The sequence below is a fragment of the Oncorhynchus masou genome, chromosome 19 (genome assembly GCF_036934945.1).
Source record: "Oncorhynchus masou masou isolate Uvic2021 chromosome 19, UVic_Omas_1.1, whole genome shotgun sequence".
In the NCBI taxonomy this organism is placed as follows: domain Eukaryota; kingdom Metazoa; phylum Chordata; class Actinopteri; order Salmoniformes; family Salmonidae; genus Oncorhynchus; species Oncorhynchus masou.
The window spans coordinates 37,305,948-37,357,502 of NC_088230.1; the positions used below are offsets into that span (position 1 = coordinate 37,305,948).

At 44.3% G+C, this 51,555-nt stretch overlaps 1 pseudogene; it reads right to left on the reverse strand.

Annotated features, from left to right (window-relative positions):
- Positions 1 to 5,050: 5,050 nt before the first annotated feature.
- On the reverse strand, positions 5,051 to 49,744 carry LOC135506242 (sorting nexin-17-like; annotated as a pseudogene).
- Between the last annotated feature and the right edge of the window lie 1,811 nt (positions 49,745 to 51,555).

Below are 51,555 nucleotides of genomic sequence, written 5' to 3' on the forward strand. Positions count from 1 at the left end.
GCTAGGTAATGACCATAGGAGTTGACAAGACAGCCCAAACAGATCTGGGACCAGGCTAGGTAATGACAAGACAGCCCAAACAGACCTGGGACCAGGCTAGGTAATGACAAGACAGCCCAAACAGACCTGGGACCAGGCTAGTGTTACTTTGGAAACGCTGTGATCATATTAACTGTGAAGTTAGCCCATTGTTACGTCCTTATGTCTGTTTTTACTTGAAGCAAGGATACATCCCAAATGGCACCCTATTCCCTATGGGCCCCGTTTAAACAGTGCACTATAAAGGAAATAGCTCCCTATGGGCCCCGTTTAAACAGTGCACTATAAAGGAAATAGCTCCCTATGGGCCCTGTTTAAACAGTGCACTATAAAGGGAATAGCTCCCTATGGGCCCTGTTTAAACAGTGCACTATAAAGGGAATAGCTCCCTATGGGCCCCGTTTAAACAGTGCACTATAAAGGGAATTGCTCCCTATGGGCCCCGTTTAAACAGTGCACTATAAAGGGAATAGCTCCCTATGGGCCCTGTTTAAACAGTGCACTATAAAGGGAATAGCTCCCTATGGGCCCTGTTTAAACAGTGCACTATAAAGGGAATAGCTCCCTATGGGCCCCTGTTTAAACAGTGCACTATAAAGGGAATAGCTCCCTATGGGCCCTGTTTAAACAGTGCACTATAAAGGGAATAGCTCCCTATGGGCCCTGTTTAAACAGTGCACTATAAAGGGAAGCGGGTACCATTTCAGATGGAACCCAAGACGACGTGTAAAGTGTGATCTGATTAGTGTGAACTAAGTATATAGCATTTTTGTGATTGTATTTCCTCATTAGAAGTGCATTTTTTATATATAAACTTTGTTTTTCCCCCCATCTCGAAGAATGTGACGTTTTCAGTGGCATTAAGTTTGTTATAAAATGGGACAAATATACAAGGACCATGAACTTTACAAATCTTATCAAGTGAATTACTATATGCAGTAAAAAAAAGAAAAAAAAGAAAGTTTTAAAAGAAATGATGGAACATAGTTTGAAGCACCATGTGTGTGTAGAAGACGGGTGTATTCATTCCGCTGACTCTGTTGCAAAACGTTTCGACCTACCTGAATTTGTCCAATCAAAACTGCCCCCCCCACCCCGTCCATTTCAATTCAGGCAGTAAAATGAAATAGCAAATTTTCCTTCATTTTAAAAACCAGGATAATTGAAATGTCCATCCCAAACCTGGCAGAATTACAGCCATGTCTTTGTGTGTAGCGATTTAAAAAAGGAAAGATTCACTCATTTTTGAATGTCATTGTTCTTGTGCATCTCTGAACGATGTTCGTATCGGAGTTATTGAAACGGGAGAAATATGGCTGGTATGACAAGTTGAGTCAGAACATCGCTCAGATGCAACAAAAAGTCAAAATGGGTGAATCTTTCCTTTAAGTTTGTTTAATATGGGACAAACATACAAGGACCGTGAATTATTACTACCTACATTAGTCCCTGAGTGTAACTATTGTTCTTATGCAGTGATTTCAGAATTGCCTTAAGTCTTTTGAAATAAACATGGACTTTGTTCACTCAGTGTGAGATTAGAATGCTCCTGTTCTTTATGCTCATTGGTTCTTCTGTCTGCAGTAACCTGAGACATTTCCCCATTACTGACACAGTAACATTCTCTCAAGTCAGAACTGGGATTCAAATCAAAGGCCTGTTGTCGACAAGCTCATTGGTCCTTCTGACTGCAGTAACCTGAGACATTTCCCCATTACTGACACAGTAACATTCTCTCAAGTCAGAACTGGGATTCAAATCAAAGGCCTGTTGTCGACAAGCTCATTGGTTCTTCTGTCTGCAGTAACCTGAGACATTTCCCCATTACTGACACAGTAACATTCTCTCAAGTCAGAACTGGGATTCAAATCAAAGGCCTGTTGTCGACAAGCTCATTGGTCCTTCTGACTGCAGTAACCTGAGACATTTCCCCATTACTGACACAGTAACATTCTCTCAAGTCAGAACCGGGATTCAAATCAAAGGCCTGTTGTCGACAAGCTCATTGGTCCATTCTGACTGCAGAACTGGGATTCAAATAACCTGAGACATTTGAGACCCCATTACTGACACAGTAACATTCTCTCAAGTCAGAACCGGGATTCAAATCAAAGGCCTGTTGTCGACAAGCTCATTGGTCCTTCTGACTGCAGTAACCTGAGACATTTCCCCATTACTGACAGTAACATTCTCTCAAGTCAGAACCGGGATTCAAATCAAAGGCCTGTTGTCGACAAGCTCATTGCATTCAGCGTTAAGGTAATTGGCCCCAACATTCCAGGCTAATAACACACAAACACTTTGTTGTTAGAATTTGGCGACTAAACATTTTTATTCATCTTCTTTAACAGTAGAATACAGCAATGAAAACAGACACTCGTCCTGATAGGCTTCATATTGGTCCTCTGAATGGTGTATTATAATAGGGCTCTGGTTAAAAGTAGTGCACTATATATAGGGCTCCATTTGGGACCCACAGAGGAGAACAATTTGAAGTGTCCCAAATGGCATCATATCCTCTATCTAGTATACTACTTTCTACAAGGCCCCATAGGGCTCTGGTCAAAAGTAGTGCACTAAATGAGGGTGCCATTTAGGAAATGGATCTAACATCCTTCTTTACATTTAGAACATACATCCATTCTAGCTGACCTATAAGAACACAGTCAATAGGTTTGCATTCATTTACTTGCCATTGTGGTACAGCTGGTTGAGATGCCATTTAATTCAGCATCCTTCTCTTAGCCTGGTCCAAACCCTATGGTCATTGAGAACCAGGCTATCTTCCTGTAGCTTCCTCTGTCAACTTTCACGAGTTGGCTATTTATTATAGTCTGTTAACACAAGTCAACAAGAGGGAAAGCCTGGTGGTTATGTTATGTTGAAGCTTATAAATGGGAATCACTTGAGAGAATTCCTGTGGAATGGTTAACAAAATGGTGGAAATACTTTTTTATTTTTAAATACAGATTAATCTCCATTTTAACGATACACCATCATAATCATTTTCTCTGATTGCCACATTGTTTATTTCCAAAAACAACATTGAAATTTACCAAATGTTCCACCCCCCCCCCCAAAAAAAAAAAAACATTTGTTCTTCAAAATAAGACGTGGGATTTGTAAAACACTTAATTTAACTAATTTCCCCCAACAACTCTGTAAACAATGATAAATGTACTTTTTTTTAAATCTAATATTTTATACAGTTTGGAATAGGGTTGATTACAATAAATCAGAGCCATGTGTTTAGAAAGTTGGGACATTGAGGGTGACACAACAACCTGTTAGAACATCATTAACATGACACTACAACAGCCATGTTAGAACCCCATTAACATGACTACAACATTCTATAGCAGCCATGTTAGAACCCCATTAACATGACACTACAACATTCTATAACAGCCATGTTAGAACCCCATTAACATGAAACTACAACATTCTATAGCAGCCATGTTAGAACCACACTACAACTTTCTATAACAGCCATGTTAGAACCCCATTAACATGACAGTACAACATTCTATAGCAGCCATGTTAGAACCCCATTAACATGACACTACAACATTCTATAGCAGCCATGTTAGAACCCCATTAACATGACACTACAACATTCTATAACAGCCATGTTAGAACCCTATTATGACACTGCAATATTCTATAGCAGCCATGTTAGAACCCCATTAACATGACACTACAACATTCTATAACAGCCATGTTAGAACCCCATTAACATGACACTACAACATTCTATAACAGCCATGTTAGAACCCCATTAACATGACACTACAACATTCTATGACACTGCAACATTCTATAACAGCCATGTTAGAACAACATTCTATAACCCCATTAACATGACACTACAACATTCTATAGCAGCCATGTTAGAACCCCATTAACATGACACTACGACATTCTATAGCATCCATGTTAGAACCCCATTAGCATGACACTACAACATTCTATAGCAGCCATGTTAGAACCCCATTAACATGACACTGCAACATTCTATAACCCCATTATCATGACACTACGACATTCTATAGCAGCCATGTTAGAACCCCATTAACATGACACTACGACATTCTATAGCAGCCATGTTAGAACCCCATTAACATGACACTACAACATTCAATAGCAGCCATGTTAGAACCCCATTAACATGACACTACAACATTCTATAGCAGCCATGTTAGAACCACACTACAACATTCTATAACAGCCATGTTAGAACCCCATTAACATGACACTACGACATTCTATGACAGAACCCCATTAACATGACACAACATTCTATAGCAGCCATGTTAGAACCCCATTAACATGACACTGCAACATTCTATAGCAGCCATGTTAGAACCCCATTAACATGACACTGCAACATTCTATAGCAGCCATGTTAGAACCCCATTAACATGACACTACAACATTCTATAGCAGCCATGTTAGAACCCATTAACATGACACTACAACATTCTATAGCAGCCATGTTAGAACCCATTAACATGACACTACAACATTCTATAGCAGCCATGTTAGAACCCCATTAACATGACACTACAACATTCTAGTTAGAACAGCCATGTTAGAACCCCATTAACATGACACTACAACATTCTATAGCAGCCATGTTAGAACCCCATTAACATGACACTACAACATTCTATAGCAGCCATGTTAGAACCCATTAACATGACACTACAACATTCTATAACAGCCATGTTAGAACTCCAACATGACACTACATTATGACACTGTACAACATTCTATAGCAGCCATGTTAGAACCCCATTAACATGACACTACAACATTCTATAACAGCCATGTTAGAACCCCATTAACATGACACTACAACATTCTATAACAGCCATGTTAGAACCCCATTAACATGACACTACAACATTCTAGCAGCCATGTTGAACCCCATTAACATGACACTACAACATTCTATAACAGCCATGTAGAACCCCATTAGAACAACATTCTATAGCAGCCATGTTAACCCCATTAACATGACACTACAACATTCTATAGCAGCCATGTTGGAACCCCATTATCATGACACTACGACATTCTATAGCAGCCATGTTAGAACCCCATTAACATGACACTACAACATTCTATAGCAGCCATGTTAGAACCCCATTAACATGACACTACAACATTCTATAACAGCCATGTTAGAACACATTAACATGACACTACAACATTCTATAGCAGCCATGTTAGAACCCCATTAACATGACACTACAACATTCTATAGCAGCCATGTTAGAACCCCATTATGACACTACAACATTCTATAACCCCATTAACATGACACTACAACATTTTATAGCAGCCATGTTAGAACCCCATTAACATGACACTACAACATTCTATAGCAGCCATGTTAGAACTCCATTAACATGACACTACAACATTCTATAGCAGCCATGTTAGAACTCCATTATCATGACACTACATTCTATAGCAGCCATGTTAGAACCCCAGTAACATGACACTACAACATTCTATAGCAGTCATGTTAGAACTCCATTAACATGACACTACAACATTCTATAACAGCCATGTTAGAACCCCAGTAACATGACACTACAACATTCTATAACAGCCATGTTAGAACCCCATTAACATGACACTACAACATTCTATAGCAGCCATGTTAGAACCCCATTAACATGACACTACAACATTCTATAGCAGCCATGTTAGAACTCCATTAACATGACACTACAACATTCTATAGCAGCCATGTTAGAACCCCATTATCATGACACTACATTCTATAGCAGCCATGTTAGAACCCCAGTAACTTGACACTACAACATTCTATAGCAGTCATGTTAGAACCCCAGTAACTTGACACTACAACATTCTATAACAGCCATGTTAGAACCCCATTATGACACTACAACATTCTATTGCAGCCATGTTAGAACCCCAGTAACATGACACTACAACATTCTATAGCAGCCATGTTAGAACCCCATTAACATGACACTACAACATTCTATAACAGCCATGTTAGAACCCCATTAACATGACACTACAACATTCTATAACAGCCATGTTAGCAAACCATTAATGTTACATGGGGAATATTTATACAATGCTATGTACCTGAATGTCTAGAATTATAACAATATAAAACATAGTATTTGGCCTAAATCTCTAAATATATGGCTCTGTAATAAACTGTGGATGATACAGGTATTAGTTCAATGATTTTTTCTTATACAAAGTGACTTCATACCATGATTTTTTAATGTTTATTTTGTGCAAAATGCGTTAGTAAACTATACTTTTGGCTTTTATGAGACACCTTAAAACAGCCATGTTTTTTTGTCTAAAACAAAAAAGGGGGGGGGGGAAACGAAGAAATCACGGATGGGAGTTTCACAAACCCCCTTGGAAATATTATATTGGTAGGTCCCAAAAGGCACCCTACTCCCTACACCACTGGTCAAAAGTAGTGCACTATATAGGGAATAGGGTGCCCTTGAGACTAAGCCCATGATGTTTGTCGTCCATCTGTATTGCCACATTCAAGTGCTGGTCAGAACAAGGAAACTCTGACATGTGCGACTTGCTAACTGGTTGAACGCAGCCCGTGTATAACTACAAACAAGTCAGCCATTTCAGAGGTTTTCTAATTCCCACTAGTACGTGAACGCGGCATAACACTGTGCAAAATTATCAGTTCGGCCGAACCGACCGACCAATCAAACGACGTCTCCTTCTGCAAGAATCTATCTGGCGAGCTCCCATTGGCTAAGACTGAAAGAATGGTTGGTAAGTTGACCAATGGCAACAGGCAAAATTAAGGCCTTGTATTATAAATCTTACAAGAAATATGCCCAAGCATTGTAGTCACCAACCTGTGTAGTCTAACCTCCCCACGAACCTTCACTACAACAAGAGAGATCAATAACACAATTATACCCTTCAAAATACGTTCCTGAAAAACACTTCTTTTTTTTGGCAAATTTGAACAGTTATATTGTGTGTATAAGTAATGTCACTAAGCAGTACCTCCAAAATTAATAACACAACTTATTTTCCACACTTCTAAACAGATACGGCTCATTTGGTTCGCCAGCTTTCATCATCACTGTGCTAATGCCTTTCTGTCGGACTTCTGTCTCGTCTTGGTTGTCAAAAGGCAGAAGACCCATCTGAAGAAAACACAGCTCTGAGTGAGAGAGAGACAGAGAGATCTGACACCCTTTTAACAAAATCGGGTTCTGGTTTCTACCTTGGATTTCTGATGTGACAGAATAAACACACTAAAAGAAAACACAGAATGACACTTTGTGATTGAAAAACGAGCCTCCTTTTTAGAATTACGCAAAGAATGTAAATCTATGAATACTGTTACATAAGTCTAGAACGCGGTGGAGAAGTGCAAAACATCCGTTATTATGATGATAATAATAACACGTTCAAAATGACAGTTGAAAAGGTCCTCGTTTAAACCACTTTCAGCTTAAGACTGCAGTTTGAGATTTTTTTCTCTCTAAATATTATTGACAACATGGGAGAAACAATGAGCTGATTGATGAACAAGAGGAGAGACAGTGAAAGCCATGAGTACAGAGGCAAGTCTGGTTAGGCTTAGCCAAAGTCAGTCATTTCTTATGGCTTGTGTCTGTGTTACAATGCAGAAAACCACTCGTCTGTAGCTCAAACCTTTAACAATTAAAGACCTATTTTACCAGAAAGAAAGAATACAAATTATAGTGCAGAGTTGTGGGTTCTCTTAAAGGGGTACACACAAATTAACCATCATGAGTAAGGAACTATGAAAACAGTTCAAATTAACCCTATTTAATCTATAAAACACATTTGTCACAGAAAATAGATGATTTGCAGTATGTTTCAGGTCAGATGGAGGTCATTATCACAACCCCGACAAAAATGAATAGGGATATTTTAGGTGTGCCGAATACATTTTTATCACCCATTAAAGTGTGCCACGGTTCAAAAAAGGTTGAGAAACCACTGAGATAGTTTTGTCTGTGTCCCAAATGGCCAACGGGACACAAAAGTGCCACCCTGTGTAAGTAAACAGGGTGTCGTTTGGGATGCAGCCTTTTATGAAGAGGATGAAACAAGAAGATATGGTTGGTAGCAGACCCACGGGAAGGGCTACAATCACAAACCAGACAAACCCATTTCTGCCTGGCTCAGCTCGGCTTGGAATCTTTGCGGGTCGCGTTAGTCAGGAGGAGGAGGTTGAATATTACAGGTCATCGTCCCCGATCCCCTCAAAGGCGTAGTTGCCATGGAAATCGTTGCCGCTGACGTCGTTGGCCGAGTTGGAGGCGCTGATCCCTCTGAGTGACACAGAGCTCAGCTTGGTCTGAGAGGAGATATGGAGAGAGAGAAGAGCAACAGACACCTAAAGCAAACTATATAGATATCCTCTGATTCACTGATGTTAATGACGATTCTGATTCACTGATGTTAATGACGATTCTGATTCACTGATGTTAATGACGATTCTGATTCACTGATGTTAATGACGATTCTGATTCACTGATGTTAATGACGATTCTGATTCACTGATGTTAATGACGATTCTGATTCACTGATAATGATGATTCTGATTCACTGATAATGATGATTCTATATGTAATTTTTGGACTCAACATTCAACCCAGGGCTTTTGGAGATGAAAGCAGAAGCGTTACTCACTGAGAGTTTGACTATCTGTTCTCGGTCTGGGTCAGGGGAGTCCTGCAGAGGACAAGACGGAAAAACAATGTCAAACATCTCAAAACCTGTTTTATTTTAACAGGGAAGACATACACACACACAATATAAATATACACATAATACCCAAACCTTTCCTATCTACATCTATAGATCTATATCTAGCTATAGATATGGGTTATTTGTGATGTTTTATTTGTTTTATTTGTGCTTCCCATGACTGTGTTTTTGTATTTTTACACACACACACACACACACACACACACACACACACACACACAAATATAAAAGTCGTCATTGGAAGCACAAATCACCCAGAAAAACAGTCACATTCCTCCACAACTAAGTCCCCCAAATCAAAACTCTAAACTGCCTGAGTGACACCAGAATATCAAGATGAAATGTGTTGTGAACGTTCCAATAGGAAACAAAACTAAACACCCGATCCTTCTAATTCAAACAGCCAACTGTTAGCCTGGGTTCCAGTCTGTTAAGCTATAATTCCACTTCTTGTCAAGCCAAATGTTTGGTATGACACGGAGTACAAGGAGTGGAATGTTAGCACAAAACAGGTTCCGGATTTCAAGCTAACAAAATGCCTTTTTTCTAATCCAAGCCCCGTGCAGTTCCATGTCTCACCAGTGGAGGGGGCGATTTCACACCTTGCTGACTTTCAGACCGGTGGAGGGAGCCGTTGGGACGTTTCCTCAGCATCTGTTAGAGATAACACACACACACACACACACACACACACACAGGAAAATGACACACAGACACACAGGAAAATGACACACACAGACACACACAGGAAAATGACACATACAGACACATACAGGAAAATGACACACAGACACACACGGACACATACAGGAAAATGACACACAGACACACACAGACACATACAGGAAAATGACACATACAGACACACACACAGGAAAATGACACATACAGACACACACACAGGAAAATGACACACATAGACACACACAGGAAAATGACACACACACAGACACACACACACAGACACACACACAGACCTTCTTGATGCTGCCTCCTGATTTCTTGACCATCAGCTCATCAACCATCGACTGCAGACAGATGCTCATCATGATTGCCTGAAGACACAAACCAGGGCTTTAGATACAAGAGACACAAACAGTGACTCCAGAGACACTAGATTTAATATATTATCAGTAGAGGTCACAAACTCTCTGTGACCCCAGACAGACCCCTATTGACCTGACCTCTAAAGACCTAACCTCTGACCTGTGGGCTGGTGATGGTGACCCACTGGAGGCGGTCTTTGCTCATCAGGTACTCAAGGCCAGCTCCAACTTCACCTCACACTTGGCTGAGGAGCAGGGGAGGTGGAGGATGTTCCGTCAGCTCATCGGGACCTGCTGTAAAGGGGAGGGGTTACTATGGCTGGCTGTCAAGCATCATCATCGTCTTTGCATCTTCCACTCCCTGCTCAGACACACGATTTCATCATCATCATCATCATCATCATCTTTCCAACTCCTCATAGAAATTAATGATCCAGTCATCCCTATTGCTCATCATCAACACAATATCAGGCAGTCTGTGGACAGTCTGTAGACATGTTCTGCCCAGCCCCCCATTGGCAGGGTGTTCCGCCCCTCGTTGGCAGGGTGTTCCGCCCCTCGTTGGCAGGGCGTTCCGCCCCTCGTTGGCAGGGCGTTCCGCCCTCGTTGCAGGGCGTTCCACTCCCTCTCAGCAGGGGCGTTCATCCTCGTTGGCAGGCTTTCCGCCCCCGTTAGAAAGGGCGTTCCGCCCCCGTTGCAGGGCGTTCCGCCCCCGTTCAGGCAGTCAGCCCCCGTCTGGCAGGGTGTTCCGCCCCCCGTTGGCAGGGCGTTCCGCCCCCCGTTGGCAGGGCGTTCCGCCCCCCGTTGGCAGGGCGTTCCGCCCCCCGTTGGCAGGGCGTTCCGCCCCTCGTTGGCAGGGCGTTCCGCCAAGCCCCCCTTGAGGCAGGACACAGGGTCCCTCAATAGCAGTCTGTCTGTACAGTGCCTCTCCAAGGGTCATCTTGTCTGCTGTTGGTCAGTTGGGACAGCAATTGTTTCATTTTTATTATTTGATGAGACATTGAATTTGCCCTTACTGCTATTATCCTATGGAAACACATTCATATATGTCCAAGTATGTTTTGAAGTGTCTGTTAGATAAAGTGTTAATAAAACTCCAGAGATCTAAGTCCTTTTTTGTTATTGTCACTAAAGTACTGCCATATGTACGTAAGGCTTGTGGGTGTTCTAGAGGAAAACGACTGTTCGTGTGCAGCCCAAACCGGTTGGATGGACACACAGAAGTTGACAGATCGGCGGATCCACCTTCAGACATTTGTGTCATACGCAAAAACACCGTCGTGTTTGTGAGACTCATCTTTCCATTGGTGGTCATTGGGATGTGCATCTTCCCATTTCAAGACGATCTAGATACATAGGCTCCGATGTGATACAGGAATTATAACGTTTTAGTTTTGAAACGATTCACTGCAATTTGGTTTGACTCTATGCAATCTGGTTTGATTCACTGCAATCTGGTTTGATTCACTGCAATCTGGTTTGATTCACTGCAATCTGGTTTGATTCACTGCAATCTGGTTTGATTCACTGCAATCTGGTTTGATTCACTGCAATTTGGTTTGATTCACTGCAATTTGGTGTGATTCACTGCAATTTGGTGTGATTCACTGCAATTTGGTGTGATTCACTGCAATTTGGTGTGATTCACTGCAATTTGGTTTGATTCACAGCAATTTGGTTTGATCAGAGGAACGAATCGATTCGGGATACATAGGCTCCGATATGGAAAGAATCGATTCGGGTGCGATATGATTTTTGCATTAACACTTAACATTCTAAAATTAAAAATGTACTGCTGACTGAGCTGACCTCCGTGGTGTGTAGATTATATGTCTAAGGTGTATGTAGCCTGACAACTCTACTGCTCTACTGTCAACTACTTACTTCAGTCAGACGGCCATCTTGAAAACAAAGTCATAGTCGTAGGTGTCAGGCGCACCGGTTTGTGTCAAGAACTGCAGCGCTGTTGGATTTTTCACACTGAACAGTTTTCCGTGTGTATCAAGAACAGTCCCAGCACCACAGTCCCAAAGGACTGGGTTTTTATTGGTCGAGTTAGCCGCCGGGTTTAGTAGTGGTCGGGTTAGCCGCCAGGTTTAGTAGTGGTCGGGTTAGCCGCCGGGTTTAGTAGTGGTCGAGTTAGCCGCCGGGTTTAGTAGTGGTCGAGTTAGCCGCTGGGTTTAGTAGTGGTCGAGTCAGCCGCTGGGTTTAGTAGTGTTCGGGTCAGCCGCTGGGTTTAGTAGGGGTCGAGTCAGCCGCTGGGTTTAGTCGTGTTCGGGTTAGCCGCTGGGTTTAGTAGTGTTCGGGTCAGCCGCTGGGTTTAGTAGTGTTCGGGTTAGCCGCTGGGTTTAGTAGTGTTCGGGTTAGCCGCTGGGTTTAGTAGTGTTCGGGTTAGCCGCTGGGTTTAGTAGTGTTCGGGTTAGCCGCTGGGTTTAGTAGTGTTCGGGTTAGCCGCTGGGTTTAGTAGTGTTCGGGTTAGCCGCTGGGTTTAGTAGTGTTCGGGTTAGCCGCTGGGTTTAGTAGTGTTCGGGTTAGCCGCTGGGTTTAGTAGTGTTGGTTAGCCGCTGGGTTTAGTAGTGTTCGGGTTAGCCGCTGGGTTTAGTAGTGTTCGGGTTAGCCGCTGGGTTTAGTAGTGTTCGGGTTGCCGCTGGGTTTAGTAGTGTTCGGGTTAGCCGCTGGGTTTAGTAGTGTTCGGGTTAGCCGCTGGGTTTAGTAGTGTTCGGGTTAGCCGCTGGGTTTAGTAGTGTTCGGGTTAGCTGCTGGGTTTAGTAGTGTTCGGGTCAGCCGCTGGTCCATGTACGGGCTTTTGATGGTTGGTTTCAGTTCCAACTGTCTCTTAAAAGTGCTGTGTGGTACCAAAGGCAGAACTGAACAATGTTCCCTGTTAGCATCTGGATGCTACTGCTGCCACAGTTTCCCTCTTTAATAGTCTGTTGTAATACATTGATACGGATTCAAAAAAGAAACCACTGCTATAGTCAGATGAACTCATTATGTGATCAATCTCTATCCCTTCAAGAGAAGTCTACATTTATAGAGGTGGGTGGAGAAGATTGACAGATAAAACTGCAGTGATACTGTATGCCCTTCCCTGAACTGCACCCTAATATGCCTTAGAAATAGCTACATTCATTTGGATGGGAAACAATATATATATACATGTAACAGTAAAGGATTGGGCTCTCTGAGAGGAGGCAGTGGGTCGATACAGAGATAACACATAGGTGGGAATCTGTGTGTGTGTGTCAGGGCTATGTATTAGGGTAAGTGGTCTGATGAAAACGATGACGGTGTAGAGCTCGGCAGTTTACCCAGAGGAGAGGAGAAAAGAGGAGAGTAGAATAGAGAAGAGGAGAGTAGAATAGAGAGGAGAGTAGAGAAGAGTAGAGAAGAGTAGAGAAGAGTAGAATAGAGGAGAGGAGAGCAGAATAGAGGAGAGGAGAGTAGAATAGAGGAGAGGAGAGTAGAATAGAGGAGGAGAGTAGAATAGAGGAGGAGAGGAGAATAGAGAAGGAGAGGAGAATAGAGAAGGAGAGGAGAATAGAGAAGGAGAGGAGAATAGAGAGAGGAGAATAGAGAAGAGGAGAATAGAGAAGAGGAGAATATAGAAGAGGAGAATAGAGAAGAGGAGAATAGAGAAGAGGAGAATAGAGAAGAGGAGAATAGAGGAGAGGAGAATAGAGAAGGGGAGGAGAATAGAGAAGAGGAGAGGAGAATAGAGAAGAGGAGAATAGAGAAGAGGAGAATAGAGAAGAGGAGAATAGAGAAGAGGAGAATAGAGAAGAGGAGAATAGAGAAGAGGAGAATAGAGAAGAGGAGAATAGAGAAGAGGAGAGGAGAATAGAGAAGAGGACAGGAGAGGAGAATAGAGAAGAGGAGAATAGAGAAGAGGAGGAGAGTAGAATAGAGAAGAGGAGAATAGAGAAGATGAGGAGAGGAGAATAGAGAAGAGGAGAATAGAGAAGAGGAGAATAGAGAAGAGGAGAATAGAGAAGAGGAGATGAGAATAGAGAAGAGGAGAGGAGAATAGAGAAGAGGAGAGGAGAATAGAGAAGAGGAGAATAGAGGAGAGGAGAATAGAGAAGGGGAGAATAGAGAAGAGGAGAATAGAGAAGAGGAGAATAGAGAAGAGGAGAATAGAGAAGGGGAGAGGAGAATAGAGAAGAGGAGAGGAGAATAGAGAAGAGGAGAATAGAGAAGAGGAGAATAGAGAAGAGGAGAGGAGAATAGAGAAGGGGAGAGGAGAATAGAGAAGGAGAGGAGAATAGAGAAGAGGAGAGGAGAATAGAGAAGAGGAGAATAGAGAAGAGGAGAATAGAGGAGGAGAGTAGAATAGAGGAGGAGAGTAGAATAGAGGAGGAGAGTAGAATAGAGGAGGAGAGTAGAATAGAGGAGGAGAGGAGAATAGAGAAGGAGAGGAGAATAGAGAAGAGGAGAGGAGAATAGAGAAGAGAATAGAGAAGAGGAGAATAGAGAAGAGGAGAGGAGAATAGAGAAGAGGAGAATAGAGAAGAGGAGAATAGAGAAGAGGAGAATAGAGAAGAGGAGAGGAGAATAGAGAAGGAGAGGAGAATAGAGAAGGGAGAGGAGAATAGAGAAGAGGAGAGGAGAATAGAGAAGAGGAGAGGAGAATAGAGAAGAGGAGAATAGAGAAGGAGAGGAGAATAGAGAAGAGGAGAGGAGAATAGAATAGAGGAGAGGAGAATAGAGAAGAGGAGAATAGAGGAGGAGAGTAGAATAGAGGAGGAGAGTAGAATAGAGGAGGAGAGTAGAATAGAGGAGGAGAGTAGAATAGAGAAGGAGAGGAGAATAGAGAAGGAGAGGAGAATAGAGAAGGAGAGGAGAATAGAGAAGGAGAGGAGAATAGAGAAGGAGAGGAGAATAGAGAAGAGGAGAATAGAGGAGAGGAGAATAGAGAAGAGGAGAATAGAGAAGAGGAGAATAGAGAAGAGGAGAATAGAGAAGAGGACAGGAGAATAGAGGAGAGGAGAATAGAGGAGAGGAGAATAGAGAAGAGGACAGGAGAATAGAGGAGAGGAGAATAGAGAAGAGGAGAATAGAGAAGGGGAGAGGAGAATAGAGAAGAGGAGAGGAGAATAGAGAAGAGGAGAATAGAGAAGAGGAGAATAGAGAAGAGGAGAATAGAGAAGAGGACAGGAGAATAGAGGAGAGGAGAATAGAGGAGAGGAGAATAGAGAAGAGGAGAATAGAGAAGAGGAGAATAGAGAAGGGGAGAGGAGAATAGAGAAGAGGAGAGGAGAATAGAGAAGAGGAGAGGAGAATAGAGAAGAGGAGAATAGAGAAGGAGAGGAGAATAGAGAAGAGGAGAGGAGAATAGAGAAGAGGAGAATAGAGAAGAGGAGAATAGAGAGGAGAGAGTAGAATAGAGGAGGAGAGTAGAATAGAGGAGGAGAGTAGAATAGAGGAGAGAGTAGAATAGAGGAGGAGAGGAGAATAGAGAAGGAGAGGAGAATAGAGAAGAGGAGAGGAGAATAGAGAGGAGAATAGGAGAATAGAGAAGAGGAGAGGAGAATAGAGAAAGAGGAGAATAGAGAAAGAGGAGAATAGAGAAGAGGAGAGAGAATAGAAGTCTAGAGGAGAATAGAGAAGAGGAGAGGAGAATAGAAGAGGGAGGAGAATAGAGAAGAGGAGAGGAGAATAGAGAAGGGAGAATAGAGAAGGAAGGAGAATAGAGAAGAGGAGAGGAGAATAGAATTTCATCTGCAATAGAATAGAGGAGAATAGAGAAGAGGAGAATAGAGGAGGAGAGTTGAGCGGAGGAGAGTAGAATAGAGGAGGAGAGTAGAATAGAGGAGGAGAGTAGAATAGAGGAGGAGAGTAGAATAGAAGGAGAGGAGAATAGAGAAGGAGAGGAGAATAGAGAAGAGGAGAATAGAGAAGAGGAGAATGGAAGGGGAGAATAGAGAGAGGAGAATAGAGAAGAGGAGAATAGAGAAGAGGAGAATAGAGAAGAGGAGAATAGAGAAGAGGAGAATAGAGAAGAGGAGAATAGAGGAGAGGAGAATAGAGGAGAGGAGAATAGGGGAGGAGAATAGAGAGGACAGGATAATAGAGGAGAGGAGAATAGAGGAGAGGAGAATAGAGAAGAGGACAGGAGAATGAGAGGAGAATCCATGGGAGAGGAGAATAAGAAGGAGAATGAGAAGTGAGAATTTGAATAGAGAAGAGAGAGAGGAGAATAGAGAAGGAGAGGAGAATAGAGAAGGGGAGAGGAGAATAGAGAAGAGGAGAGGAGAATAGAGGAGAGGGAGAGAAGAAGAGGAGAATAGGAGAGGAGAATAGAGAAGGAGAGGAGAATAGAGAAGAGTTTAGAATAGAGAGGAGAGTAGAATAGAGGAGGACAAGTAGAATAGAGGAGGAGAGTAGAATAGAGAAGGAGAGGAGAATAGCCGGAGAAGGAGGAGAATAGAGAAGAGGAGAATAGAGAAGAGGAGAATAGAGAAAGAGGAGAGGGAATAGAGAAGAGGAGAATAGAAGAGGAGAATAGAGAAGAGGAGAGGAGAATAGAGAAGAGGAGAATAGAGAAGAGGAGAATAGAGAAGAGGAGAATAGAGAAGGAGGAGAATAGAGAGAGGAGAGGAGAATAGAAGGAGAGGAGAATAGAGAAGGGGAGGGGGAGAATAGAGAAGCCGGAAGAGGAGAATAGAAGAGGAGAGGAGAATAGAAGAGGAGAATAGAGAAGGAGGACCGGGAGAATAGAGAGGAGGGAGAATAGAATAGAGGAGAGGAGAATAGAAGAGGAGAATAGAGAAGAGGAGAATAGAGGGAGGAGAGTAGAATAGAGGAGAGTAGAATAGAGGAGGGATTTAGAATAGAGGAGGAGAGTAGAATAGAGAAGGAGAGGAGAATAGAGAAGGAGAGGAGAATAGAAGGAGAGGAGAATAGAGAAGAGGAGAAGAGAAGAGGAGAATAGAGAAGAGGAGAGGAGAGAGAAGAGGAGAATAGAAGGAGAGGAGAATAGAGAGGAGAATAGAGAAGAGGAGAATAGAGAGGAGAATAGAGAAGAGGAGAATAGAGAAGAGAGAGGAGAATAGAGAGAAGAGGAGAATAGAGAAGGGAGATAGAGAAGAGGAGAATAGAGAAGAGGAGAATAGAGAAGAGGAGAATAGAGAAGAGGAGAATAGAGGAGAATAGAGAAGAGGAGAATAGAGAAGAGGAGAGGAGAAGGGGAGAGGAGAATAGAGAAGGGAGAGGAGAATAGAGGAGGAGAATAGGAGAATAGAGGAGGAGAATAGAGAAGAGGAGAATAGAGCCGGAGGAGAATAGAGAAGAGGAGAATAGAGAAGAGGACAGGAGAATAGAGAGAGGAGAATAGAGCTGGGTTTAGAAGAGGATCCATAGAAGAGGAGTAGAGGAGAGGAGTTTAGAGAATAGAGGAGAGGAGAATAGAGAAGAGGAGAATAGAAGAGGAGAATGAGAGAGGAATGGAGAAGAGGAGAATGAGAAAGGAGAATAGAGAAGAGGAGTTAGAGAAGAGGAGAATAGAGAAAGAGGAATTTAGAGAAGAGGAGAATAGTTTTGAGAGGAGAATAGAAGAGAAGAAGAGGAGAATATGAGAAGGGAGAGGAGAATAGGAGAAGCACACAAGAGGAGAATAGAGAAGAGGAGACATAGAGAAGGAGAGTAGAATAGAAGGAGGAGAGTAGAATAGAGAAGGAGAGGAGAATAGAGAAGGAGAGGAGAATAGCCAAGAGGAGAATAGAGAAGAGGAGAATAAAGAGGAGAATAGAGAAAGGAGAATAGAGGAGAGGAGAATAGAGAAGAGGAGAATAGAGAGGAGAATAGAGAAGAGGACAGAATAGAGGAGGAGAATAGAATAGAGGAGAGTAGAATAGAGGCTGAGAGTAGAATTAGAGGAGAAGTAGAGAAGAGCCGCTGAGAATAGAAGAGGACAGAGAAGAGGAGAATAGAAAAAGAGGAGAATAGAGAAGAGGACAGAGGGGAGAATAGAGAAGAGGAGAATAGAGAAGAGGACAGGAGAGGAGAATAGAATGGAATAGAGAAGAGGAGAATAGAAGAGGAGAATAGGTGAGGAGAATAGAGAAGAGGAGAATAGCTAGAGGAGAATAGAGAAGAGGAGGAGAATAGAGGAGGAGAGTAGAATAGAAGAGGAGAATAGAGGAGGGAGTAGAATAGAGAAGAGGAGAGTAGAATAGAGAAGGAGAGGAGAATAGAGAAGGAGAGGAGAATTAGTAGAGGAGAATAGAGAAGAGGAGAAAGAAAGGAGAATAGTCAGAGGAGAATAGAGAAGAGGAGAATAGAGAAGAGGAGAATAGAGAAGAGGAGAGGAGAATAGAGAAGAGGACAGGGAGCCAGAATAGAAGGAGAGGGAATAGAGAGGAGAATAGAGAAGAGGAGAATAGAGATGAGGAGAATAGAGGAGACTAGAGAAGAGGAGTAGAGAAGAGGAGAATAGAGAACTGGAGAATGAGGGAGAATAGAGAAGAGGAGGAGGAGAATAGAGGAGGACTGTAGAATAGAGAAGAGGAGAATAGAGGAGGAGATAGAATAGAGAATAGGAGGACATAGAATAGAGAAGGAAGAGGAGAATAGAGAAGGAGAGGAGAATAGAGAAGAGGAGAGGAGAATAGAGAAGAGGAGAATAGAGAAGAGGAGAATAGAGAAGAGGAGAGGAGAATAGAGAAGAGGAGAATAGAGAAGAGGAGAGGAGAATAGAGAAGAGGAGAATAGAGAAGGAGAGGAGAATAGAGAAGAGGACAGGAGAGGAGAATAGAGACTGGGAGAATAGAAGAGGAGAATAGAGAAGAGGAGAATAGAGAAGAGGACAGGAGAGGAGAATAGAGAAGAGGAGAATAGAGAAGAGGAGAATAGAGAATGAGAAGAGGAGAATGAGAGAGAGGAGAATAGAGAAGAGGAGAATAGAGAAAGGAGAATAGAGAAGAGGAGAATAGTACAGGAGAGGAGAATAGAGAAGAGGAGGTGGAGAAGGAGAGGAGAATAGAGAAGGGAGAGGAGAATAGAGAAGAGGAGAGGAGAATAGAGAAGAGGAGAATAGAGAAGAGGAGAATAGAGAAGAGGACAGGAGAGGAGAATAGAGAAGGAGAGGAGAATAGAAGGAGAGGAGAATAGAGAAGGAGAGGAGAATAGAGAAGAGGAGCTTGGAGAATAGAGAAGAGGAGAATAGAGAAGAGGAGAATAGAGAAGAGGAGAATAGAAGAGGTTGTGGCTGAGAAGAGGAGAGGAGAATAGAGAAGAGCCTGAGAGAGAGAATAGAGAATAGAGAAGAGGAGAGGAGAATAGAGAAGAGGAGAATAGAGAAGAGGAGAATAGAGAAGAGGACAGGAGAATAGAGAAGAGGACAGGAGAGGAGAATAGAGAAGAGGAGAATGAGAAGAGGAGAATAGAGAAGAGGACAATAGAGGAGAGAATAGAGTTGAGGAGAATAGAGAAGAGGACAGGAGAATAGAGAAGAGGACAGGAGAATAGAGAAGAGGACAGGAGAGGAGAATAGAGAAGAGGAGAATAGAGAAGGAGAGGAGAATAGAGAAGAGGAGAATAGAGAAGGAGAGGAGAATAGAGAAGAGGAGAATAGAGAAGAGGAGAATAGAGAAGAGGAGAATAGAGAAGAGGAGAATAGAGAAGAGGAGAATAGAGACAGAGAAGAGGAGAGGAGAATAGAGAAGAGGAGAATAGAGAAGAGGAGTAGAGAAGAGGACAGGAGAGGAGAATAGAGAAGAGAGGAGAATAGAGAAGGAGAGGAGAATAGAGGGAGTGAGAATAGAGAAGAGGAGAGGAGAATAGAGAAGAGGAGAATCCCAGAAGAGGAGAATAGAGAAGAGGAGAATAGAGAAGAGGAGAATAGAGAAGAGGAGAGGAGAATAGAGAAGAGGAGAGAAGGAGAATAGAGAAGAGGAGAAGAGAGGAGAGGAGAATAGAGAAGAGGAGAATAGAGAAGAGGAGAATAGAGAAGAGGAGAATAGAGAAGAGGACAATAGAGAAGAGGACAATAGAGAAGAGGACAGTAGAGAAGAGGAGAATAGAGAAGGACAGGAGAATAGAGAAGAGGACAGGAGAATAGAGAAGAGGACAGGAGAGGAGAATAGGAGGAGAGGAGAATAGAGAAGAGGAGAATAGAGAAGAGGAGAATAGAGAAGAGGAGAATGAGAAGAGAGAGAAGAATAGAGAGAAGAGGAGAATAGAGAAGAGGAGAATAGAGAAAGGAGAAGAGGACAGGGAGGAGAATAGAGAAGAGGAGAATAGAGAAGAGAGAATAGAGAGAGAGAGAATAGAAGGAGAATAGAGAAGAGGAGAATAGAGAAGAGGAGAATAGAGAAGAGGAGAATAGAGAAGGAGATTAGAAGAGGAGAATAGAGAAGAGGAGAATAGAAAAGAGGAGAATAGAGAAGAGGAGAATAGAAGAGGAGAATAGAGAAGAGGAGAATAGAGAAGAGGAGAATAGAGAAGAGGAGAATAGAGAAGAGGAGAATAGAGAAGAGGAGAATAGAGAAGAGGAGAATAGAGAAGAGGAGAATAGAGAAGAGGAGAATAGAGAAGAGGAGAATAGAGAAGAGGAGAATGAGAAGAGGAGAATAGAGAAGAGAGAATAGAGAAGAGGAGAATAGAGAAGAGGAGAATAGAGAAGAGGAGAATAGAGGAGAGGAGAATAGAGAAGAGGAGAGGAGAATAGAGAAGAGGAGAATAGAGAAGAGGAGAATAGAGAAGAGGAGAATAGAGAAGAGGAGAATAGAGAAGAGGAGAGGAGAATAGAGAAGAGGAGAATAGAGGAGGAGAGTAGAATAGAGAAGGAGATGAGAATAGAGAAGGAGAGGAGAATAGAGAAGAGGAGAATAGAGAAGGAGAATAGAGAGAGGAGAATAGAGAGGAGAGGAGAATAGAGAAGAGGAGAATAGAGGAGAGGAGAATAGAGAAGAGGACAGGAGAATAGAGAAGAGGACAGGAGAGGAGAATAGAGAAGAGGACAGGAGAGGAGAATAGAGAAGAGGACAGGGAGAGGAGAATAGAGAAGAGGACAGGAGAGGAGAATAGAGAAGAGGACAGGAGAGGAGAATAGAGAAGAGGACAGGAGAGGAGAATAGAGAAGAGGAGAATAGAGAAGAGGACAGGAGAGGAGAATAGAGAAGAGGAGAATAGAGAAGAGGACAGGGAGGAGAATAGAGAAGAGGATAGAGAAGAGGAGAATAGAGAAGAGGACAGGAGAGGAGAATAGAGAAGAGAGACAGGAGAGGAGAATAGAGAAGAGGAGAATAGAGAAGAGGAGAATAGAGAAGAGGAGAGGAGAATAGAGAAAGAGGAGAAGAGGACAGAGAGAGGAGAATAGAGAAGGAGAGGAGAGGAGAGAATAGAGAAGAGGAGAATAGAGAAGAGGAGAATAGAGAAGAGGAGAATAGAGAAGAGGAGAATAGAGAAGAGGAGAATAGAGAAGAGGAGAATAGAGAAGAGGAGAATAGAGAAGAGGAGAATAGAGAAGAGGAGAATAGAGAAGAGGAGAATAGAGAAGAGGAGAATAGGAGAAGAGGAGAATAGAGAAGAGGAGAATAGAGAAGAGGAGAATAGAGAATAGAAGAGGAGAATAGAGAAGAGGAGAATAGAGAAGAGGAGAATAGAGAAGAGGAGAATAGAGAAGAGGAGAATAGAGAAGAGGAGAATAGAGAAGAGGAGAATAGAGAAGAGGAGAATAGAGAAGAGGAGAATAGAGAAGAGGAGAATAGAGAAGAGGAGAATAGAGGAGAGGAGAATAGAGGAGAGGAGAAGAAGAGGAGAATAGAGGAGAGTAGAATAGAGAAGGAGAGGAGAATAGAGAAGAGGAGAATAGAGAAGAGAGAGGAGAGGAGAATAGAGAAGAGGAGAATAGAGAAGAGGAGAGGAGAATAGAGGAGAGGAGAATAGAGGAGGAGAGTAGAGAAGAGGAGAATAGAGAAAGGAGAGGAGAATAGAGAAGGAGAGGAGAATAGAGAAGAGAGAGAGGAGAATAGAGAAGAGGAGAATAGAGAAGAGGAGAATAGATAAGAGAGAATAGAGAAGAGGAGAATAGAGAGAGAGGAGAATAGAGGAGAGGAGAATAGAGGAGAGGAGAATAGAGAAGAGGACAGGAGAATAGAGAAGAGGACAGGGAGAGGAGAATAGAGAAGAGGACAGAGAGGAGAATAGAGAAGAGGAGAGGAGAGGGAGGAGAATAGAGAAGAGGACAGGAGAGGAGAATAGAGAAGAGGACAGGAGAGGAGAATAGAGAAGAGGACAGGAGAGGAGAATAGAGAAGAGGACAGGAGAGGAGAATAGAGAAGAGGAGAATAGAGAAGAGGAGAATAGAGAAGAGGACAGGAGAGGAGAATAGAGAAGAGGACAGGAGAGGAGAATAGAGAAGAGGACAGGAGAGGAGAATAGAGAAGAGGAGAATAGAGAAGAGGAGAATAGAGAAGAGGACAGGAGAATAGAGAAGAGGAGAATAGAGAACCATAGATCAGTCTAGGAGCACCATCACTCTAGTAACCATAGATCAGTCTAGGAGCACCATCACTCTAGAGTGACGAGAATATAATAACTTTATGTTGGGGAGGAGTAACGTAGAGTAACGTAATTTGGGGGAGGGTTACTTACAGAGGAAGTAACCCTCCAGCACCTCATGCGCGTGACCTTGAAGCTTCCCTCTTTCATCTGCTCATTGGGTAGCTTGACCTGGAAGTTGAGTTCGTTGTTGCCAGCGGAGACGATCGCGTGACAGCCCTTCTCCGGGAAGTCTGTCACACACGGGTCAAACTGTATGTAGCCGAAGTACTTCAGCGTCTGGCACAGCCTAATGAACTGGAGAGAGACGTAGAGAACATGAAGCACTGGAAAATCATTTGATATTCACTGTATATACAGCAGTATGTGGAGAACCCTCCAAATCAGTGGATCTATTTCAGCCACACCTGCTGACAGTCAGTCTGTCCTCGGTTGCTACACTCACTACCGAGTTCCCAACTGCCTCTGGAAGCAACATCAGCACAAGAACTGTTCGCCGGGAGCTTCATGAAATGGCTTTCCATGGCCGAGCAGCAGCACACAGGCCTAAGATCACCATGCGCAATGCCAAGTGTCGACTGGAGTGGTGTAAAGCTCACTGTCATTGGACTCTGGAGCAGTGGAAACGGCAGGAGAATGGTTAGTGCCAACTGTAGAGCTGGATGGAGAAGGAATAATGTTCTGGGGCTGTTTTTCATGGTTCAGACCTCTTAGTTCCAGTGAAGGGAAATCTTAACGCTTCAACATACAATGACATTCTAGAAGATTCTGTACTTCCAACTTTGTGGCAAAAGTTTGGGAAAGAACGTTTCCAGTTTCAGCATGACAATATCCCTGTGACATGACAAAGAGTACAAGGTGTGGAATGTTAGCTTCTTCTCCACTAGATAGCTGGCAGACACGGTTACAGCCGGAGGGGACACGGTTACGGCCGGGGGGGACACGGTTACGGCCGGAGGGGACACGGTTACGGCCGGAGGGACACGGTTACGGCCGGAGGGAGACACGGTTACGGCCGGAGGAGGACACGGTTACGGCCGGAGGAGAGATTGGAGGGGACACGGTTACGGCCGGAGGGAGACACGGTTACGGCCGGAGGAGGACACGGTTACGGCCGGAGGGGACACGGTTACGGCCGGAGGGGGGACACGGTTACGGCCGGAGGGGGGAACGGTTACGGCCGGAGGAGAGGGGGACACGGTTACGGCCGGAGGGGGACACGGTTACGGCCGGAGGAGAGACACGGTTACGGCCGGAGGAGAGACACGGTTACGGCCGGAGGAGAGACACGGTTACGGCCGGAGGAGAGACACGGTTACGGCCGGAGGAGAGACACGGTTACGGCCGGAGGAGAGACACGGTTACGGCCGGAGGAGAGACACGGTTACGGCCGGAGGAGAGACACGGTTACGGCCGGAGGAGAGACACGGTTACGGCCGGAGGAGAGACACGGTTACGGCCGGAGGAGAGACACGGTTACGGCCGGAGGAGAGACACGGTTACGGCCGGAGGAGAGACACGGTTACGGCCGGAGGAGAGACACGGTTACGGCCGGAGGAGAGACACGGTTACGGCCGGAGGAGAGACACGGTTACGGCCGGAGGGGACACGGTTACGGCCGGAGGGGACACGGTTACAGCCGGAGGAGACACGGTTACAGCCGGAGGAGACACGGTTACAGCCGGAAGAGACACGGTTACAGCCGGAGGAGACACGGTTACAGCCGGAGGAGACACGGTTACAGCCGGAGGAGACAGTGTTGCATTACGAGGATCAGCCCATACTTACTTCTTTCTTGGATCCTTTCTCCTGCAGTGATTTCAGCTGCCTGTGCTGGTCCTTGTTAACGAGGATCCAGCCTCTCTCTATGTCAGACACCGTCTAGGGAGAGGAGAGAGACAACAATCACCTTTCTGCTCTAAACCATTCTTGGAGAGGCTTTACATAGAATACAAATGTGTTTCTCGGATTTTAAGTTCAAAACAAACTATTCCACTGTTGTTTTGTTCAAGTTGAATTAAACACACACATACACACAAGTGAAATGACACACACAAGTTGCACAAAATGGCAAGCACACACACACACACACACACACACACACACGAGTTGATTCTCTTTCCAAGAAAAGATTGCATTCTTTGGCCCGTAACATTAGCTATGCGCCCACACTGAGTCAACAGCCTGCCAAACACACACACATGGAACGCTGAGCCAGCAGCCAGCCAGCAGGCAGATTCTAATCAAATCAGCAATCTGCGTAAGAAAACAGCATGTTGTTGCTGCTGAATGTGTGTGTGTGTGTCTGCATAGAGGGCGAGCTCTGTTGCCAATGGCACCCTACTCTCTATATAGTGCAGTAATTTGGACCAGAGGACAACAGGCCATAGTAAAAAGTAGTGCAGTAATTTGGACCAGAGGACTACAGGCCATAGTAAAAAGTAGTGCAGTAATTTGGACCAGAGGACTACAGGCCATAGTAAAAAGTAGTGCAGTAATTTGAGAGTAGGGTGCCATTTGGGGCACAACCATGACTTTAGGATGCCACACCTCCCTGACAACCTCATTGGATAATGGAAGGGAGCAGGGTTGCAGAGGAGGGGTCAGGGAAGGAGGAGGAGAGGAGAAAAGGAGCAGGAAATAACATTACATTTGAAAAATGAGGACAGTAGACTGTTAGAAGCATTACTATTAGTGAGGAAGTGGTGGTTCCTGGGGGTTCTGGGGGTTCTGTCGTCTGTGATTGGAGCTAAAATACCTTTAAGACTTGATACAACTACATATTTTAATTGGGCCATTGGTTGAAGATCCAAGATTCAAATTCCGGGATGCTGTCCTTCTAGGGAGTGTTGCAAAGAAAAAGCCATATCTCAGACTGGCCAATAAAAAGAACAGATAAAGATGGGCAAAAGAACACAGACACTGGACAGAGGAATTCTGCCTAGAAGGCCAGCATCCCGGAGTCACCTCTTCACTGTTGACGTTGAGACTGGTGTTTTGTGGGTAATAGTTAATGAAGCTGCCAGTTGATGACTTGAGGCATTTTTTCTCAAACTAGACACTCTAATGTACTTGTCCTCTTGCTCAGTTGTGCACCGGGGCCTCCCACTCCTCTTTCTATTCCGGTTAGAGCCAGTTTGCGCTGTTCTGTGAAGGGAGTAGTACATAGCGTTGTACGAGATCTTCAGTGTCTTGGCAATAGCTCGCATGGAATAGCCTTCCTTTCTCAGAACAAGAACAGTCTGACTCTGTATTTCTGATCAATTTGATGTTATTTTAATGGACTTTTTTTTTTGCTTTTCTTCTAAAACAACGACATTTCTAAGTGACCCCAAACATTTGAATGGTAGTGTGTGTATGTATGTATGTATGTATGTATGTAGTGTATGTTATACAGTATGTATGTATGTATGTATGTATGTAGTGTATGTATGTATGTATGTATGTATGTATGTATGTATGTGTTGTATACATAGTGTAGAATATAGTGTATGTATACATATATAGTGGGTTCAGAACTCACCTGAGTGTACAGTAGGTTCAGTCCCACTCTGTTGTCCATGACATCACTGTCATACGCTGTGTCCCAGTAACTATACAGAGAAGAGACAGAGAGAGACAGAGACAGGCAGAGAGACAGAGACAGACAGAGAGACAGAGATAGAGTATTGGTTATCAACACTCACAATGCTTGAATTTCAATGAACACAAACCATTTGGATAGCAGTCAAGAACGGATGTCCAATATACTGTTGTGGCTGCAGAAAAGAGTTGTTCTCACTACAGCCTGTAACGACCCTGCTACACTACAGACATCCCCGTTCCCACTACAGTGTGTTGTTCCCACTACAGACATCACGGCAGTGTGTTGTTCCCACTACAGACAGACATCAGACATCACGGCAGTGTGTTGTTCCCACTACAGACATCACGGCAGTGTGTTGTTCCCACTACAGACATCCCCTACAGCAGTGTGTTGTTCCCACTACAGACATCACGGCAGTGTGTTGTTCCCACTACAGACATCCCGGCAGTGTGTTGTTCCCACTACAGACATCCCGGCAGTGTGTTGTTCCCACTACAGACATCACGGCAGTGTGTTGTTCCCACTACAGACATCCCGGCAGTGTGTTGTTCCCACTACAGACATCCCGGCAGTGTGTTGTTCCCACTACAGACATCCCGGCAGTGTGTTGTTCCCACTACAGACATCCCGGCAGTGTGTTGTTCCCACTACAGACATCCCGGCAGTGTGTTGTTCCCACTACAGACATCCCCGCAGTGTGTTGTTCCCACTACAGACATCCCGGCAGTGTGTTGTTCCCACTACAGACATCCCGGCAGTGTGTTGTTCCCACTACAGACATCCCGGCAGTGTGTTGTTCCCACTACAGACATCCCGGCAGTGTGTTGTTCCCACTACAGACATCCCGGCAGTGTGTTGTTCCCACTACAGACACAGACATCCCGGCAGTGTGTTGTTCCCACTACAGACATCCCGGCAGTGTGTTGTTCCCACTACAGACATCCCGGCAGTGTGTTGTTCCCACTACAGACATCCCGGCAGTGTGTTGTTCCCACAGACACAGACATCCCGGCAGTGTGTTGTTCCCACTACAGACATCCCCGCAGTGTGTTGTTCCCCCGACATCCCCGCAGTGTTGTTCCCACTACAGACATCCCGGCAGTGTGTTGTTCCCACTACAGACATCCCGGCAGTGTGTTGTTCCCACTACAGACATCCCGGCAGTGTGTTGTTCCCACTACAGACATCCCTACAGCAGTGTGTTGTTCCCACTACAGACATCCCGGCAGTGTGTTGTTCCCACTACAGACATCCCCGGCAGTGTGTTGTTCCCACTACAGACATCCCGGCAGTGTGTTGTTCCCACTACAGACATCCCGGCAGTGTGTTGTTCCCACTACAGACATCCCGGCAGTGTGTTGTTCCTACACATCCCGGCACAGACATCACGGCAGTGTGTTGTTCCCACTACAGACATCCCGGCAGTGTGTTGTTCCCACTACAGACATCCCGGCAGTGTGTTGTTCCCACTACAGACATCCCGGCAGTGTGTTGTTCCCACTACAGACATCCCGGCAGTGTGTTTCTTTGAGATCAATGAAAGCTGCGATACTGCCCGTGTGACGCTCACGGCACTGAAAGGTTTGAACCCGGATACTTCAGTCTGCATTTCCAATCAGAATTTTCAAATCAGTTGGCCAGTTGAAGTCCGAAGTTTACATACACTTAGGTTGGAGTCATTAAAACTTGTTTTTCAAACACTCCACAAATTTATTGATAAACAAACTATTGTTTTTGCAAGTCGGTTAGGACATCTGCTGTGTGCATGACACGTAATTTTTCCAACAATTATTATTACAGACAGATTATTTCACTTATACTTCACTGTATCACAATTCCAGTGGGTCAGAAGTTTACATACACTAAGTGGACTGTGCCTTTAAACAGCTTGGAAAATTCTAGACAATAATGTCATGGCTTTAGAAGCCTCTGATTAGACATCATTGGAGCTGGAGATTGACATCATTGGAGTCTCAATGGGGGAGATCAGTCTGACCTGTGGTCATGTATTCTGACAGAAAGCCTGACAGAGTTCAAAGTCTGACAGTGGGTGCCTAGAGTTTCTGACATCATGTCTGGAAAGTCAGTCTGACAAAAGAGTCAGTCTTGGGGTAGACAGTCTGACAGAGTCTGGTTCATCCAGTCTGGGAGCAATTTCCAAAGTGGGACATCTGCTGTGTGCCACCACGCCTGAAGGTCTAGTGGGGCAGAGTCAGTCTCATCTGTACAAACAACAGACGCGTCAGTCTACAACACCATGGGACCACGGCAGCCGTCAGTCTGACCGCTCAGGAAGGCCAGTCTGACAGAGTGGGGCGCGTCAGTCTGACAGAGTCTCAGTCTGACAGATGAACAGTGACTTTAGTGTGAAAAGTGCAAATCAATCCCAGAACAACAGCAAAGGACCTTCTGAAGATGCTGGAGGAAACTGGTACAAATGCGTCAGTCTGACATATCCACAGTGAAAACGTCAGTCTGACAGAGTGGGGTAGCGTCAGTCTGACGACAGTCTGACAGAGTGGGGCGCAGCGTCAGTCTGAAAGGCAGTCTGAGTCAGTCTGACAGAGTGGGGAAGAAGCCAGTCTGACAGAGTGGGGCGGCGTCAGTCTGACAACCGCCAGTCTGACAGAAAAGTCAGTCTGACAGAGTGGTTTGACAGACTGACACATGGGGACAGTCTGACAGATCAAAGTCTGACAGAGTTTGGAGAAATGTCTGACTCTGGTCTGACAGAAACAAAAATGACAGAACTGTTTGGCCAGTCTGACAGATGACCATCAGTCTGACAGTTTGGAGGTCAGTCTGAAAGTGGGGGGGGCGTCAGTCTGACAGAGCAGTCTGAAGAACACCATCTGACAACCGTCTGACAGATGGGGGTGGCAGTCTGACCATGTTGTGGGGCGGCGTCAGTCTGGGGGCGGCTTTGTCTGACAGGGGGGAGTCTGGTCCAGTCTGACAGAATAGATGGTCAGTCTATGAGGTAGTCTGACAGAATTCAGTCTGTGGATATAGTTGACAGCAACATCTGACAAGACAACAGTCTGACAGGGGGGAAGTCTGACAGAGGTTGGTCAGTCTGACAGATGGGTCAGTCTGACAGAGTGGGGCGGGTCAGTCTGACAAATCTGACAGATGACCAGTCTGACAGAGTCAGTCTACTTCCTGACAGAGTTGTGGCAGAGTAAGGCCAGTCTGAAATGGACAGTCTGACAAAGGGCGGGTCAGTCTGACAGAGTGGCGTCAGTCTGACAGAAACCGTCAGTCTGACAGATCCAGTCTGACAAAGTGGGGCGGGGTCAGTCTGACAGAGTGGGGCCAGTCTGACAGAGTGGGGTCAGTCTGACAGAGTGGGGTCAGTCTGACAAACCTGTCAGTCTGACAGAGTTACACCAGTCTGACAGGAGGAATGGGTCTGACAGAGTGGGGTGGGGTCAGTCTGACAGACTCACTGACAGAGAAGCTTGTGGAAGGCTACCTGACAGAGTGGGGTCAGTCTGACAGAGTCAGTCTGAAACCATTGACAGAGGCAATGCTACCTGACAATACTAATCTGAGTGTATGCTGCAGTGGCGTCAGTCTGACAGAGTGGGGTGGGAAGTCTGACAGAAAGAAATAGTCTGACAGAGTCTGAAATGAAATCAGTCTGACAGAGGGGCGTAGTCTGACAGATTCTGACATTCAGTCTGACAGATTCAGTCTGACAGATAGTCTGACAGATATAGTCTGACAAATGAAATAAATGAAAATAAGAGTGGCCTGAGAGAGTGGGGTCAGTCTGACAGATAGGATTAAATGTCAGGACAGATTCAGTCTGACAAAAGTTGACAGAGTGGGGACAGTCTGACAGAACTGTCAGTCTGACAAACAGAGTCTGACAGACATCTGACAGAGTGGGGTCAGTCTGACAGATACACTGACAGAGTGGGGTAAGTCTGACAGAGACCAGTCTGACAGAGTACTCAGTCTGACAGAGTGGGACAGAGTCAGTCTGACAGAGTGGGGATCCAGAGTGGGGTCAGTCTGACAGAGTGGGGTCAGTCTGACAGAGTGGGTCAGTCTGACAGAGTCAGTCTGACAGAGTGGGGCAGAGTCAGTCTGACAGAGTGGGGCAGGACGTCAGTCTGACAGAGTGGGGGCTGACAGAGTCAGTCTGACAGAGTGGGGCTGGAGTCAGTCTGACAGAGTGGGGCGGAGTCAGTCTGACAGAGTGGGGCGGAGTCAGTCTGACAGAGTGGGGGGGTCAGTCTGACAGAGTGGGGCGGAGTCAGTCTGACAGAGTGGGGTGGGAGTCAGTCTGACAGAGTCTGACAGAGTGGGGCGGAGTCAGTCTGACAGAGTGGGGCGGAGTCAGTCTGACAGAGTGGGGCGGAGTCAGTCTGACAGAGTGGGGTCAGTCTGACAGAGTCAGTCTGACAGAGTGGCCAGTCTGACGGCGTCAGTCTGACAGAGTGGCGTCAGGACGGCGTCAGTCTGACAGAGTGGGGTCAGTCTGACAGAGGGGGGTCAGTCTGACAGCCAGTCTGACAGAGGGGGCGGAGTGGGGCCAGTCTGACAGAGGGGGGTCTGACAGAGGGCGTCAGTCTGACAGAGTGGGGGGCGTCAGTCTGACAGAGTGGGGCGGCGTCAGTCTGACAGAGTGGGTCAGTCTGACAGAGTGGGAGTCAGTCTGACAGAGTGGGGCAGCGTCAGTCTGACAGAGTGGGGGACAGAGTGGGGTGGGCGTCAGTCTGACAGAGTGGGGCGGCGTCAGTCTGACAGAGTGGGGGGAGTCAGTCTGACAGAGTGGGGTCAGTCTGACAGTCAGTCTCAGTCTGACAGAGTGGGGTCAGGACAGAGTGGGGTCAGTCTGACAGAGTGGGGCAGAGTCAGTCTGACAGAGTGGGGGTCTGACGGCGTCAGTCTGACAGAGTGGGGGGCGTCAGTCTGACAGAGTGTGGGGTCGGCGTCAGTCTGACAGAGTGGGGGCAGGCAGAGAAGGGGTCAGTCTGACAGAGTGGGGCGGCGTCAGTCTGACAGAGTGGGGTGGCGTCAGTCTGACAGAGTGGGGTGGGTCAGTCTGACAGAGTCAGTCTGACAGAGGGGGGGCGGCGTCAGTCTGACAGAGTGGGGGTCAGTCTGACAGTCTGACAGAGTGGGGCGGCGTCAGTCTGACAGAGTGGGGCGGCGTCTGACAGAGTCTGACAGAGTGGGGCGGGTCAGTCTGACAGAGTGGTCAGTCTGACAGAGTGGGGCGTGACAGTCTGACAGAGTGGGGCCAGTCTGACAGTCTGACAGAGAGTCTGACAGAGGGGCGTCTGACAGGGTCAGTCTGACAGAGTGGGGGTCAGTCTGACAGAGTGGGGGGCAGAGGGGCGTCAGTCTGACAGAGTGGGGCAGGCTGACAGAGTCTGACAGAGTGGGGGCGGAGTCAGTCTGACAGAGTGGGGGCGTCAGGACAGAGTGGGGTCAGTCTGACAGAGTGGGGCGGCGTCAGTCTGACAGAGTGGGGGGCGTCAGTCTGACAGAGTGGGGGCGGCGTCAGTCTGACAGAGTGGGGTGGGCAGTCTGACAGAGTCTGGACAGTCTGACAGAGTGGGGCGGGTCAGTCAGTCTGACAGAGTGGGGTGGGGTCAGTCTGACAGAGTGGGGCGGAGTCAGTCTAACAGAGTGGGGTAGGGTCAGTCTGACAGAGTGGGGACAGAGTGGGGTGGGTCAGTCTGACAGAGTGTCAGTCTGACAGAGTAGGGTCAGTCTAACAGAGGTGGGTCAGTCTGACAGAGTGGGGAGTGTCTGGGTCAGTCTGACAGAGTGGGGGCGTCAGTCAGTCTGACAGAGTCTGACAGGGCAGAGTCAGTCTGACAGAGTGGGGTAGGGTCAGTCTGACAGAGTGGGGCGGCCCAGTGACAGGGGTAGGGTCAGTCTGACAGACAGTCTGACAGAGTGGGGGGGTCAGTCTGACAGAGTGGGGTCAGTCTGACAGAACAGTCTGACAGAGTGGGGCGGGTCAGTCTGACAGAGTGGGGGCGGGTCAGTCTAACAGAGTGGGGTCAGTCTAACAGAGTGGGGTCAGTCTAACAGAGTGGGGTCAGTCTAACAGAGTGGGGTCAGGAGTCAGTCTAACAGAGTGGGGTAGTGGGGAGTCAGTCTAACAGAGTAGAGTGGGGGGGTCGTCTAACAGAGTCAGTCTAACAGAGTGGGGCGGAGTCAGTCTAACAGAGTGGGGTAGAGTCAGTCTAACAGAGTGGGGCTAACAGAGTGGGGTAGGGAGTCTGGAGTCAGTCTTAGTTCATGTTTGTGGAGCGGTATCATACCTTTTACGAAGGGCGATGTAGAACTCCGAGCTCCGTAAACTGGTGACAGATACGTATGGCAGCTCAAAAATCCTGCAGCTTCCTCACAACTAGAGAGAAAGAGAGAGAGAGAAGAGGGAGAAGGAGAGAGAGAGGAGAGGGAGAAGTGGGAGAGAGAGAGGAGAGGGAGAAGGAGAGAGAGAGAAGATGGAGAAGGAGAGAGAGAGAAGAGGGAGCTGAGCAGTACAGCCTGATCTGATTTAGATAACAACAAAGATGACAACAAACAGAGACAGAGCAGGGTCCAGTACCAGACAGAGATGAACAGTCAAATCTAGACAGAACCCAACCAGACAGAGATGAGGACAGTCCATCTAGACAGAACCCAGTACCAGACAGAGATGAGGACAGTCCATCTAGACAGAACCCAGTACCAGACAGAGATGAGGACAGTCCATCTAGACAGAACCCAGTACCAGACAGAGATGAGGACAGTCCATCTAGACAGAACCCAGTACCAGACAGAGATGAGGACAGTCCATCTAGACAGAACCCAGTACCAGACAGAATGAGGACAGTCCATCTAGACAGAACCCAGTACCAGACAGAGATGAGGACAGTCCATCTAGACAGAACCCAGTACCAGACAGAGATGAGGACAGTCCATCTAGACAGAACCCAGTACCAGACAGAGATGAGGACAGTCCATCTAGACAGAACCCAGTACCAGACAGAGATGAGGACAGTCCATCTAGACAGAACCCAGTACCAGACAGGATCCAGTCCACAGAACCCAGTACCAGACAGAGATGAGGACAGTCCATCTAGACAGAACCCAGTACCAGACAGAGATGAGGACAGTCCATCTAGACAGAACCCAGTACCAGACAGAGATGAGGACAGTCCATCTAGACAGAACCCAGTACCAGACAGAGATGAGGACAGTCCATCTAGACAGAACCCAGTACCAGACAGATAGGACAGTCCATCTAGACAGAACCCAGTACCAGACAGATATGAGGACAGTCCATCTAGACAGAACCCAGTACCAGACAGAGATGAGGACAGTCCATCTAGACAGAACCCAGTACCAGACAGAGATGAGGACAGTCCATCTAGACAGAACCCAGTACCAGACAGAGATGAGGACAGTCCATCTAGACAGAACCCAGTACCAGACAGAGATGAGGACAGTCCATCTAGACAGAACCCAACCCAGTAGGACAGTCCATCTAGTCAGAACCCAGTACCAGACAGAGATGAGGACAGTCCATCTAGACAGAACCCAGTACCAGACAGAGATGAGGACAGTCCATCTAGACAGAACCCAGTACCAGACAGAGATGAGGACAGTCCATCTAGATAGAAGCCAGTACCAGACAGAGATTAGGACAGTCCATCTAGACAGAACCCAGTACCAGACAGAGATGAGGACAGTCCATCTAGACAGAACCCAGTACCAGACAGAGATGAGGACAGTCCATCTAGTCAGAACAGTACCAGACAGAGATAGGACAGTCCATCTATTCTAGACAGAACCAGTACAGATAGAGATGAGGACAGTCCATCTAGACAGAACCCAGTACCAGACAGAGATGAGGACAGTCCATCTAGACAGAACCCAGTACCAGACAGAGATGAGGACAGTCCATCTAGACAGAACCCAGTACCAGACAGAGATGAGGACAGTCCATCTAGTCAGAACAGTAGGGTCCAGTACCAGACAGAGATGATAACTAAACAGCTGTTTAGTTTGAGACCTCCAGGGGGAACAGCAGCTGTCTGGAGAGAGTGGCTCACATCCCAAATGGCACCCTATTATTTAATAGGCCCATAGGGCTCTGGTCAAAAGTAGTGTACTATATAGGGAATAGGGCCTGGTCTATAGGTACCACTATATAGGGAATGGGGTTCTGGTCTAAAGTATTCTATGTAGGGAAAGTAGTAGTGCCACTATATAGGGAATAGGGCTCTGATCTATAGTAGTGCCACTCTATAGGGAATACTCTAACGTAGTGCACTATGTAGGGAATAGGGCTCTGGTCTATAGTAGTGCACTATATAGGGAATAGGGCTCTGGTCTATAGTTCCACTATATAGGGACTAGGGCTCTGGTCAATAGTAGAATAGGGGGCTCTGGTCTAAATTAGTCCACTATATAGGGAAACAGTGCAATTTGGGACACATCCTGCTGTTGAGTTCTGTTCAGCTCCCTTTAAGCAGCTACATTTAGGACAGTAGCAGTTATTACATGTTGTATTTATTCCACCTATATAACCAGATATTTATATATTAACCCTTTTTAACCAGGTATTTATATATATAACCCTAACCCTTTATTTAACCAGGTATTTATATATATAATAACCCTTTATTTAACCAGGTATTTATATATATAACCCTAACCCTTTATTTAACCAGGTATTTATATATATACCCTAACCCTTTATTTAACCAGGTATTTATATATATAACCCTAACCCTTTATTTAACCAGGTATTTTATATATAACCCTAACCCTTTATTTAACCAGGTATTTATATATAACCCTAACCCTTTATTTAACCAGGTATTTATATATATAACCCTAACTTTATTTAACCAGGTATTTTTATATATTTAACCAGGTATTTATATATAATAACCCTTTATTTAACCAGGTATTTATATATAAACCCTAACCTTTATTTAACCTGGTATTTATATATTTAACCTTTATTTAAGGTATTTATATATATAACCCTTTATTTAACCAGGTTTTATATATATAACCCTTTATTTAACCAGGTATTTATATATATAACCCCCAGGTATTTATTATTTAACCAGGTATTTATATATATATAACCCTTTATTTAACCAGGTATTTATATATATAATAACCCTTTATTTAACCAGGTATTTATATATATAACCCTTTATTTAACCAGGTATTTATATATAACCCTTTATTTAACAGGTATTTATATATATAACCCTTTATTTAACCAGGTATTTATATATATAACCCAGGTATTTTATATATATAACCCTTTATTTAACCAGGTATTTATATATATATATAACCCTTTATTTAACCAGGTATTTATATATATATAATAACCCTTTATTTAACCAGGTATTTATATATATAACCCTTTATTTAACCAGGTATTTTATATTATATAACCAGGTATTTATATATATAACCCTTTATTTAACCAGGTATTTTATATATAACCCTTTATTTAACCCTTTATTTAACCAGGTATTTTATATATATAACCCTTTATTTAACCAGGTATTTATATATATAACCCTTTATTTAACCAGGTATTTATATATATAACCCTAACCCTTTATTTAACCAGGTATTTATATATATAACCTAACCCTTTAGGTATTTATATATATAACCCTAACCCTTTATTTAACCAGGTATTTATTTATATATATAACCCTAACCCTTTATTTAACCAGGTATTTATATATATAACCCTAACCCTATATTTAACCAGGTATTTATAGTTGACCCTAACAATTTAACCAGGTATTTATATACTAACCCTTTATTTGGCCAAGATTTATAAGTGTGACACCAGGTATTTATATATATAACTTTATTTAACAGTATTTATATATATAACTTTATTTAACATGGTATTTATATAAACAAACTTTATTTAACAGGTATTTATATATAATATAACCCTTTATTTAACCAGGTAACCCTTTATTTAACCAGGTATTTATATATATATTTATATACAGTGTGTGGAAATGGCTTTATTTAACCAGGAGTTTATATAAATAGGCCTAACCCTTTAGTAAGCAGGTATTTATATAATTACTAACCCTTTATTTAAGCAGGTATTTATATATATTAACACTTTATTTGGATATAATAACCCTTTATTTGAGCAGGATGATGATAAGCTTTATTTAATGAGGGTTTGTAATATACCCTTGATAACAGGTGTTATAAAAGAGCACCCTTTAAAAGTATTTAATAAAAACTTTAGTATGGTATTTATATATATAACCCTTTATTTAACCAGGATTTGAGGTAGGTAGATTGGGTAACCCTTTATTTACAGATGGATATATGTACAGCTGCAGTGATCTGTTACCCTTTATTTCAGATAGCTGATGTTTAAATTTATTTCAGGGAAATATAAGTCTCCAGCTTCAGCAATTTTTGTATTTATATATATATAACCCTAACCCTTTATTTCCAGTCACTGGCAGCAGAGAACTTTAAGGAAAGTAACCGGCCTTTATTTAAAGGAGGTGTTGGCACCCTTTATTTAACCAGGTGATGACCAGTGAGATATACCTGCTGGAGCGCGTGCTTTATTTAACGGGTGGGTGTTGTTATCGTGACCAGGTGAGCTGAGATAAGGCAGAGCTATATTTACCTAGCATAGACTTATAGATGACCTGGAGCCAGTGGGTTTGGCGTCAATAACACAATAGAAAAAAAGAAAGTCTAATATGTGCAAAGCGTGAGGGCCAGCCGATAGTAGCATACAGATGAACACTGGAGTGGTGGGTGATGATGCAGGTAGGTGATTTGGTAACAAATAAAAACGGAGGGCACTGTGATAGACTGCATCCAGTTTGCTGAGTAGAGTATTGGAAGCTATGTTTTTTGTAGATGACATTGTTGAAGTCGAGGATCGGTAGGATAGTCAGTTTTACTAGGGTAAGTTCGGAGGCGTGAGTGAAGGAGGCTTTGTTGTGAAATAGAAAGACCGATTCTAGATGTGAATTTACAGATCGCAGTGGTTGGAGATGATTTGGTAACAAACGGAGGGCACAGTACTGCATCCAGTTTGCTGAGTAGAGTATTGGAAGCTATTTTGTAGATGACAGAACACGACTATTGGTTTCTATAGCTTGGAGAGTTCAGTACAGAACAGGTTATTGGTTTCTATAGCTTGGAGAGTTCAGTACAGAATAGGACTATTGGTTTCTATAGCTTGGAGAGTTCAGTACAGAATAGGACTATTGGTTTCTATAGCTTGGAGAGTTCAGTACAGAACAGGACTATTGGTTTCTATAGCTTGGAGAGTTCAGTACAGAACAGGTTATTGGTTTCTATAGCTTGGAGAGTTCAGTACAGAATAGGACTATTGGTTTCTATAGCTTGGAGAGTTCAGTACAGAATAGGACTATTGGTTTCTATAGCTTGGAGAGTTCAGTACAGAATAGGACTATTGGTTTCTATAGCTTGGAGAGTTCAGTACAGAACACGACTATTGGTTTCTATAGCTTGGAGAGTTCAGTACAGAATAGGACTATTGGTTTCTATAGCTTGGAGAGTTCAGTACAGAACACGACTACTGGTTTCTATAGCTTGGAGAGTTCAGTACAGAACACGACTATTGGTTTCTATAGCTTGGAGAGTTCAGTACAGAACAGGACAGTTCCTCTGGGAGCTTTGAAACGGACATGAAATGATTCCTTAGTCCATATTCAATAGTTCTACACGTTCCGTCATTCAGCAGAACTCTTGACAGAACCCTGCCTGTCCAGTTCGGTTCCAACAGAAATAGGTGGATTCTATCGACAGAGGCAATCGTTCTTCTGTTGGTGTTGGTATGTTTGAGTGTGAGAAAAAGAGTGTTTGGCAGGAAGAAGAGGAAAAAGAGGAAGGAGACAGGGCCCCAGTGGACGGAGCCAACAGAGGAGGAAGAAGGTTTGGCAGCGGGTTTGGTTGCGCTCACACTTAATCAGTTATCAAGGTAATTAGGCTAAGTCCCAAATGGCACCCTAGTCCCTATGTAGTGCACTACTTTTGAACAGGGCCCATAGGTGTGTTTAGGGAATAGGGTGCCCTTCGGGACATAGACCAAGTGATTAGCTAATCTTTTGCACTGGCGCTACGTCAGCTCCTCAATTCCTTTCCGAGTGGGAGATTTTAGGAATGAAATCAGCAAAAAAAACTAAACTGACATGTCCATGCCTTGCATAGTTCCTTGCATAGTTCCTTGTATAGTTCCTTTCCATTTAAGTGTGTTCGTCCCCTAAGACATTTTATTATTTTTTTTTTTAAGTAAGATTCCTGGAATGTGGGTTGTGGAATCTTGGCCCCTGACCACTTCCTGTTGCGTGGCGTGAGTTTGTTGTTACTGATTTCAGTGAGCCCCGTTAACAAGTTGTAGCTAGCCCCACTTTCCCCTCTTTCTGCGTCCCAAATTTGTAATTTCCACTCCGACCTGTGAAAGGCAGAAATACGCCACAAAGCGTCTCGTCTGCCGGAAAGCTACAACAAGTTTATCTTGCTAATTTTAGCTCCTATGGGTAGCTAAGGGTTGAGTGCTGTGTTGTTGCGATTCATGAAATCAGGACAACATGATCATTGCTATGAAGGTCTGGCAACATTTCACTTCAGGTAACGTCAATGTGTTACTTGTCTAGCTAATCTGCTGGCCAGCTATCATTCTGTTTTCCACTAAGTGTCTGGGAAGGCCTAACATAAGATTTCTCTTCTGTTAAAAGATGCCATCCAAAAAGCTAACTTTGTGCAACAGGAAAATAAAATGTGATTGTGGGTTGCTGTAACATCTCTAGTTAGCTAGCAAATAGTTAACTAGCTAGCTCTCAACTCACTAGCTATTATTAGGCTAAACGTTAGGCTAGTTAGCTAGATGTCTATTGAAATGCCAGCCCATAATCAGAAGCACAACGTGTTTACTACTACTGCTGCCACTAAGTGAAAGTGACTCATCTGTTTTTATATTAATGAGAACGAGTAACAGAGGACCCTTTGGTTTTAGACAATTCATTAGCCTAGCCATGGGTGCTCATGGACTATCGGCTGGCTTGACTAACAACTCATATTCATTTCGGGGGTGGGGGGGTCTGTGGGTTATAATCAAAGTGAAATGTGCTCCATCAACATTGTGCTGATGTATTTCAACAGAAATGCCTGTGCAGGGGGGTCTAATGTGTTATCCTTTTTTTCCCTCCCCCAGACAATAATGCTCAATGGCAGACATTTTGTTCCTTGGCAGACATTTTGTTCCTGGAGGGGATTACATGGGGAGCCAGCTAGTATCACACTCTAGATGGACAATATGCTGGATAGAGACTCCTGTGGAATATAATACTCCATAAGCCATTGGTTAGAATGGAAAACGTCTCCCTTTCCCAACCACAACAAATGCATCCATCACCTGGATGCAGTTTAAGTGTGTGAGGGGATGGGTGGGGGGGCTAGGTGCCTTGCTCAAGAGCACAATGGCAGGAGATGGTACATGGGATCGATGACCATCAGCCTTCCAGCTGCCAGTTCAGTTCTATTCCCATTTGTCTGTTTGCCGACCCGGGGATTGAACCAGCAACCTTCCAGCTGCTCCAGCCTCTGTTTCTCAATCCTGGGGACCCAAATTTGTCCCCATTGCGTTATAGGACCAGGGCTGGGCAGCAACCTTCTCTGCTCAGCGTGTTTCCAGGGTAAGGACCTTAGTGAGTCTGATAAAACCATGTTTTACCAACTGTAGGTACATCTAGTCAACAGCTTACAGTATATAGTCAACAATAAAAAGAGGAAACAACGAAGATGTCTGACTGGATCTTTCCGGTGAACTTTTAAAGAAAGTTCAAAATGAGTTCACTAGAAAGTCAACAACAAGTTTTCAAACACTAGAGAGAGTCAACAACAACAAGAGAGCACTAGAGAGACCGTCAACAACAGGAGTCACTAGAGACCGTCAACAACAGGAGTCACTAGAGAGACCGTCAACAACAGGAGTCACTAGAGAGACCGTCAACAACAGGAGTCACTAGAGAGACCGTCAACAACAGGAGACACTAGAGAGACCGTCAACAACAGGAGTCACTAGAGAGACCGTCAACAACAGGAGAGGCACTAGAGAGAGTCAACAACAAGAGGCACTAGAGAGACCGTCAACAACAAGAGGCACTAGAGAGACCATCAACAACAAGAGGCACTAGAGAGACCGTCAACAACAGGAGTCACAAGTCAACAACAGAGACACTAGAGAGACCGTCAACAACAGGAGTCACTAGAGAGACCGTCAACAACAGGAGTCACTACAACAACAAGAGGCACTAGAGAGACCGTCAACAACAAGAGGCACTAGAGAGGAGAGGCACACCTAGAGCACTAGAGAGACCGTCAACAACAGGAGTCACTGTCAACAACAGTAGTCACTAGAGAGACCGTCAAGGACAACAAAAGGATCACTAGAGAGACCGTCAACAACAAGAGTCACTAGAGAGACCGTCAACAACAGGAGACACTAGAGAGATCAACAACAGGAGACACTTCAACAACAGGAGACACTAGAGAGACCGTCAACAACAGGAGACACTAGAGAGACCATCAACAACAGGAGACACTGATCAACAACAGGAGACACTAGAGAGACCTGAGTCACTAGAGAGACCTCAACAACAGGAGTCACTAGAGAGACCGTCAACAACAAGAGGCACTAGAGAGATCAACAACAAGAGGCATATTCAACAACAGGAGTCACTAGAGAGACCGTCAACAACAGGAGACACTTCAACAACAGGATGTCAATTCAAGGACATCATGTGATGATTTTATAGGACTGATGGCCATGATATATTGGTTTGGCCGTCATGTCTGTCAAATCAATATTCATCTTATATATGATGACCTCTAAGAAATGATCAATATATTTCAACAACGTTCCCAACTGTCCTCTATATGGTTATGGGATGGTTAGGGTTAGGGGTCATGATATAAGGTCAAATCAATATTCAAAAGTCCGTGCTTACACGTTAAAAGCCCCGTCCACTCCTTCCCGAACCAGGAAGAGACTGAAGTAACCAGCAAGGTCGTCTGGAAGTCCCAGCTTTGACACAACAGCCTGCAAATCAGAAGACAGACAGAACGATCATCTTCGGTCATATTTTTCTGTGGTTGAATGAATCCACAACTCCTATTTCCTCTGACACATATAAAACTAAAAAATGATTTTATCCACTGACACTTATACAGCCTTGAACCTATTGAAATATCCCAGAGAGAGAGAGAGGTCTATGGTCCTTGTGGTAACATCAGTTTACGAAGAACAACAGACTAGTTTACAGTTGTCGTAGTTACAAGAACAAAAAAGCAGCTGTTTGTATGGCGTTACAACGTCTATCTTTCTATCTGAGAGAATGTACTGCATTCACTTATGGGTCAACTAGTGTCAAGAGTGGATGGATTCTCTGGTGCTGGCAAACATTCTCTGGTGCTGGCAAACATTATCTGGTATGGCAAACATTATCTGGTGCTGGCAAACATTCTCTGGTGCTGGCAAACATTCTCTGGTGCTCTGTCGCTGGCAAACATTCTCTGATGCTCTGGTTCTGGCAAACATTCTCTGGTGCTGGCAAACATTCTCTGGTGCTGGCAAACATTCTCTGGTGCTGGCAAACATTCTCTGGTGCTCTGGTGCTGGCAAACATTCTCTGGTGCTCTGTCGCTGGCAAACATCCTCTGGTGCTGGCAAACATTCTCTGGTGCTGGCAAACATTCTCTGGTGCTGGCAAACATTCTCTGGTGCTGGCAAACATTCTCTGGTGCTGGCAAACATTCTCTGGTGCTCTGTTGCTGGCAAACATTCTCTGGTGCTCTGGTTCTGGCAAACATTCTCTGGTTCTGACAAACATTCTGTACTTTAATTTAATCCCTCTCTCTACAGGTTTCCTAACACGGATATTCCCTGTAGGAATATCAGACTATGATATGCCTCACCAACTGAACATTAGTGTTGTGAATTTATAGATCAATTATTATCATTCATAATTTCCACAATAATAAAACGGAATCAAAAAACGAAGAGCGTTTAAAATCAGCATGTGTCCTGGCTGGCAAACACACATACAGCTTACCTCGAGGACGTCCTCTGTCTGGTCAGAAGTCAGGATGTTGACCGTGACCTTCTGCCTCTTAGACAGGTAGATCTCCAGAGGTACCTCTTCTGTTGGAATCTGCTGGGTCTCCTATTGGACAATGACAGGTTTACTGCTGGGTCTCCTATTGGACAATGACAGGTTTACTGCTGGGTCTCCTATTGGACAATGACAGGTTTACTGCTGGGTCTCCTATTGGACAATGACAGGTTTACTGCTGGGTCTCTCCTATTGGACAATGACAGGTTTACTGCTGGGTCTCCTATTGGACAATGACAGGTTTACTGCTGGGTCTCCTATTGGACAATGACAGGTTTACTGCTGGGTCTCCTATTGGACAATGACCGGTTTTAGATCACGGAGGAAATAAGTCCATTTATTTTGTTAAACTTCAACTCTCTCATTTACCTCTGTACAAACACTTGTGGCTTGGTAAGCAAAAAAATTGATTTTCTTTTTTTTCATAGCCACCTGCTAGACAAGACCGATTTTGGGTCCAGTTATCCCTCTCACTTCACCTCTTCCTCTGTGGTGTGACTCACACATTTCAGTTCATTACTAAAGTCCCACTCATCAACCTCAAAGTCCCACTATGGCTGAACGTATTACCAAAACTGAAGCCATTACTGAGTCAGCCTGCTGGCTCACAGAGCAGAGACACCACACACTGAATCACAGAGAAGCAGCTTGCTGAGGAGTCGGCCGATATAGAACAACTGATGCACAACACACACACACCCCTCCGGATGAGACACATTCTACGTAGAACAGGACACACACACACACACACACACACACACACACACACACACACACACACTCTACGTAGAACAGGACTGACACACCCGCACAACACACACACCTCCGGATGAGAAAGCCTATGTAGAACAAAACACAGGGTGGAAGTGGAAGACATGCCAGGGCGAAAGACATGCCTAGCTACACAACAATTACACAGCCAGGGGTAAAAGACATGCCTAGCTACACAACAATTACACAGCCAGGGCGGAAGACATGCCTAGCTACACAACAATTACACAGCCAGGGCGGAAGACATGCCTAGCTACACAACAATTACACAGCCAGGGCGGAAGACATGCCTAGCTACACAACAATTACACAGCCAAGACATGCCTAGCTACACAACAATTACACAGCCAGGGCGGAAGACATGCCTAGCTACACAACAATTACACAGCCAGGGCGGAAGACATGCCTAGCTACACAACAATTACACAGCACAGCCAGGGCGGAAGACATGCTTAGCTACACAACAATTACACAGCCACAGCCAGGGCGGAAGACATGCCTAGCTACACAACAATTACACAGCCAGGGCGGAAGACATGCTTATGCTAGCTACACAACAATTACACAGCCAGGGCGGAAGACATGCCTAGCTACACAACAATTACACAGCCAGGGCGGAAGACATGCCTAGCTACACAACAATTACACAGCCAGGGCGGAAGACATGCTTAGCTAGCTCCACTACCAACCTGCTGGGCTTTCCTTAGAAAGCTGTTGAACATCTCACTGGCTCCGAGCATGGGGTCCTGTCGCACTGTGGTGGAGAGAGAGAAGACGAGAGAGATATTCGAGGGCCACATCAACACTTATATTTGTAACTCATCAATCTGTAGTAAAAGGTTATATCTACAATAAGCCGAGAAGGTCTTCTGACGTGGCTTCAACTATCTGTAAATCATCAAAGAGCAGGAGACAATTCAACCTGACATCCAGGCCATCTCCACAGTGGTTTAATTGACTAAACCAGGCCATCTCTACAGTGGTTTAATTGACTAAACCAGGCCATCTCTACAGTGGTTTAATTGACTAAACCAGGCCATCTCTACAGTGGTTTAATTACCTAAACCAGGCCATCTCTACAGTGGTTTAATTACCTAAACCAGGCCATCTCTACAGTGGTTTAATTGACTAAACCAGGCCATCTCTACAGTGGTTTAATTGACTAAACCAGGCCATCTCTACAGTGGTTTAATTGACTAAACCAGGCCATCTCTACAGTGTTCTTTTTTCCTGTTGTCCATTTACAAAGCTAAGGTTGATTGTACTGTACGGTGCAATGGAAGCCACAGTATGTGGGACGGTGGGACGGTGATGCAATACTGACCCCTAAATAGAGTGTACACTCAATTAGAAGTGCCCTTAAAAGGACAAAGACAAACAGAGAGAGAGAGAGAGACAGACATAATTCCTGTGGTGGACTGAGTTCTGGCCCACGTCTCTCACACACACAGCGTTCGGGGACGAGGGAGAAAAGGTTGTGTTTTGAGGCGGTAGATTTTTCCCATAACCGTGTTAAAACCCATTATGTACCATCCTCCCAGCAAGCGGTCGGTCAGCCAGGAAGACTCGGTGTGTGTGTGTGTGTGCGCTTACAGACTATGATATGCCTCAACAAGGCTCAGGTTGTTCTGTGGTAACTTTCAGAAGATTAAAACAAATGCTTAACACTGCTACCAGCTAAATTTCAGTTCTTCTCTTTCTGTGTGTTGGTCTCTGTGTGCGTGTCAGTGTGTGTATGGCCTCAGTTCACCCTTGACCTGCTTGGGGAAGTGTCTGGCCAAAGCTGAGGCTTGGTTTGGGGGGGGGAGGCACATAGGTTACTGGTCCAATGGGATGGTAGGCTAAGGAATTAGCTGACAAAGACATCCTGCCAAAGAAACTATAAAATGTTCCTGACAAGGACCAAACTGAGTGAGAGTTGAAACGTTGGTCCACATCTCTGGCTGCATATTAGATCAAACTTCCCTATTTGTCCTGATATCATTATGAATGGATCTGAAGAGAACAGATATCTGGTTCCAGGTTTATCAAGAGGCCTTAGCCTCAACTACTATCGTGCTCAGTGTGTGCCTGTGTTAGGCGCTATACTGTATACCGGGCGATTTGGAGATAGTCATGAGGTATGTTTTTTTTTTTCTTCTAACCGTTGAACCAGATCAAGTTCTTTGTTTGACCGGGCACATTATGAAGCTTACCGTAGTTCCCCAGAAGCAGTTGAGACAGTCACGTGTTTGTTTGTAAATAGCACAACCGGAGAAAGAACTGTTCTTCCATCAGACGAGCATGTGTCAAAACTTAGTTCATTTGCACAATGTCTCTGATTCACGTTCTCTTGTAAAATGTCCAACATCACCAAACATTACATTCGCTAGCTCCTACCTATAAGCAGGGCATTCGGAAAGTATTCAGACCCCTTCTCTTTTCCCACATTTTGTTACGTTACAGCCTTTTTCTAAAATGGATTAAATAAAACATTATCCTCATCAATCTACATACAATACACCATAATGACATCACAATACACCATAATGACATCACAATACCCCATAATGACATCACAATACAGTTTGATATTTTTTACAAAGGTGTTAAATATAAAAAAAACGGAAATACCTTATTTACTTAAGTATTCAGACCCTTCGCTACGAGACTCGAAATTGAGCTCGGGCGCATCCTGTTTCCATTGATCATCCTTGAGATGTTTTACAACGTGATTGGAGTCCACCTGTGGTCAATTCAATTGATTGGACATGATTTGGAAAGGCACAAACCTGTCGATAAGGTCCCACAGTTGACAGTGCATGTCAGAGCACAAACCAAGCCATGTACAGTGGCAAGAAAAAGTATGTGAACCCTTTGGAATTACCTGGATGACTGAAAATAATTAGTCATCAAATTTGATCTGATTACAGGGTCGATTTCAGTAAATCCGGAGTACCTTTTGAATTGAATATGGTATTGACCCCCAAAACCCTGATTTAAAAACCGTGTGATGTACTTCCGCTTTTGTTTCTGTTGCGACGACAGTGAAGCGATTGCCGGCTTGTCTTTCGAAAAAACACACAAAAAAACAGACGTGATCTTGTTCTCCGCTCTGTCCCCCCTCCCCTTTTTTTTAGCCATGATCATTTTAGTCACAACAAAAGCCCTGCCCTATAAAAAAAAAAACGCACAAAATTTGAGTTTGCTATTCACAAGAAGCATTGCCTGATGTGAGCCATGCCTCAAATTGTCTACAAATTGTCTATAAATTGAGAAAGTTCAGTGCTGTTGCTACTCTCCCTAGGATTGACCGTACTGCAAAGGTGACTGCAAGAGCACAGTGCAGAATACTCAATGGGGTTAAGAAGAATCCTAGAGTTGATTTATTTCACCTTTATTGAACCAGGTATTTTGTAAATGCCGAAGTTGAGGATCGGTCAGGATAGTCAGCTTTGCGGTGTGAACGAAGGAGGCTTTGTTGCAGAATAGAAAGCCGATTCTAGATTTAATTTTGGATTGGAGATATTTAATATGAGTCTGGAAGGAGAGTTTACAGTCTAGCCAGACACCTAGGTATTTGTAGTTGTCCACATATTCTAAGTCAGAACTGTCCAGAGTAGTGATGCTAGTCGGGCGGGCGGGTGCGGGCAGCGAACGGTTGAAAAGCATGCATTTCGTTTTACTAGCTTTTAAGAGCAGTTGGAGGCCACGGAAGATTTGTTAAAAGCTACCGTCCGGTTGAAATATCGATTATTTATTGTAAAAACAACCTGACGATTGATTATAAAAGACGTTTGACATGTTTCTACGAACTTCACAGATTCTATTTGGAATTTTCGTCTGCCCCTCGTGACCTGCACGAGTCTGTGGATTACTAAACAAAACGTGCAACCAAAATTGAGGTTTTCGGATATAAAGAGAATCTTTATGGAACAAAACTAACATTTATTGTGTAACTGGGAGTCTCGTGAGTGCAAACAAAAGGTCAAAGGTAAGCGATTAATTGTATTGCTTTTCTGACTTTAGTGACCAATCTACTTTGCTGCTGTTTGTAATGTTTTGTCTGCTGAGAGCTGTCCTCACATAATCGCATGGTTTGCTTTCACCATAAAGCCTTTATGAAATCTGACACGCCAGGTGGATTAACAACAAGCTAAGCTGTGTTTTGCTATATTGCACTTGTGATTTCATGAAAATTAAATATTTTCAGTAATTTAATTTGAATTTGACGCTCTGCAATTCACCGGATGTTGACAAAAATGATCCCAGTGCGCCAAGAGGTTGTTAACACAGTGGCCAAAGAGGGGCCAGATGTATACGGAATGGTGTCGTCTGCATAGAGGTGGATCAGAGAATCACCAGCTGCAAGAGCGTCATCATTGATATATACAGAGAAAAGAGTCGGCCCGAGAATTGAACCCTGTGGCACCCCCATAGAGACAGGCCCTCCAATTTGACACACTGAACTCTATCAGAGAAGTAACTAGTTGGTGAACCAGGCAAGGCAGTCATTTGAGAAACCAAGGCTGTTGTCAGCTATAGACTTACAGAAATCTCTGGAACATGCTAACATCTCTGTTGATGAGTCTATGATACGTAAAACACTAAACAAGAATGGTGTTCATGGGAGGACACCACAGAAGAAGACACCACAGAGGAAGACACCACAGAGGAAGACACCACAGAGGAAGACACCACAGAGGAAGACACTGCTGTCCAAAAAAAACATTGCTGCACGTCTGAAGTTTGTAAAAGTGCACCTGGATGTTCCACAGTGATACTGGCCAAATATTCTGTGGACTGATGAAACTACAGTTGAGTTGTTTGGAAGGAACACACAACACTATGTGGAGAAAAAAGGCACAGCACATCAACATAAAAAACCTCATCCCAACTGTAAAGTCTGGTGGAGGGAGCCTCATGGTTTGGGGCTGCTTTGCTGCCTCAGGGCCTGGACAGCTTGCTGTCATTGACAGAAAAAAAATGAATTCACCAGTTTAACAAGACATTTTACAGGAAAATGTAAGGCTATCTGTCTGCCAATTGAAGCTCAACAGAAGTTGGGTGATGCAACAGGACAACAACCCAAAACACAGAACTAAAGCAACAGAATGTCTTCAACAGAAGAAAATACGCCTTCTAACGTGGCCCAGTCAGAGTCCTGACCTCAACCTGATTGAGATGCTGTGGCATGACCTCGAGAGAGAGGTTCACAGCAGACCTCCTAAGAATATTGCTGAACTGAAACGGTTTTGTAAAGATGAATGGTCCAAAATTCCTCCTGACCATTGTGCAGGTCTGATTCGCAACAGAAAACATTTGGTTGAGGTTGTTGCTGCCAAAGGAGGGTCAACCAGTTATTAAATCCAAGAGTTCACATACTTTTCCCACCCTGCACTGTGAATGTTTACACGGTGTGTTCAATAAAGACATGAAAACGTATAATTGTTTGTGTCATTAGTTTAAGCAGACTGTCTGTCTATTGCTGTGACATAGATGAAGATCAGATCAGATCAAATTGTTTGACTAATTTATGCAGAAATCCAGGTAATTCAAAAGGGTTCATCCTTTTTCTTGCCACTGTTTATCTTTATGAGCTGGATTGCCGGTCTTTGTAATTAGTTTACTTTCGTTTGCGCTCGTTAGCATATTTAGCAAGCAGCCTCCAATCCAAGGAAATTCGCTATTACTTGTGCTATTTTTGTTAGCATTCTGGTAATAGACGCCAAATAGGTTTTTGTGTGTAAATCCCGGGATGAGAGAACTACAGAATGACAATATGAACATGTGGATACCATCCCAGTGTGTTTGTTCTAGTCAAAGACTGTATGCTAATGCCCACTACGACAATAGGCTAAAATAGACAGAGGCTAACAAGGTATTCTGCTACTTGGATTGGTCATTGAGGTTACTAAGGACAGTAGATCATGAGCCGGCTACTACCTGTTCTACTATACTGCCCCTTATTGAGCCGGCTACTGCCTGTTCTACCATACTGCCCCTTATTGAGCCGGCTACTGCCTGTTCTACCATACTGCCCCTTATTGAGCCGGCTACTGCCTGTTCTACCATACTGCCCCTTATTGAGCTGGCTACTGCCTGTTCTACCATACTGCCCCTTATTGAGCCGGCTACTGCCTGTTCTACCATACTGCCCCTTATTGAGCCGGCTACTGCCTGTTCTACTATACTGCCCCTTATTGAGCTGGCTACTGCCTGTTCTACCATACTGCCCCTTATTGAGCCGGCTACTGCCTGTTCTACCATACTGCCCCTTATTGAGCCGGCTACTGCCTGTTCTACTATACTGCCCCTTATTGAGCTGGCTACTGCCTGTTCTACCATACTGCCCCTTATTGAGCCGGCTACTGCCTGTTCAATTATACTGCCCCTTATTGAGCCGGCTACTGCCTCTTCTACCATACCCTCCTCCCCATGACAAAAATGGAGGTCACTTCTAGTTCAATTTAGTCGAGTTAAATTAGATTTGAATGAAAATTTAAACATCCCTGTAGAAAATAAATCACTTTTCTCTGAACAATACTGGAATTGGAATTTTAAATCATCTTCTGAATTAAGTGAATTGGAAATGAAATGGAGTTGACCCCTAAACTCAAATACAGGGCCCAGAACTGAAAACGTGATCTCACCAGCTTGCATGTATTTCTCCAGCTGTTCTCGTCTCTGTTCCACCTCGGCCGGCGTCAGCGTGAATATCTTCTTTGGGGGGAAAGCGGGTACCACGTTGTTCCCATATTCTTTCTTTATCTGGGAGGAAATTAAAAACATACAAGTTCAAGGTCTGAAGCCAATGGGAAGAGAAGGACTAGTCTGAAAAATATTGAGCATGTTATATTAATCATAATAATAGTTTGAACTACTCTGATCAGATCATATTGTAGAAAACTTTAAGGAGAAGTTTGTTTTTTTTTACAACCAAATCTAAATTGTTGTTTTAATGGCATGTTATAAAAAGGGTCCAGACTCCTTTTATGTGTGATTTCACATTTTTTTGAGAAACAGCAAATCACTTCCTCATCCTCGTTGTGTACTACAGTGGCCCTGAAAAAAACATTAACAAAGATTACCCCAAAAAACACCCAAATACGTCCGTTTAGAAACGGCAAAGCTCTCAGTATAGTAGCACAGGTTTTTAGATGTTGTACACATGACGACATTGTTATTTCCGAACTGTTATATTCTGTTTTGTGCGACTCAAGACGTTTCCCACATCCAGCTGTTCCATTCTCTGTGTAGCCTGCTGCTACAGATAACTGCCAGAAAAAAGGAAACGCCAACATAAAGTGTCTTAATAGGTTGTTGGGCCACCATGAGCCAGAACAGCTTCAATTATTTTGTTGTAAAAAAATTACAAATAAAAAATCTTCCTTGAACCGAACACCTTGACAGTCGCCGGACCTGGGTTTGAGTCCCGGTCGGGGCTGCCCCCAAATTCGCTACATTGGTGTCTGAGGTGGGATGTCGCCCTGTGAGGCCATTGGACTTGGTATAGGGTAATGTAACAACTTCAACACCTCCTCAAAAGGTTTGACAGTCACTGGACACAGATTTCAGTCCCAAGATAAAGAAAGAGTATGGGAACAATGTGGTGCCTGCTACAATATCTTTCAATTGTTGGTTACTTAAAAAAAAGTTACATTCTAAACATTTTATTCAGTCTTTATAATAGGAGTAATGGGTTGAGAGGAAAACATGGACACAAAACCATTCCCCCAGGCCAAAGTTAAGCCAGAAAACATTGATACACAATGGTGCCCCCAGGCCAAAGTTAAGCTAGAAAACATTGATACACAATGGTGCCCCCAGGCCAAAGTTAAGCCAGAAAACATGGATACACAATGGTGCCCCCAGGCCGAAGTTAAGCCAGAAAACATTGATACCCAATGGTGCCCCCAGGCCAAAGTTAAGCTAGAAAACATGGATACACAATGGTGCCCCCAGGCCAAAGTTAAGCTAGAAAACATGGATACACAATGGTGCCACCAGGCCGAAGTTAAGCTAGAAAACATGGATATACAAGTGGTTTCCTCATCTGAAGCTCGTTGGAAAACCTGGTGTAACTCATGAGCAGTCTGAGGATGAATCACAGGTTTATTTCAAACCCAGTCAGTTCGGTAGATATGTGGATAGTTTCCATGTAAAACACATCCAGACGTCTGGTTTCTACTCTCGAGCCAGGCTGAGTTGATTTACCTCTCGAGCCAGGCTGAGTTGATTTACCTCTCTAGCCAGGCTGAGTTGATTTACCTCTCTAGCCAGGCTGGGTTGATTTACCTCTCTAGCCAGGCTGGGTTGATTTACCTCTCGAGCCAGGCTGGGTTGATTTACCTCTCTAGCCAGGCTGGGTTGATTTACCTCTCTAGCCAGGCTGGGTTGATTTACCTCTCTAGCCAGGCTGAGTTGATTTACCTCTCTAGCCAGGCTGAGTTGATTTACCTCTCTAGCCAGGCTGGGTTGATTTACCTCTCTAGCCAGGCTGGGTTGATTTACCTCTCGAGCCAGGCTGGGTTGATTTACCTCTCGAGCCAGGCTGAGTTGATTTACCTCTCTAGCCAGGCTGGGTTGATTTACCTCTCTAGCCAGGCTGAGTTGATTTACCTCTCTTGCCAGGCTGAGCTGATTTAAATCTCATACA